Below are 72089 nucleotides of genomic sequence, written 5' to 3'. Positions count from 1 at the left end.
TCAGTTCAGTCGCAAAACTTGGATGCTGGCACAGTGATCCACTGGGAGTCCAGCCACAGTGGCAGAACTGGAAGTCAGTACAGATGTCTTCTGGAAGGCTCTGGGGAGCCATGCATCTTATTGTCCTGTCCAGTCCACTTTCTACCACTGAGGGACTGGGAGGCCCACCTTTCTCTGTCTCAGATCCCAAGGAGGGAGTTCTGTGTTAGGTGCAGCCGGCACTGTGTTCTGTGCTAGGAGCAGCGGGCACTGAGGGCTGCCTCTGCCTCTGAGGGAGTAGAGAGGCATGTGCCTGGGGACTGAGTATTCAACACTCTCAGTCACCAGAGAAGTCCCCAGATGACCTGAATCTAAATGACCTCAGTTCATGTGTTATTCCTTCTCTCCCAAGAAGCCTCAGTGTTGATGTTCTGGGTTCAGCTGCCTCTCTACTTACCAGTTTCAGAGTTTCAGATCCTCTGTTCCTCAGATACGGTGCGGGTTGGTGGCTGCCATCTTTGATACCATTATTATTATTATTATTATTATTATTATTATTATTGTTGTTGTTGTTATTTTTATTCACTTTGTATTCTGGCTGTAGGTCCTCCCTCATCTCCTCTCTGTCCCACCCTCTCTCCTTCTTCCTCCCCTCTTTCTCCACTGATAAGGGAGGTCCTCCTACCTTACCAGCTGACCCTACACTATCATCAGGACTGTCTGTATCCTCTTTCTCTGTGGCCTAGTAAGTCCAATTTGCTGGGGGTTGGGTGGGAGGAATGATCAAAGAGCAGACAACCAAGCTCATTCCAGTGACTGTCCCTGCTCACCTACTAGGGAACTTAGCTGCCCATGGACTACATCTGAGCAGGGGTACTAGGTTCTCACAATGCATGCTCCTTGGTTGATTCATCAGTCTCTGTAGGGCCCACTGAGCCCAGAGTATTTGGCTCTATTGGTTTCCTTGTGGAGCTCCTGTCCCTTCCAGGTCTTTCTATCTTCCCCTTCTTCTATAAGATTGCCTGCACTCTGCCCAAAATGAGCATACTGAGCTTTCTGAGATTTTTTTTAAAAGCCTTTAATGGAGGAAAGATAAGAAACAAATTTTCATTTTTATTAAAATAAGCATCTATTCTTGTAGAGTGTTATTGGATTAATGGAGAGGAATCTACCCTATAGGGATACCTTTCAGCAGAAGCTAACCCACAAACCCTTCATCAAGAGCATCAAATCTTGCCTTGCCTCTTAGCTCATTCCTTTCTTTTTTCAGTCCTGGTATGCTTTCTTCACACAGCCACAGGCAGCACTGAATTATAAATCTGAAAGACCTTTTCAGCCAGCTAAGAGAATCTTCCTCCAATCCTTTAAAATACTGAGTGAACAATTAAACCTAAACAATTATTGTACACGAAATTTTCATTTTGATACTTTCTTTGAGTGTATCAATTTACTGATGTTTAAACACGATGCATTCATATAAACCGTCATAAGATAAAGTGGTATGTTCATAAGTACCTTGAGGAGTGAAAGAAAACAAATGAAACCATTGTTGGTGAAGCCAGGTGTTTTAGTCTTGTCTGATGCGGAATGATTAAATGAAGCAGATTGTTTCATATAAAAATGATCCTTAAAATATCAAGAATTTACAGCAATTAAAAACAAGGAAATCATGAAATTTTCATGGAAATGGATTGAACTAGAAAAGATCATCCTGAGTGAGGTGCCCAGAAGAAGAAAGACTCACACGGCATGTACTCACTTATAAGTGGATATTAGCCATATAATATGGGATAACCATACTAAAATCTATAGTCCTAAGGAAGCTAAACCACAAGGAGGACCCTAGGAAAGAGGCTTAATCCTCATTCAGAACTCTAAACAGGATAGACATCAGAAGTAGGAGAAGAAAGGAACAGGCCATGAGCCTTCCACTGGGAACCACTGAAATACTCTGTGGTATTAAATATCAAATACCACTCTGATACCCATCAAGGTATCAAATCAGATGCTGAACTCATAGCCAAACTTTGGGCAGAGTGTAGGGATTCTTAGGGAAGAAGGGGAATAGAAAGACCTGGAAGGGACAGGAGCTCCACAAGGAGACCAACAGAGCCAAAAATCATCTGGCCTCAGGGGGTCCTGCAGAGCTTGATGAATCAGTCATGGACCATGCATGGAGAGGACCTAGACACCTTGCTCAGAGGTAACCCATGCGCAGTTCAATCTCCATGTGGGTTCCCTAGTAACGGGAGCAGGGACTGTCTGACATGGACTCAGTGGCTGTCTCTTTTTCACATCTCCTTGGTAAGGTGGCCTAAAAAGGCCACATAGAAGGAGGATCCAGACAGTCTTGATGAAACCTGATAGGCTAGGGTCAGATAGCAGGGGAGGAAGAACTCTCCTATCAGTCAACTAAGGGAGAGACATGGGGGGGCTGGAGGAGGATAAGACCAGGAAGAGATGAGGGAGGGGGCTACAGCCAGGAAATGAAGTGAATAAATTGTAATGAATAATAATAATAAAGAAAAATTATTACCACAAAAATACAAAAAAGGTAGATGGATGCATTTTGTCAAGAACTCATCATAAGATTAGTATCCACATGTAGGAGGCATATTTAACTTTTGTTCCTTGTATATTTCAGTAAAGGTTTAAAAAGGTATTCCAAATACACATGTTTCAATTATTACCACTTTTTAAAGCATAACTATTCTAGACTGCTTTCTTACATCTATAGTACCTTTCTGTGAATAAAAACATTTAATTCAATTGGTAGTAGAGAAGTTTAAAACTAAGGAAAACCCAAGCAAAGCCCAAAGTTCTCTTCCTTCTGGGCATGTCATTTGTGTGCTCAGCTGTCTATAACCAAATGTGATAACCGACAGCAGTTACAGCAGTCCTACTGTCCTACCACTCTTTCCTTCGTTCTTGTCAACACAGGTTTGTTCACAATGCACTCAATGAACAACAATGGCATATGGAAGAGATCTGTTAATGTTTTGGAGTTACTGAATTATAACGGCTAATGTATAGAAAAATTGATTGTTGGATTTATAGCTTAAAAAAAAACCTCCTCGTTCAGAATCATATGATGACATTTAAACAACAGGTAATGAGTGCTCAAGTAAAGAATTATAATACATTTTGTAATGTTGCAATATTCCGAGTCAGTAGATGTGAGTCCATTATGATCCACTGGTCATAATATATTTCTGTTCAATTATTTATTTGCACACTTCCTTATTAAAGTAATGGGTAGAGATTTTACCTGTTGTGTCACATGCCCCTAATTACAGTACTCAAAAGTGAATGCATAAAGATGAGAGGTTCAAGGTCACCCTGAACTTGGCTTCCTAGAGTTTCCTAGATAGAAATCCATTGGTATTCCAGAGTATTTAAGGGCTCCTAAAATTATATTGCTTGTAAATTGAAGAGTTAAGACCTTTCATGTCCAACATATATAAAATTGGGGAAAATACTCCATGATGTCTGAGATGTTAATTTTTAGCTTCTGTATTGTAAGTCTAACACTTTTGAAATCAAAGTTTAACCATCATTTAATAAAGATGGAAATGCTTCTAAAATTTTATAGTCAGTTACATTTGCTGAAATTTTTATAGATATTTCTCTATGATTAACTTCATTGCTAAAAACAACCCTTCATGTTAAATATTTCTTCCCTTTATGAGCTTTCTCCAACTATTATCCATTTCTTTTATCTTGTTGTCTTTAATCTTTTGTTGGTGAATTCTACTTCATTTTGATGTAATTATTCATTAAGGTTTTGTCTTTTTTTTTAATTTTATTTTTTTCTTATCAGTTACATTATATTAACTCTGTATCCCAGCCGTGTCCTGATCCCTCATTCCCTCCCAGTCCCTCCCTCCTTCCCTCATCTCCACCGTGCCCCTTTCCAAGTCCACTGATGGGGGGGAACTCCTCTCAATTCATCTGATCCTGTTTTATCAGGTATCTGCCTAAAAGGACTGCTCCTTCCTTGGGGGGTGGGGAGGCCAAAGAGCCAGTCATTGAGTTCCTGTTAGAAATAGTCCTTGTTCCCCTCACTTTGGGAAACCAATTGGTTACTGAGCTACCACAGGCTACATATGAGTGGAGGTTGTAAGTTATATCCATACATGGTCTTTGGTTGAATGTCAGTCTCAGAAAAGACCCTATGCCCAGATATATTTGGTCCTTGTGGAGCTCCTATCCTTTCCCCAACAGACTAACTCCCCTTCTTTCTAATGATTCCCTGTATTCTGCCAAAGGTTTGGTCATGAGTCTTTGCTTTGAAAACACTGCTAGTTAGAGTCTTTCAGATGCGCTCAGTAGACTCCTGTCATACGTTCAATGCACATTCCATCTGTCTTTCTAAATGAGGATTGATCATCTTATCCCATGTCTGCTCAGTTGATTATCTTTTTTAGGTGTATAGATTTCATTATGTTTATCATATCTTATAGGTCTATATAAGTGAGTATATCCCATGTTTGTCTTTCTCCTTCTGGGATATTTCACTCAGAATGATCTTTTCTAGATCCCACCACTTGCCTGCAAATTTCATGATTTCCTACTTTTTGATTGCTGAGTAGTATTCCATTGTGTAAAAATACCACAATTTCTGTACCCATTCCTCCATTGATGGACATCTGGGTTGTTTCCAGGTTCTGGCTATTACAAATAAAGCTGCTATAAACATGGTTGAGCAAGTATCCCCTTTGTGTACTTGAACGAACTTTGGGTACATACCTAGCAGTGGTATAGCTGGGTCTTGAGGAAGCACTATTCCTAATTGTCTTAGAAAGCACCAGATAGCTTTCCAGAGTGGTTGTACCAGTTTACATTCCCACCAGCAGTGGAGGAGTGTTCCCCTTTCTCCGCAACCTCTCCAGCATGTGTTGTCGCTTGAGTTTTTCATCTTGGCCATTCTGATGGGTGTAAAGTGAAATCTTAGGGTCGTTTGATTTGCATTTCCCTGATGGCTAATGAGGTTGAGCATTTTTTTAAGTGTTTCTCTGCCATTTGATATTCCTCTGTCGAGAATTCTCTGTTTAGCTCTGTTCCCCATTTTTTAATTGGATTACTTGGTTTGCTGCTTTTCAGCTTCTTTAGTTCTTTGTATATACCGTATATTAGTCCTCTGTCAGATAAAGGGTTAGTGAAGATCCTTTCCCAATCTGTAGGCAGTCGTTCTGTTTTGATGATGGTGTCCTTTGCTTTACAGAAACTTTTCAGTTTCATGAGGTCCCATTTATTGATTGTTGCTCTTAGAGCCTGTGCTGTTGGTGTTCTGTTCAGGAAGTTGTCTCCTGTGCCAATGAGTTCTAGGCTGTTCCCCACTTTTTTTTTCCAATGGATTTAGAGTATCTGGTTTTATGTTGAGGTCCTTGATCCACTTTGACTTTAGTTTTGTGCAGGGTGATAAATATGGATCTATTTTCATTTTTCTGCATGTAGACATCCAGTTGGTCCAGCACCATTTGTTGAAGATGCTGTCTTTTTTTCCATTGAATGGATTTGGCTTCTTTGTCAAATATTAAGTATTCATAGGTGTGTGGGTTTATTTCTGGGTCTTCTATGCGGTTCCATTGATCCTCCTTTCTGTTTCTATGCCAATACCATGTAGTTTGTATTACAGTTGCCCTGTAGTACATCTTGAGATCAGGGATGGAGATACCTCAAGATGATCTGTTGTTGTACAGGAGATTTGGAGATTCTGGGTTTTTTTGGTTCTCCATATGAAGCTGAGAATCATTTTTTCAACGTCTGTAAAGAATTGAGTTGGTATTTTGATGGGAATTTCATTGAATATGTAGATTGCTTTTGGCAGGATGGCCATTTTCACAATGTTAATCCTACCAATCCATGAGCACGGGAGATCCTTCCATCTTCTGATACCTTCTTTGATTTTTTTCTTCAGAGACTGTTTTCTCAAACAGGTCTTTCACTTGTTTGGTTAGAGTCATACCAAGGTACTTTATGTTATTAGTGGCTATTGTGAAGGGTGTTGTTTCCCTAATTTCTTTCTCAGCCTTTTTGTCTTTGGCATATAGGAGGGCTTCTGATTTTTTTTTTTTGAGTTGATTTTGTATCCTACCACTTTGCTGAAGGTGTTTATCAGCTGAAGGATTTCTCTGGTTGAATTTTTGGGGTCACTCATGTATACTATCATATCATCTGCAAATAGTGACACTTTGACCTCTTTCTTTCTGATTTCTATCCCCTTGATCTCCTTTAGTTGTCTTATTGCTCTGGCTAGGACTTCAAGTACTATGTTGAAGAGATATGGAGACTATGAGCAGCCTTGTCTTGTCCCTGATTTCAGTGGGATTGATTTAAGTTTCTCTCCATTGAGTTTGATGTTAGCTATAGGCTTGCTGTATATTGCCTTTACTATCTTTCGGTATGTGCCTTGTATCCCTGATCTCTCCAAGACTTTAAACATGAATGGGTGTTGGACTTTGTCAAATGCTTTTTTAGCATCTACGGAGATGATCATGTGGTTTTTCTCCTTCAGTTTTTTTATGTGGTGGATTACATTGGTGGATTTCCGTATGTTGAATGACCCTTGCATGCCTGGGATGAAGCCTACTTGGTCATGGTGGATGATATCTTTGATATGTTCTTGGATTCGGTTTGCAAGTATTTTATTGAGTATTTTTGCATCAATGTTCATAAGAGAGATAGGTCTGAAGTTCTCTTTTTCTGTTGGATCTTTGTGTGGTTTAGGTATCAAGGTGACTGTGGCTTCATAGAATGAGTTTGGCAGTGTTCCTTTTGTTTCTATTTTGTGGAATAGTTTGAGGAGAATTGGAGTTAGCATTTCTTTGAAGGTCTTGTAGAATTCTGCGCTGAAGCCATCTGGCCCACGGTTTTTTTTTTTGGAGGGGAGACTGTTAATGACTGCTTCAATTTCCTTGGGAGATATAGAGCTATTCAGTCTTTCTACCTGATCTTGACTTAGTTTTGGTAGATGGAAACTTTCAAGAAAATTATCCATTTCATTTAGATTTTCAAATTTTGTGGCATATATGCTTTTGTAGTATGACCTAATAATTGTTTGGATTTCCTCAGTGTCTGTGGTTATGTCCCCATTTTCATTTCTGATTTTGCTGATTTGGATAGTTTCCTTCTGCTTTTTAGTTAGTTTGGCTAAGGGTTTGTCTATCTTGTTGAGTTTCTCAAAGAACCAGCTTTTTGTTTCATTGATTCTTTGGATAGTTTTATTTGTTTCTAATTGATTGATTTCAGCCATTAGTTTGATTATTTCCAGCTGTCTGCTCCTTTTGGGTGTATCTGCTTCTTTTTTTCTAGGTTTTTCGGTTGGGCCATTAAGTTGTTTGTATGTGATGTTATGAATTTTTCTTGCAGGCACTTAGTGCTATAAATTTTCCTCTGAGCACTGCTTTCAATGTGTCCCATAAATTCGGGTATGTTCTACCTTCATTTTCATTGAATTCTAGGAAGTCTTTAATTTCTTTCTTTATTTCTTCCTTAACCCAGCTGTCATTGAGTAGTAAGTTGTTCAATTTCCATGTGCGTGTCGGCTTTTTGTTTTTTCTGTTGTTGTTGATGTCTAGCTTTAGTCCATGGTGGTCAGATAGTAGACAAAGTATTATTTCAATCCTTTTGTATCTGTTGAGGCTTGCTTTGTGACCCACTATATGGTCTATTTTGAAGAAGGTTCCATGCGGTGCTGAAAGGAAGGTGTACTCTTTTGAGTTTGGGTGAAAAGATCTGTAGACGTCTATTAGGTCCATTTGATTTAGGGATTCTGTGAGTGCTTTTATTTCCCTATTTGGTGTCTGTCTAGTTGATCTGTCCCTTGGTGAGAGTGGAATGTTGAAGTCTCCCACTATTAAGGTATTAGGATCAATGTATGATTTAAGCTTTAATAATGTTTCATTTACGAATGTTGGTGCTCTTGTATTTGGGGCGTAGATATTCAAGATTGTGATGTCCTCTTGGTGGATTTTTCCTTTGATGAGAATATAGTGGCCCTCCTTATCTTGTTTTATGGACTTGGGTTGAAAGTCTATTTTATTAGATATTAGGATGGTTACTCCAGCTTGTTTTCTGGAACCATTTGCTTGAAAAGCAGTTTTCTAGCCCTTTACTCTGAGGTAATGTTTATCTTTGTTGCATAGGTGTGTTTCTTGGATGCAACAGAATGTTGGATCCTGTTTCCCTAACCATTCTGTTAGCTTGTGTCTTTTTATTGGTGAGTTGAGTCCATTGATATTGATAGATAATAGTGACCAATGCATGTTAGTTCCTTTTGTAATGGAGTCAGTGATCTAACCTTGTTTCATTGCTTGTTTTCTTTTCATTTTTGTTGGGATATTATCTGTATGCCCTGTTTTCTTGGGTGAATTTGTTTTCTTTGGATTGGAGTTTTCCTTCTAGTATCTTCTGTAGGGTTGGTTTGCTGTGTAGATATTGCGTAAATTTAGTTTTGTCATGGAAAATTTTGTTTTCTCCATCTATGTTGATTGAAAGCTTTGCAGGGTATAGTAGTCTGGGTTGACATTTGTGATCTCTTAGAGTCTCCATGATACTTGCCCGGGCCCTTCTGGCTTTCATAGTTTCTGATGAGAACTCCGGTGTGATTCTGATAGGTCTACCTTCATATGTTACTTGGCCTTTTTCCCTTGCTGCTTTTAATATCTTTTCTTTGTTCTGTAGATTTAGTGTTTTGACTGTGATGTGACATGATGTGTTTCTTTTCTGGTCTAGTCTATTTGGAGTTCTGTAGGCCTCTTTAGTATTTATGGACATCTCTTTCTTTAAGTTGGGAAAATTTTCTTCTATGATTTTCTTGAAAATATTTTCTGGACCTTGGAGCCTGGAGTCTTCTTTTTCATGAATTCCTATTATTCTTAGGTTTTGTCTTTTCATAGCATCCTTGATTTCTTGGATATTTTGTGATTGGAACTTTTCTGATTTTACTTTTTCTTTGAGAGAAGTATCCATTTCTGCAAGTGTGTCTTCAGCTCCAGAGATTCTCTCTTCCATCTCTTGTATTCTGTTAGTGATGTTTACTTTTGTGGTTCCTGTACTTTTCTCCAAGTTCTCCAGCTCAAGGGTTTTCTCATTTTGTGTTTTCTTTGTTGATTCTAATTCTGTTTTCATGCCTTGCACCATTTCTTTCATTTGTTTGAATTTGGATTCCTGTCTCTCTATGATGGCTTCTATTTCTTTGTTCATTTCCTTTTTATATGCCACCAATTTTTCCTCTACTTGTGTATCTATTTGTTTGGCTATGTTTGCCTGTGTTTCTTTAAGGATTTTGTCTATTTCTTTTTTCTTTACCTCCAGTTGACTGGCCAACTCTTTGAAAGATTTGTTCATTTCCTCCTTATGAGCCTGAAATAATTGGGCAAGCATGGCTTTAAAATCATTTTCCTGTGCTTCTGCTGAATTGGAGTATCCATCGATTTTGGGGTTTGCTGGTGAAGTCATGATGTCCCGATTTATGTTGGAAGTGTTCTTTCGCCTACCCCTGGCCATTGGCTTACCTGAAACCTTCCTTGTTTGTTTTTGAATTCTGCAGATGAGACTGCTACTGTCTCTCTCTGGCGTCTGGAAAGTTCTTCAGGAAGCTGAGAACTCTCAGCTTGTGCTGAGGACTAGCTGTATCTGTGGGAGGAAAGTATGCAGGCGCAAACGGGGCAAATGCAAGTGTGTGCGCGCGCACGCCCGTGTGTGTGTGTGTGTGTGTGTGTGTGTGTGTGTGTGTGTAAGTGTGTGTGGATGTGTGTCTCGAGGGACAGAGTGATGGCTAATGTTGAACCCTTGAGTGTGTGGGAGGGTCTCTGCACTGTATATGTTGCAGGTGCTAGTGATGATCGCAGCACAATTTCTGGCATTAACTGCCTTAACTCCTCAATTAGACCCACAAAGCAGGAACTTCAATGTCCCTAGTGCCCCTCTGTTTCCCAAAGTGGGTATGTGGGTGGGAGGGGGTTCGATGCCTGGCTTCTGTTTTAGAAGGACCCAGGATCTGGGGATCTGCAGATTCTCAAGGGTGCACTCACTTAAAGGCAGGTCACTTGGCAGAGATCGGGTTATCCAGGCTCTCTGCTCTCTGGTTTGGCCCTGCTTCTTTGATGTGCTCCGACAGTTCTGTGCTGCTGTCATTGCCAGGTTCTGAGGTCTTGCTGCAGCTGGAGATTTCAGGGTGGTCACATCAGTAGGGATCGGGGTAACCAGGCTCTCTGTTCTCTGGTTTGGCCCTGGTTAGTCTTAAACTGGAGGGCTGTTGTGCCCAGCCAGCTCAGTTCTGCTCCGCTGCCAGGTTAGAAAGTCCCGCTGTAACTGGAGACTGGGTCGCTAGTTCCGATGCTTTCTGGGAAGTCCTGGGGTCTCTTCACTGTGCTCTCCAAGCTTTGGAGGTCCAGTGCCTGGTATGTCTAGATTGTATGATGTTTCTGCCTGGTTTTGGTGAGTATATAGCGTATTCTCTGTCACTGTGGGATTGTGCGGGCTGTACCGTCAGTGATGGCGATCCTGTGGAGCTAGTATAGCGTCTAGCAGACTCAGGCCCTGGGAGGATGGTGCAGCTGCTGCACGAATCTGGGACTCCAGGACAAGGTTTTGTCTTATGGTTTGGGTGTTAACATTTTTTAAAGCTGCTAATGATTACCAAGATTCTCAATTTTATTTCCTTCTCTGTCCAGTTATCATTTTCATCAGTTTTTTTAAATTAACTAAACCAATCGGAATGTTTTTTAGTTCTTTATAAATTGTTAATTAAAATTCTTGTTAGTAAATTTAAAAACATAACAAAAACAGTCCTGAAGATACCTGATAAAACAGGGTCAGATGAAAGGGGAGGAGGTTCCCCCCATCAGTGGACTTGGAAAGGGTCAGGGAGGAGATGAGGAAAGGAGGGTGGGATTGGGAGGGAATAAGGGAGCGGGATACAGAGTAAATAAAATGTAACTACTAATAAAAAAATAAAATTAAATTAAAAAAAAAAGAAATTTGGTAAATTTTATGTTATTCTGAAGACCTTGGTATACTTTTGTTCACCATGAAAATTCCAACAATGTAATGGAATTGCTTGTCCATTTTACTCACCTACAGTAACTTTTTCCAAAATAAAAAATATATTTAAACTAATTAAGAGCAAGAGAAATTTATTTGATGAAATGAATTGTAAATAAAAAGCAATAGTAAGGTTTATGCTTGATAGAAAATTTTCAATAGAAAATTTACTATTTTTCAATATTAATAAAAAAGATACACATAACATAGTATTGTAAGTCCTGTATCATGGCAAGGAAAAATTGAATGAATGAACACAGAGTTAGAGGAAAAACATACGATTCTGCAAGCAATGAGTTTAAAACTGAACATAAGTGTCCAGAATACAATATGCATTCCAAAAGGTCAATATCATTTCGCTATCACACAAAAAAAATGTGTATGGAGACAGTGATTGTGTTTGATGCAGACTTTAGTCTATGAGGTTGTTAGTATCCAGAGTAAGGAAACCTGGTTTATGTTCTAATATAAAGTTCACTGAGTTAAGCATGCTTCCTCCACACCATCTCTCAATCTCTTATTCTCATACACACTGCATGCCAATGCATCATCTAGACCTTATAAAATTCTTCCTCTGAAATGTATCTCAAAGAACCAGTACAGAAATACTGGTATCCTGGCTAGTTTAGTTGTTGAGTTTGACCAATTTTCTTTTTTTTTTTCCCCCTAAACCAAGAGCTTTCTGTTAGAATCCATAAAACTGGAAAGCCAGTTTGCTTTCCATTTTCATGTCAGGGCAAATTCATATACCATTCACACCCACAGGCCCGCACGGACACAGGCAGACACAGACAGACAGACAGACAGACAGACAGAGAGAACAACCCCTGAGACTTTATAATGTTTTATAATCTGGCTCCACTTTCTGTTTGCTAACTGCCATTTCTGTATAGATGTGTTGAGATCAGGTAATCTCTTGCTTTTGTCCCATACCTCCTTGTCTGCCCTGCCATGGTGATGTATACTTTTGAAACTATAAGTAATAACTAGCCCTACATTCTTTCAGTTGCTTTTGCCATAGTGCATTTTCATAGCAATAAGAAAATTACAAAGAGAGCTACGATGTTTTAATTAACACATCCAACAAGTACAAAGAATGCACAGATGAATGTTATTGAGAAAAGCTTCACAGCTTTCTATCAGCTTTGTACAGGTCAGTGAATTAGTTTGAATGCTCAATAAATATGATATGCCATCATCTGATAGGACTATCATCTGATGAAGACCTGTGGACAGGAGTTATATGATCAAAACAAATTTAAATTTTAAAAACTTTAAAGTAATAAAACATTTAAACACACATATATAGATTTGAAAAATTCATATAAAATATATGTGAATATACAATATATATGTAAACACACACATTTCATACATATATGTGAAAGTTACAAATATATATATATATATATATATATATATATATATATATATATATATATATATATCAAAAGTCTTCCAATAAGATTTTAAATCTGCTTTGGGAGTCTGAGATTTTTGTTGTCCCTTTGAATGGTGATTGTCACTTCAAAACTCATAACTAGCACATAGATGAGTTGTAGTATTAGACTCTGGCTTATGTTTAATCTTTTCTCTTATAATTTCTGTTCATCAATGTCTTGTGCACTTTCTATCCCCTATGCTTATTTTTAGCTAATGTCCATGATCCATCCCCCATTTGTATCTCTGCTTTCTTTGTGTCTCTGTCTCAATCTGTCTGTTTTTTTCTCTCTCTCTCCACATGGGTTCCTCTCTTCAGCAGGTCATCCTGGAACTTGCTAAGTAGACCAGACTGGTCTTGAAGTTGCAGGAATTCACCTACCTTTGCTGAATGCTGGTATTAAAGGTGTGAACCACCATGCTTGGTGTTCCTGTCTTCAGGATGGTAATGTTCTATGTATAGATTGATGGGTTTCTTTCTTTTATTTTTATTGATTACACTTTACTCACTTTGTATCCCCCCATAAGCCCCTCCCTCCTTCCCTTCCGATCCCACCCTCCCCCCCTTCTTCACGCATGCCCCTTCCCAAGTCTACTGATAGGGGAGGTCCTCCTCTCCTTCCTTCTGATCCTAGTCTATCAGATCATATCAGGAGTGGCTGCATTGTCATCTTCTGTGGCCTGGTAAGGCTGCTCCCCCCTCAGGGGGAGGTGATCAAAGAGCAGTTCAATCAGATTATGATTGACAGGCTTCTTAAGCCACATTCACATTTTTAAAATGATGCTAGAAAATTTTGCCTGAGCTTAAGTCATGTGATATAACACATACTTTTGTGGGTTTTTTTGCCCAAGCTTAAGTCACCTGATATAACACATACTTTTGTATGCTAAATAGGTCTAAAGACTAACTAATGTGGTTTATATTATATGCATGCATTGAAGTATTATCATGAAATTCATAATTTTGTAGATTTAATGCTAAATGCATTATAAATTCTAAAATGTATTTTAAAATCAAACAATAAACATAAAGTTCACATTTGTTAGTCAAAACAATGTAAGAAGTAAATAAAAAAAGCCATTGACTTAAAGTGTCTCTATTTTTTAAAGTACATTCAGTCTCAATGGGTTAATAAAATCTTAATCTGTTGTAATACTAGAGCCAGAATATTTCATTAATGTAATGTGAATGAAAATAATAACGTCTTAAATAGTTTTGTTTGGTTTTGATTTTGGTAATGAACATACAAAATATCAAATCCCGACCTTGTTTTAAAAGTAGGTCTTCCTTCATTCTCATCTTCTGCACAAAATAATGCAGATTTCTGCTCCAGCATCTTAACTGTTTTCCCTGTTTCACTCTGCAGTAAAGCCAATGTTATAAAATAACCCAAGGTCTGGACCTTGTCTAAATGTTAAAGCTAGAACTTACTGAAGAACCAGATGTTTAATATGAGGGACTGAAAAATCTTTGGGAGAACTGTACATGTATTATCTATGTGTGTATTCTACTTCTTCATATGGAAAACACCGACTTTTTATTGTAATTTCTTCTAGCAGCATAGGCTTTTGTTTGGAAAAGGAAGCAAAGCATTTTGTTTTTGCACACTTGTTTATAGTTTATGTAAAATAGGATACGTATATTCAAATAAACTCAGAGAATGTTTTACAAAAAAAAAAAAAGTAGGTCTTCCACAAGTCTGAATTTAAGTTGAATTCATTTTGCTAAGATAACCACTGGATTTGCCCCAAAGAGTGAGTTTTAATTATCTGAAGTTAACAAAAATCTTGGTAAACTGCTAGTGTAGAACCTAGTGAAGGATTAGAATTTAAAGAGCAGCCATCAAACTTTACTGCTGACTGTGAAGTTTGGAGATAATATTTGTCACGTTATTAGAAAGCTATTGCTTTCTCTGAGACAGATGATATGTCACAAGGGGTTGTAATCTTTAGACCGCAATGCTGGTTGTATTGACCATGTTCAAACATGCGATCTCGTCATAAGGTCACCATATATTTTCCTCGGAATCTCTCCTTCTAGGTGTTTTAAGTTTCTTTAGTCTTGTTTATTAGGAGGAATAAACAACGGTGTAGGAAAATTGCTTTATAAAAATAATGAAGTTTGTGTGTGCCTGAGAGTGTGTATGTCAGTACACTTGTGCAGGATCTTATGGACATTATAGAGGATACCGAATTCCCTGATATACACTAGAGTAATACGTGGTCTGAACCACTAAGCTATCTCTCCAGCCTGAGAACAGTTTTGATTTAACGTAGAAATTAACCATCTCAGGATTAACTATATTACCTACAATTATTTTATTTTATTTTAATACCTATATGTCCATATAATGGGGGACGAATGCCTTGTTTATAACAAAGCTTATCCAAGCAAAAGGGAAGTTCACACAAACTAATCCAACATTATTTCCAATAAATGGCACTAAGACAGATGAGAAGACACAGATAGAATGATATTAGATCCTCACTGAACTTTTCCACATGCATACTGAACTTGGAACAAACACAGTAAATGCAAGTGGTTAACTAAATTAGTCTGAGAAGAAAATGGATAATTATTTTTTAATATTGTGAGGAGCGAAGATTTGTGGTTATGATACAAAATACTTACCCAATGTGGAAAAATATGTAAATTGGTATAAGTTAATTTTATCAAAATTTTGAAAATGAATGACTTAAGAGAATATAATCCAGAAATATAAAGAAGACAAAGCATATATCTGACATTGAAATTGTATCTGAAGTATATAAAGCTATTTAAAATCTTTAAATAGAAAGATTTTATAATGTACAAACTAGTGACTTTTCAAGAGAATTTATAATTTTCATGGTTCACATAAAAATGCAAGCATAATTATATAAACATCAATTGGAACAGAAGAAGACACAAGGATTACATATGCTATACTTCCATTTATGAAATATGTAAGAACAGGTCAACTTGATTGACATTTTGGATTTCAGGGCAGAAGGAATCAGTTTGGGTGGTAGAAACCTTCAATTCCAATATTGGGCAGGGTAAAGCACAAACGTCCCTTATTTAAGGACAGCATGACCAACACAGAGTGACAGAGCCTCACAACAGAAGTCAGGATATGTTGTACAGTTGATTAGGCAAAAGCTGACAGACATTTCAGGAATCATCTCAGAGGTAAGTAGAGTGTTCTCGATACTGAAATTCTTATAGAGATGCTCAACTTATAAAAATTTATTGAGTTATTATATATTTATAATATACCCATGCAGCTGCATGATTATATGTGTTTCTGAAAGCATTACAAATTGATGCTATTAGATGTTTTATGAGTTAAATTTACTTTAAGATGCATCAACACAGGTAAATGCACTTTTCATCACACTTGTCTTTTGATTACATGTTTTTTTCAGCTTTTTATTTTGAATGCTATATTCTAGAAAGGATGGATGGTTCATTTAACAGAATAGACAAAAGTGGAATAAGACACAAGTGAAATTAAAGGAAAGAAAAAAGTGACAAATTTAGAAATGTTCTGATATAGTTATTTGTGTTTAAGCAGCTTGCATTTCTTTCTCCAGCTTTTGTCTTTTTCCATGGCTTGGTAATTTTCTATTCTTTTTCATTAAACATATATAACAATCAGAGAAAAAAAGGAAATATATATATACATATATATATATAGTTTACTTTTAGAACTTATTTTATGACAAATATGCAACAGTATACTCAACAGGAAATACAGTAAACCCCATTATTTTGTATGCTTTCTAAAATTAATTTTACATCAATCCAAATAAAGTCTCTAAATATATCCTCTGGCTGTTTTATTTTATGTACCACGTTTTAAATAATGAATCTCAAATAATATAGTATTAAGGGAAACAAAAACAGTACTGTGCCTTAGAGCCAAATGGATTCATTTCTTTACAGGCTATGAGCTGATTTCAACCATTATCACTTTGCAGCTGAGTCAGCTTGAAAAAGATTCAGTATACAGTCAAGGAACATTTTCAGCTGACATCTATTATTCAAATTTAAAAAAATGAAAAAAATTGGTAGCATAATGCACATCCATCCAGTGCTTAATGTCAGGGGCTTGCCTGATATTTCACATGCGGCTCCCTTAAAGTTTAATTTGTTTTATGAACATTTCCTTAGTCTGTATTTTATACTCTAACACGGTAGTGACCTACAACCAGGAAATCATGAAATTTTCAGGCAAATGGATGGAACTAGAAAGAGTGCCCTGAGTGAGGTAATGCAGAAGCAGAAAGACACACATGGTACATACTCATTTCTAAGTAGATATTAGCTTTATAATACAGGATAAACATACCAAAATCTATAGTGCTAAAAAAAAGCCTAGTGGATCTCTGAGTGACGGGAGCAGAGGCAGCCTCTATCAAGATCTTGGTTGCCTGTTCTTTGATCATTTGCCCCTGGTGATTCAGCCTTTCCAGGCCACGGGGGAAGAAGATCCACGCAGTCCTGATGAGACTTAACAAGGTATGGGCAGATGGCAATGGTGGAGAACTCCCCCCTTCAGTGTACTAGGAGAGGAGGATGGGGGAAGAGGGAGGGAGGTGGGTCTGGAGGGGGAGTTGAGTAAGGGGGCTTCAGTAGGGATATATAATGAATAAATTGTGAAGAAAAAAAATAAAAAAATAAAGCTAAAAACAAGGAGAACCCTAGGGAAGATGCTTAATCCTCATTCAGAAGGGCAAACAGGATAGACATCAGAAGAGGGAGAAGACAGGGAACAGGACAGGAGCCTTCCACTGATGGCCTCTGAGAGACTCTACCTAGCAGGGTATCAAATCAGATGCTGAGATTCATAGCCAAACTTGCAGAGTGCAGGGAATCTTATGAAAGATGGGGGAAATAGAAAGACCTGGAGGGGACATGAGCTCCACAAGGAGACCAACAAAGCTGAAGAATCAGGGTCCGGGGATTCTGCAGAAACTGATAAATTAACCAAGAACCATGCATAGAGAAGATCTAGACCTCCTGCTCAGATGTATACCATTGGGAGCTCTGTCTCTATGGGGTTCTCCAGTAAGGGGAGCAGAGGTAGTTATTGGCATGAGCTCAGTTGAGTGCTCTTTGACCAACAACTTCTGTGTAGGTGGCCTAACTAGGCCACAGAGAAAGAGGATCCAGACAGTCCTAATGAGACCTAATAGGTAGGATCAGATAGAAGGGAAGGAGGACCTCCCTTATCAGTAGACTGAGGAAGGGGCATAGGAGGAGAAGAGTGAGGACAGGTGGGACCAGGAGGAGATGGGAGAGGGGGCTACAGCTAGGACACAAAGAGAATAAATTGTAATAAATGATGATGATAATGATGATGATGATGATGATGATGGTGGTGGTAAAAACAAACAAATTTACATGTGTTTGCATGTAATAATCTTAAGGTGTAGATTTCAATTAAATTGTTGTTGTTATTGTTATAAATCTGTACTCATTTCTATTCTAGGAACAAAGAAAGTAGCTGAATTGGTAGCCATCTGTACTTACTTGGAACTTTTATTTGATGTTCATTGTATTTGTACAAAGGCTACCAAAGTATGAAAAGTTTTATTTCAACCCTAACTGCACTTGTACCAGTTTGTGTATCAGGGTCTGTGGCCTTTAAAATCCATAGACTATGACAGTAAATGCATTTGACAGCCTGGTCATTGTGTTGGTAAATCATACAATGCTATTGGCTTACGGATATTGCTGATGAATCAGGAGTCTGGGATTGAAGGTTCTCTTGTATTCAGAATTTGCTTTTTATGTACCTTGGCTTGATTTTATTCTTTATAATGTGTTTAGATCATACATCCTCTTGGCTATTGTGTTTATCTTAAGCCATTGCTGCTGTCAGCTTCATAAACACAAAGGCATCCTAGTGCTGAGAAGCAAGAGAAATGATTCCTTTGTTATTTCACTGGTTTGAGAACATAGAATTTGAGATATGTTTGATACCGTTTTATGCTTGTTTTTCCCCCCAGTATGATATATTAGCTACATTTGAAAGGGAAAAGATTTTTACAGTCTTCCTGGAAATAACTGTGACCTATCAAAATGTCTAAAAGAACATTCCAATCACAGTTGATTTTCCTTACACTCAAAAGGGAAAAACTACAGAAACAGAAGAAACTAATTTGAAATATTTCATTAAAATTTTAGTTGGGGAAAAAGACAAAAGTAATGCAATTCTTTATTTACTCATTTGAAGATCAGAGGTTTCCAGGTTTGGATTTCCAGGTATGCGAGGTTTTACTTCTCCTTTTCAATTTGTTTTAGATGACACAATGAAAGCCACTTCACTCTTTGGGGCTTCAGTTTTCTTGTTGGAGTGTTAAGTCCTAGGCTTGGAGAAGTTATTTAAAAAATATAATTGACATACGTTCACAGCTGCCATGTAGTCATTACCATGTGACAGCACAGTTGTCTTTATTTGGGTACTTGTGTCATCAAATTTGACCGTATTAAAAGAAATTGTTCAATTAGTTTTTGTGAGAGAGAGAGAAAGAGAGAGAGGGGGAGGGAGTGAGAGAGAGATTAATCATATATATGGGTACATGGGTGTGTCCCAAAGTGTGAGTACAGAAGATGTAGGACAACTTGCAAGTCATCTTCCACACTGTGAGTACCCAGTATCAAACTCAGGAGGACAGGTTTGGTGGCAAGTGGATTAATGGATGACCTATCCTCCAGTCTCCACACTTGATTCTCTAATGATTCAGAGAAAAGAGCTTTTTCAGAACACAAGAATAAAAACTGGCATAGATGTGATAGATATGTTCTGAATAAGGTAGCAAGAAAGATTTGGAGGCAGAAAGGAAACTGGTTCTCAATGACTCCGGTTCTCTGCTAAGTAATCTGCCTTTCCTCGGGGAGATGTACTACTTTTTGTCAATACCTGTGCCCCAGATGTACTTAGTGGAAAATCTTATCCCAACCTGCCACTGAACATGTTAAAAGTTCTTCAAGTGGGTTCCCTAGTAGTGGGAACAGGAACTGTCTCTGACATGAACTCAGTAGCTGGCTCTTTGATCACCTCCTCCGAATGGGTGCAGCCTTAACAGGCCACAGAGAAAGACAATACAGCCGGTCTTGATGAGACCTGATAGGCTAGGGTCAGATGGAAGAGGAGCGGGACCTCCCCTATTATTGGACTTGGAGAGGGGCATGGGAGGAGAAGAAAAAGGGAGGGTAGGATTGGGAGGGTATGAGAGAGGGAGGGTAGGATTGGGAGGGTATTAGAGAGGGAGGGTAGGATTGGGAGGGCATGAGTGAGGGGGCTTCAGTGGAGATACAAAATGAATAAATTGTAACTTATGAAAATAAAGATAAATTTTAAAAATGTGAAAAAAAAGTTATTCTAGTCTCTTTGCCTCTGTTTCATGATCTGTAGAACTTGAACATCATTGTTCCTTGTTCATAAAGGTGTTGATAGTTCACAAAGAGTTACTGGAGATGAAGCAGCCAGGACAAGGCTGGTGTACCCTCATTGTGACACGTCATCCTTATCTTTGCCCTTCATTAAAATCACCCATACACAGAGGTGATTTGAATACACCAAAAACATCTTGTCTCACTTGGTATAACAAAATAGTCATGTTTTGCTTTTAAATGGAGTTCTGAAGGTCAAGTGGGATACCTGTCTATCCATCAGTCTTCCAGATTTGATATTTAAATTAAAGGAAAACAATTGTTTTGTGCTACAAAGAATTTTACCAGAACTTCTAACCTCTTTCAATTTCATGACATAGTTCATTGTGTAAATTAAACTTATTTGGGAATTCGATACTTCACTGAGCTGCAGTGAGCAGAGCAGTTTTAAAACAGAGTGTATTTCTCTGTATATATACATGTGTACTACTGGAGTTCTTCACGCAGAATTCCTGTGTACTGAAGTTATCACTGTTTTCATATCTCATAAAATGGACAAAATATCTCACTATCTATTGGGTTAAACATATATTCAAACAAAACTATTCAATTGTTGAGGCAAATTTAAAGGTCAAATACAGTAACATGTTTCAAAAATTTCTATAAAATAAAGCTGTATCATCAAAACTAACATTGTAGTGAGAATTTTTGTTTTTGAAAATGTTGCTTTAGCGCTGGTGAAATGGCTCAGTATGGTCTGCTGACATCTGTGACTAACTGAATTCAGTTCCCAGGCTTCATGGGAAAGAGAATTCATTCCTGAAATATATCCTCTAATACTCATATTATGGCAAGTATATGACCACCAAATAAATAAAATTTTCATTTTTAATTTTTTTAAAAATTAAGCCTTAATTTAGTCTGTTTTTCAATAGCCTTTTAAAAAAGTTACATTAATAACTTGGGTTTTGTTTGTTTTTTATAAAAAACGAAACAATATTGTTTTTAGGGCAACACAGGTTTTGTTTTTCAAAGAAAGTTTCTTGAAAGAGTGCATAAATAGAAAAATCATTCCGGAGACTTTGAAATTGTCAGAGTTGTATAGGATATTTAATGCACATAGCAAAATGCAGTGTTGCCAAATGGTCTCTTTACGCCTTTCTTCCTAAGCATTCCAGAGGAGGTCATGAATGGACTGTTACTGCACAGAGAGTCTCTGTTACACACACGTTCAGACTTTTCTCTCAAGAATGCCTCATCCAGCTTGCAGAGTATAACTTCTATGTTGTGCATGTTCCTTTAATGTAAGCATTGTAGGTGGAATGTTGGTTTTGGATTCTGTGGTAATACAAACTGCATTAGTGGTTTATAAAAGTAGCTTTTATGCAAAATAGAAAGAACTGAACTCTCTCTCTCTTTCTCTTTTGGTCTGAGACAGGGTTTCTCTGTGTAGACCTGAGTATACTGAAGTTTGCTCTGTAGACTGGCCGTGAACTCACAGAGATCTGCCTGCCTCTGCTTCCCCTTACTTTGACCCTTACTTTGTGTTAGGGTCAAAGGTGTACATAAAGTAACCACTGCCTGGCTGGTCCTTGCCTAGTAATTGACTGTTTCCAAGACTTGACACTCATGTATTACTTCTTCAGTTTATATCTTGTCCATGCTCAGAAGTTATTTATCTTATATTCAACACTAAATTGCATTAATCAGTGCCATGTATGGAAAGAAAGTGGCGTGCAATAATTGACTGAGTAGTTCAAAACAGTTCACAACACTCTGATCATGCTAAATCAGCAAGCAAAGTAAATGACTCTCTGGATTTGTTAAACTTCATTCCTAATAATCCAAATAGAATGCGTAGTACCTAACAAATCCCAGGATACCCAGACCTTGGATTTATTTGATACTGGAAACTTTTATGAAAATAAAGAAGATGCTATCTGGCTATAGGCTTGTCTTCTATTAAAAGTAAGTTAGTGTGTGTGTGTGTGTGTGTGTGTGTGTGTGTGTGTGTGTGTTGAGTATGTGCATGTTAAAGAACAGAGTAATGGAGTCAGTTCTCTCCTTCATTCTTTCTAAGTGGGTTCTGAGGACTGGACTCAGGTCACTAGGACTGTATGACAAGCTTTTATCCACCAAGACTTGTGCTTGTCTTCTAATCAATACTTTTCATTGCAGTAAAGTCTAACAGTCACACCCAACTAACTGTACTGGGATAAAAAATGTATAGCAAGAAGACCCTGAATCTAAAGCCCACAGGGAATGAGGTCTTTGATTGCTGTTTGTTTGTCTTGTACTTTTTCTCTCTTAAGTATGTTTAAATCTTGGGGTTGTAAAGGTAAAAATCTATCTTAAGTGTTTTGAAATGTCTTGGCTATTTTCCCTGTAGCTGTCAAAAAATATCTTGAGAAAAATAAAATTAGATAAAATGGCTTAAAAAAAAGGTAAAAATCTAGGCATGGCTGCATGTGCCTGTAACACAACAACTGGGAGAGTAGAAACAGGCTGGCTAGCTGCTAGCTAGCTGCAGATAAGCATAAGCTTAAAGTTCAGTAGCTTAAAACTTTAGCAAAGCTTTATTGTCTTAAAGCAGTGGAGTGAAAAGCAATACATGGGAATACTGTATGTCCTCTTGGCTTTACATATATACTCCATGGTACTGATTCATTCTCTCTTCTTTATTTCTGTCTCTCTCTCTCCTCATCACAGACTAAAAAATAAATAAATAAATAAATAAATAAATAAAATAAAGAAAGAAAAAAAGAAAAAACGTATCTGTAGAATTTACAGATCATCCAAGATCAATACATAAATATATGTGTGTATGCATATGTATATATGTGCATTTTATCTATTTTATCTGTCTGTAAATGTACAATACAGTCTTCAGGCCTACATACCTCTGTTATTTCAAAACAGGGCCAGCCTTGTTTGTGACTTTATTTTGCTGTTCCCCCTCCCCAATGACTTTCACTGGGTGAGGCTGTAAGAGCAGAGCACACCAAGAAGTATAAAATTATCAAAAGTTTACGCTATAAAAGAACTGAAGACTCTTACTCGGCTTGGAAGACTGCCAGAGAAATTTGCTATTGGGATTTTAATGTCAGACAGCAAGAGATTCCTATCTATTTTTCTCTCCAAATGTTCATGGTCATGTGTCAATCATCTTATCTTTCTTTTGAAAAAAAAAAAAAAAAAACCATGAAAGTGTTTCCATTTGCCTTTTCAATTAATTCTCTGCCATCATTGTACTCTCAAAAATTCTACCATGAACATGTTCTCTAAAAGTCAGTTCTGGAGGAAAACTCTGTTCTGAGTGTTCTTGGTTCTCTGAGGGATTGTGGACTGTGTGGTGGAGCTTTGAGGTTTAATTGGATTTTTTTCTAGTGTGATAATACAGTGCTCCCAGTTTCTGGGGATTCCAGGAGTGAGTGAAATAAACACATTATGTGGACTGAAGAAAAGTTTATTGATGATCAACTATTACAATCCAGTTTCAATGAAGCACCCCAAACAGAGAAAATGTTGCTATCGTTCTTAGGTATCATTTTATGTTACAGCATTTACCATATAAATCATCTGTTTATAAAACTATAGATAATTTTGTGTATATGTTCAGTATTTATTTGTCATAATGTGAATTACATTGACCTTATTAAACCAATTTTGGATTGCCTTTTGAGACATACTGTTAATTACATGTTACATATGTTAAGTACAGTTAATTACATATATTACATACATTACAAACTTTTCTTTCATAACCCAGAACCAGAAAGACACACGTTATATACTTGCTTTAGCCATACAATGTAGGATAGCCATACTAAATCTACAGACCTGAAGATGCTAAACAATAAGGAAGACCCTTGCGAGGATGCTTAAATCTCTCTCAGCCTGCTTTTAAATAGAACACTGGACCTACCAATCCCAGTGTGGCCCCTCCCACAATGGGCATGGTCCTCCTCTCTGGTTCTTCTAGCTTGTATCAAGTTGACATAAAACTAGCCAGTACATAGCTTTTGTGTAGTGCTGATTTGCCTCTTTCCAACCCTTGCCAAATACCTTTGTCCAGTGACTGGCACTGATTCTCAACTCAGAACAACAGGTTATATCTCGTTCTGGTATTTTAATACAGTAGTGCTCTTCGCCCGGGTACATTCCTGATCTTGCCCTGCATGGGTTGTCATTCTAATCCCCAAGTGCACTCTTCTAGTTTGTTTCTGTAGGTGCTGCTGCTCTTTAACCGTATCCGTCACTCTCTCTAGTGGCTTGACAGGTTTTTAGGAAAAAAATACAAAAAGTTATGGAAATTGATTTTGAGAAGGACCGGCTCATCAGTTTTCCAGGCATATCCAAATGTACATGAATTACAGGTTAGGCTTGAGCAGAGACATCTGCTATTGTTTCAAGAGAACCATTAACCAATTTAACGGCATGCAATGTCTATTATACACTACATAGATAAATAATGGTCTTTACCGGGCTATTTGAAATTATTTTAAGTGCCTTTCACACTATACTGACCATATGTGATAAGTCAACCTTTTGCTGAGTGATTTAATGGAAGTGTTTTTGAAGCTGCTAATAACAATTCTGCAATGCACATACATAAGCGTGCATCACTCGTATATTTATTCAGGAGGCATTAGATGAGGACACATTTTATGGCAGTTGCTAGACATAGATCATAACATTGAATCATCATTGTGTCTTGGTGAGGATAAGAGTCTCTTCAAAGTCACCAAGTACAGAGAGTCTGAGATGGGATGCTAACAGCAGGTTTTGCTAAGTTCTCCTCTTAATATTCTCTGTATTTGACTTCATCACACATCTAGTTAGGCATAAAAAGCAGAATAATAATAAAACTAAGGAGAAAAAAATAGAAGAGATAGCACATACTCAATTATTTCTATATACAATGTAGGAGTTGTATAATATTCACATTATTTAACATTCACAAAAATATTCAGCAATCAGCACCATTGTTTCTATAATAGAGACGTAAAATCATATCATATGCTCAGAATAAAAGTGAATTGCATAACTACATTTTCTTTTTTAGGGAGTTGCTACATGCTTTTTTTGGTTTTCTATGTTTATTGATTTATTATTTATTAAAATTTATTCATTTTCTATCCCAGCTCTTTACCCCTCCCTCATCTCCTCCCAGTCCTGGTCTCCCTCCATCTTTTCTTCCACGCTCCTCCCCTGTTCTACTAATAGGAGAGGTCCTCATCCTCTACTATCTTACCCTAGCCAATGAGGTCTCATCAGGACTGGCTCCATCCTTTTTCTCTGTGGTCAAGCAAGGCTTTCCACTCCCCCCAGGGGAACATGGTTAAAGAACCTGCCAGTGAGTCCATGACAGAGACAGTCCCTGCTTCATTTACTAGGGAACCAACATGAAGACTGAGCTGTCTATGGGCTACATCTGAGAAGTGGGTCTAGGTCTTCTCCATACATGACACTTTGTTGGCATATTGATCTCTGCAGCTACCCTTCCCACACACACACTGAGCCCAGGATTTTTGGCTCTGTTGGTCTCCTTGTGGAGCTCATGTCCCCTACAGGTCTTTCCTCCATCCATAAGATTCCCTGCACTCTGCCCAAAGTGCTATGAGTCTCAGCATCTGCCTAGATAGCCTGCTGGGTAGAGTCTTTCAAAGGTCCTTTGTGACAGGCTCTCTCATGTCCTTGTCTTCTCCTACTTCTGATGTCTACCCTGTTTGCCCTTCTGAATGTGGATTAAGCCTCTTGCTTAGTGTTCTCCTTGTTTAGCTTCATTAGGACTATAGATTTTAGTATATTTATACTATATTATAAGGTTAATATAAACTTATGAGTGAGTGTATACCATGTGTATCTTTCTGCTTCTGGATTACCTCACTCAAAATGATCTTTTCTAGTTCCATCCACTTGCCTGTAAATTTCAGGGTTTCCTTGTTTTTAATAGCTGAGTAGTATTCCATCGTCTAAATGTACCACAATTTCCATACCCTTTCGTCAATTGAGGGACATCTAGATTGTTTCCAGTTTCTGGCTATTATGAATAAAGCTGCTTTGAACATAGTTGAGCAAATGCTCTTGTTGAACGGTTGAGCATTTTTCATATATATATGCCCAGGAGTGGTATAGCCAGATCTTGAGGTGTATTTTCCAGCTACTTTACTTTCAATGCATTTGCTTAAGTATTGGAATAAAAAAGAATATTAGAAATGTCTATGTATCAAATATTTCAAGTTATATATATATATATTTAATATACCCTCCAATTATAATATATATAAACATTTCATTTACATTATATATAGTATAGGTAGATAGTAAATTCTTTTCACAGATGAGTTTACATGCATAAATATAAAACTCATGGTGTGGGTATGACAACCTAAACTATGAAATTATTTGTTGAAGAACATACCTGGGAGGAAAATTTGCCAAGTTAGGTGCAAAATCTTATGAAAAGGGTTCTAAGCTAGGAAGAAAATGAATACATAATGGCACTTATAATTACTTTATACAAGGAAGTTGACTAGACCCAAAGTGAAGAAATAGGAAATCTGAATGTGGGAAGTGAAGCAAATCTTTAACACTGTAAGAGTTTTAAAAGATGTATGACTCTATAACACTCTTTACATGAGAAAAAGCATGTACTTAAGCTTATACCCTTCTCTTCATTGACATAAAAGAATGTTAGCTGTGATCAATGTGAGAGCTTCAGGTATTTCTCACAGTTATTTTTCTCATATGTAGCCATAAAGGTGAATGCAAGAAGAATAAAATGAAGGAGCTTGACAAAGGACTTAATTTCAAGTTCTTTTTTTTATTACTAACTTTCATTTAAGCTCACATTAAAATAAAAGAGAACAGTTTTCTTTCTACATAAAAAATATACTTCACTGTAAAGGTGAGTAACACAAAAAATGGTAGAAATATTTTTCTGATGTTATGTGGAGAACTAATGCTTCAGTAATTGGAGTTTATCACTGCAGCCATCTGGGTGTTACTAAGCTCAACATAGAGGCTGTAGTAAGATTTTACACTGAAAATATTTCCTTTCTGTGATATATACACTTGTATAAAGTGAGTCTACTTAACTTCTGGCTGTAACTGGATGCTATTTGAGAAGACCTCCTTTACAGCATCATTTGAAGCTATAAACACTTCTATAAAGATAATTAAAAAAAGTTGTTTCACTTTCTGAGCATCCTTCCATATCTGTTAAATTGAAAATTTTGAAGAAATCATAATGTTATTGCCACCTTTGAAATCCCACATGATCAAATAGCATCATTGCTTGACTGACAGAACCCTGATTCGGAAGTAGAATCAATTGTTAAGAGGCATATCACTGAGTTCAGTATTAATTTCCTTTGAACTTAGGTTGACAGTTTTCCTTCAGCACATGTGAAGTGCTGCATTCACAAAAATTCCCTATGATGCAACCACAGTACGTGCTTACAGCACATTCTTCATTGTTATCTGGTTGTTGTTTCTTTATCATAACTACTTTGAAGCTTTAATCACATGAACTTCAATTATCAGTGTTGCAAGATATTCACCTACTATAGAAGATGTCATCCAGATGAGCAACCTTACCTGGAACAGGCACATATGCCCAGAAAAGAGAGTCATACCATATTCATTTTACCAAGGAAGACACTGAAACAAATTTTGAATATCTATTATAGCAGTGAGATAGCAGAAGGCAGCATTATACATCTCCATCAGCTAATAATCTACTCATCATCTCTAATAAAATAAAAATTGTAAGAAGCTCTTCCAAAATACAACCTCAAGAAATTACCCTGTTTCCCAACTGGACCAGAGTCTGCAAGCTTCTTAATATATAAGACATAAATTTAGGGCTACAGAAGTTAAGAGTACGTCCTCTTCCAAGTTTGAGTGCCAGCTCATAGACTCCAGTCACTCTAGTTCCAGGATGTTTAGCACCCTCTCTGACATGCACAGATACCAAGTAAGAAGATGCTGCACAGACATATTTAAGGCAAAAACACATACAAAGAAAACATGTTTAAAACAAGAAAATCTGAATTCTCTTTCATCTCCTGTCCTCCCTCCCTCTTCTTCCCTTCCTCTCTGTCTCTGTCTCTGCCTTTATCTCTCTATTTCTACCTCTGTGTTGCTATAATATAATGCATTCTTCTCATTATCATTTTTGAAGGTTGAATTTACTATCCATATATATATATATATATATATATATATATATATATATATATATATATCTTATCTCTAATAAGTGTCTGCTCTGATACACCCTCACTATCAAATTAAGATCATTCTCATGGACTTAGAGAGAACATTATCAACTCACAGAGAATTTGTAACAAATATTTTAGCTATTAAATTTCCCTTCTAAATGTTTTTTTTTCTGTACCTCCTCTATTAAATTTTGTAACCTTGAATTTTTTTAATATATTTTTTATTTTTAAATAATTTTATACATTCACTTGTATCCCAGCTGTAGCCCTCTCCCTCTTTCCCTCCCAATCCTCCCTTCCCTCCCTCATCTCCTCCCTGCCCCTTTCTGAGTCCACTGAGAGGGAATGTCCTCCTCTCCTTCTGTCTGGCCCTAGTTTATCAGGAATCTTCAGGATGGTTGCGATATCCTTATCTGTGGCCTAGCAAAGCTGCTCCTCCCTCAGGGGGGAGGGAAAGCTCATGAGTTCATGTCAGAAACAGTTCCTGTCCCCCTTACTAGGGAACCCACTTGGATACTGAGCTACCATGGACTATGTCTGAGCAGGGGTTATAGGTTATATCCATGCACGGCCCTTGGTTGGATAAACAGTCTCACAGAAGACCCCTGTGCTCAGATATATTTGGACTTTGTGGGGCTCCCTGTGTCCTCTAGGATATACTAATTCCTCCTTCCTTCATATGATTCCCTGCACTCTCCCGAAGGTTTGGTTATAGGTCTCAGCATCTGCTTTGATAGACTGCTAGGTAGTGTCTTTCAGGTGCCTTCTGTGGTAGGCTACTGTCCTGTTACTTGTTTTCTCCTATTTCCAATGTCCATCCCCTTTGTCCTTCTAGATGAAGACTGATCATCTTACCCCCGGACCTCTTTCTTGTTTATCTTCTTTAGGTGTACGTATTTTAGTATGTTTATCCTACCTAATAGGTCTACATAAGTGAGTATATACCATGTGTGTCTTTCTGTTTTGGGGATGATTTTTTCTAGATCCCACCATTTGCCTGTAAAATTCATGATTTCCTTGCTTTTATTTGCTGAGTCATATTCCATTGTGTAAAAGCACCACAATTTCTGTATCCATTTCTCTGTTGATGGACATCTGGGTTGTTTCCAGCTTCTGGCTATTATGAATAAAGCTGATTTTATCTACTCCTAGCTTTTCTAGGTACTTTTTATTATTGTTATTAATCTCAGTAGCAGTATTTGTATTTAGGTTTTTTGTTTCATTTTATATTCTCAGTGCTCCATACTTTTGAATTCATAACTTATTGGAATTTTCCTTTTCACTATTCAGTCACTGTGCTTTCGCTAAGAAATAGTGGATTTCCTCTCATGTAACCCAGACCTCTGTCTCCAGAGGCCCTTAATAACTATTATTTACAACTATTTAGTTTACATTATTTGCATTACATAACTATGTATCTTAATATTCAAATCTAAGTCGGTTCTTGGTAGCTTTCTTGGCCTTAATCCTGTGTGTTTTCACACTTTCTTTGTTACTTATGTGTTTTAAACTTGTGAAAAGTTTCATACAAATGAGGAAAGAATATGTTGCTTGCTGAGATGTAATTATATCATAAACATACTTTCCAAACATGTCGGAAAAGAGACATTTCTCTGCTTTACTGAAAATTACTTTAGTGTAATATTCATTAAAAATCTTTCCAAAGCACCTTCAGGGTTCCTGTAGGCCAGAGGTGTGGAGTCCAGTATTACTGAGGTCTTGCACCTGCCTGTAATTCCATCCTCTCTCATGTTATGTCTAATACTGTGGCTATACCTGTCTTCCATCTTTGCCATCTTTCAATTTCTATTAAATATCGACAAGAACTGGGCCTTCAAAGGACAGTCTTATTTAAAAACCAGTCAACTGTCATGGGGTTTTGCTATTTCAGAGCATCCTGCATATGTTAATTTTCTTACAATGCTTACCACATTTCAATAAGCCAAACAATTCAATTGTTTGTTTTCTTTATATATGAACTCTTTAGGTCATAATCCTTGACTTATTTTATTTTCAATTTATGGAATCTATTATTGAAACTGATAAATTGTATGTAGGAAATAAGCACAGGCAAAACTCAGTAACTTTGTATTTTATCTTTTAAGGAAAAGCACCTGCCTTTTATAACTTCCCATTTCAATTGTTGTTTACCTTACCTAAAAAGTAATCCTCATGGGAAAATTCTTTAAAACTCAGTAGGACTTTTGAAAGCTGTGAATTTAAAATTATGATTTCTTCGAAAGCATGTGCTGAGCATCCTCAAGAGGTATTTATTCAGATAACTCAAGACATAGCAGATCCCTGGGGGAACAGAGTTAAGAAAATGCATAAGTATGATATTATCCAAGAGAATTATTTCCATTTTCTCTAACAGAAGATCTGAGCAATGATGTGGTCAAGGACTCATTTGACAGGTGGAAAGCCCACAGTCATCATTCTAAAAGCTGTTCACTCTTACCACTTTCAACTTACTATTTTTCTGACATATTGAAGCTCATAAATATAGACATGACATAAGCTACAAATTTCTTTATGTCAAGAGACAGTAAGAAACCTATGGAATGATGATTATCATGAAATTTTCAAAATCCCCAATGAGCTTGTGACTTTGCATTTATGTGCATCATGTAAAGTTGGTAATACTTATAACGTCTAAACCTCAGTATGAAAATCCTGAGAACAGTCATCAGTGTCTACACATGCATATAGATATGATGTGTCTTGATTCTTTCGCTTAATAATTAACCATATATTTATCATAGAATGATGATTAGATAAAACTCCAATGACTTACAGTATGAATGCTCTAGTAAAAATATTTTATATTTTTATTACATTTCCATTTATTTATTTATTTATTTATTTATTTATGTGTTTACCCATGTATACTCCCATGCACACAGTAAAATAGGTATTTGAAATTACTGAAGCTAAAAAGAATAAATTCTTCTCATGGAGGAAGAATTCGTTAGAAGTCAGGAACAAATAAAATCATTAGAAAAAAAAATGGAAGGAAAGTTCTAAAGTGGATGATCTCAGGGGGACCCCCAATTCTGTAGGAACCTCAGAAGAAATCATTGATGACAATTGTGCCATTGTGTCCACACCTGTGGGCTCAAAACACTATGTCAGCACCCTGTCATTTGTGGACAAGGATCTGCTGGAACCAGGCTACTCAGTCCTGCTCAACCACAGGTGCATGCTGTGGTAGGAGTGCTAATGGATGACACAGATCTCCTGGTAACAGTAATGAAGGTGGAAAAGACCCTCCAGAAGACCTACTCAGAGAGTGGGGGCTGGACAATCAAACCCAGGAAACTAAGGAGTCTATGGATCTTCTTCTCACCCACCCTGACTGTTATAAAGAGATGGAGATAAAGTTCCACTAAGGGGGGCATTCTCTTTAGTCTACCAGGAACAGCTAAAATGTTATTGGCCAAAGGAGTAGTGAAACATACTTTGACCAATTTCTTGAGAGTGGTTGGCTCAAAGTTTATTCAGAAATACCTAGGAGATGGGCTCAAACTCATTCAGGAGCTGTTCCAAGTTGCTGAAGAATATGCGCCTTCTTCAATTGTGTCAATTGATGAAATCGACACCATTGGTATCAAAAGATACGATTCAAAGTCTGGACATGAGAAAGAGATTCAGGCAAAAATGTTGGAGCTATAGAACCAGTTGGATGGATTTGACTCAAGGAGAGATGTAAATGTTATCATGACCACTAACCAAGCAGAAACTCTGGATCAAGCACTTACCACATCAGGCAGCATTGACAGAAAGATTAGTTTGCCCCTGCCTGATGAAAAGACGAAGAAGAGTATCTTCCAGATTCAAACAAGCAGGAGGGAGGCCACTGGCTGTTGATGTACCTTGAATGACTTCCAGGATGACATCTCTGGAGTGGACATCAAGGCAATCTGTACAGAAGCTGGCTTGATGGCCTTGCGGGAGTACAAAATGAAAGTAACAACTGATGAGAGTTGACTTCAAAGAGTCTAAAGAAAATGTTTTTTATATAAAAAAAGAAGGCACCCCTGAAGTCTGTGTCTCTAGTGACCCACGGTTGTCTTCAAGGAAGTTAATGATTTTTCCCCACCTGGGAGGATGGGAAGCTTTCTCAAGTAATCCATTCTCCAGTGGATTTTTGTTAGCCTGTATCTGGAGGGTGCTGAGCAGGGTGCCCATCAGGCAGTCTCCTCCTGTTGGTCATTGTGTTATGCTGCCCTCTGCTCCCAATAAAGGGTTGTCCAAAAAAGAAAAGAAAAAGGAAGAAAGAAAATAAAAAGAAAGAAAAGAAATATTCTAGTGCTCTGAGCTGAAATCTCTATGGATCCCCACCCTATGGATTACGAATAACAAACAGCGAGTTTATAATGCAAAATGTTAGCTTGTTAATGCAACATTAACATAAAATTTATTATGACAATAAATAAACACAGTGAAATCTTTTCCAAATATATTCCTGGTGAATAAACATTGTTTGAACTCAGAATAATTGTGCGCCTCAGGGCCTAGCCCTACTTATTGAGAGGGTAATTGCACTTATAGGAACTCTCCTCAGGAAAACACCTGGGTTATATTAAGAGAAATAGATTCATAAAAATGTTATTTATATAAATTTTGTAATGATAAACAGCAAAAAAGAATCATGCAAGCAAGCAAAACTGTAGTTTGGCACCGAATAAAATAATATTTTGGTATGAAAAATGTTTTGCCTTAGCAATCAAGGCACTCAAAAGTCATAATTGTATGCATGTAGTATAATAGTTAATCTTGATTTTTCAACTTCATTGGACTGACAAGTGACTAGCAGATTAATAAAGCCCGATTCTGGGATTGTCTGTAAAAATGCTGACAAAGAAACAGAAGATTCATTCTGCATATAGCCAGTACCACCCATAAAAAGGAAATCCAGACAAAATAATAGACCAAGTAAACCCATCGTCTCAGATGACCGTGCTACTCTTCACACTTTTAATAGACATTGGCATCATTCACACACTGCTGGTTTGGAAGTTTGCAATTACAAAGTCAAAATGTTTTCCACTGGATTAGAAGAAGCAATTGGAAGCTGGTCAGTACATAGCAACTTCAGAATCCTTGTCAGCATCACCCAAGAATGTTGTTCATGATCAGGAAACTGAGCCTGCAATGGAGAACCCAGATAATCAGATATTCCAAGGAATGTTGGAGATATGGACCTCACCAAGCCCAAAAGACAGGCCCTGTGATCTGGAATTAGTAAAGTGAATTTATTTCAGTGAGGAGGGTGCACTTCCTTCCTTTTGTTCTCAGTGCTAGACACCCTGTTACAGAATTCAACGTTTGCCATGCTGGGATCAAGGCTTGCTTTTGTCTCATTCCTTGCAATGGTCTTATTTTCCCTTTTTGAATGGCAATGTTTAAAGTTATACTATTTTGTCACCAGAATATCCAATTCAACTTTCATTCTGCAGGGTTCTCACAGCTAAGTACTTGCTGTGAGTCTCATTGGAGACTTTGAACTTGGTTTTGGTCAATGTTTAGATTCTTAAGGTTATGAGAACTCTCAAAAGTGGAGGCAGTTTACATTGTGAGATGTATGTGAGCTTTGAAGGCAAACAGATAGAATTCTATCTGTAGTGTGTTCCCTATAGCCTTGCATGCTTGAAGGTTAATTTCCAGCTGGTGGGCTTGTTTTTGGAAATTTTGTATGATGAATAGATACATCCATTATTTGGAGGGAAAACAAAATATACAGTTAAGATGAAAGGATGTGAATGCTTGCATGCATACATGAGGGCTTGTATACATGCATAATATATATATATATATATATTTATATATATGTATATGTGTATGTGTGTATATATATATATATATATATATATATATATATATATATATATAGAGAGAGAGAGAGAGAGAGAGAGAGAGAGCTACATTTCCTACATAGCTAACACCAAACTCAGTTTATTAAAATTTGAAGACACTGTAAAAGCACAGAGCTACAAGTCTAGGTGGCTGTCTGGTCTAGTACCTATATCATCTAAAGTCATAAATATAAGAAAGCAATTCCTTTTGTAGGAATAATCTTGAAATGCCGTCTTTGACAAGCTTGTCACATATATAACTTGAATTGGAATAAAGCAAAAGCTTGCTTTTTCTGAGTTTATACAACTCAGTTGAGCAAATATTTCTTACCTGATTTAATTCAGTGAAGAACCCAATGTACATATACTCTCTGTCAACTCTAGATGGGGAAATACAAAACAAAGATATAAAAAAGAAAAAAGGTGTCTTGATAAGAATGAACTGGATAATGTGGAAAGAGAAATATCTCTTTGGGCTTCTGGAAGTCTAACCTTTTACTACTCTGAATTTTAAGGTTCTTTTATCTCATGTTGATGACTGTGGCTTCTAAGACTCTACTCTGTTATTCTTAGTTACATGCTAAAATGTCATGCCAAAAATAGGTAAAGCAATCTAGCTTAGGGAATGAAGAAAAAAAAAATGATGGGTACATGAAAAGTGGGAACTCTATGTTGGCAGTGCTTATTGTGTTTGAAAAGACTATTCATTCTGAAGTCAACAGAGTGAAACATTTTGAAAGTTTGTCTTGAAAAGTATGTCAGTGTTAGTGTGTTTACCTAACATTGGCAAGGCTTTGGTTTTGTGCCCATTTCATCAAATCTCAGAAATAACAGACAAAGACAACTTCAGCTCTGCATCTGTTTTGCTAAATAAATCATCACCTAGAAAACCACAAATTAGGTATAATGCATGAGAACAATTAACATGGGATGAGCCAAAATACATGAAGGGAAGCTCGGTTCATCACAATAGTACCCTGGTGCTTTGATATGAGTGTAGACACAGAAATTAGGAAATCAATAAATGTGTTTGTGTGGCACTTTGTGTCCATAATCCTAGCTCTTGGGAGGCTGGGCGGGGGGGAAGAATACAACATACTTTAGACTATTTTCTTCATTTCAAAAACCTTGTTTCAATAAATAAATGGGACCTTATGAAACTGAAAAGATTCTGTAAAGCAAAAGACACTGTCATCAAAACAAAACAACAGCCTACAGACTGGGAAAGGATCTTCACCAACCCTACATCTGACAGAGGGCTAATATCCAGTATATATAAAGAACTCAAGAATTTGAAAAGCAACAAATCAAGAAATCCAATTAAAAAATGGGGAAGAGTTAAACAGAGAACTCTCTGTAGAGGATTGTAGAATGGAAGAAAAACACTTAAAAAATGTTCAACGTCCTTAGCCATCAGAGAGATGCAAATCAAAACGACCCTGAGATTTCAACTGACACCCATCAGAATGGCTAAGATCAAACACTCAAGTGACGACACATGCTGGAGAGGTTGTGGAGAAAGGAGAACCCTCCTCCATTGCTGGTGGGAATGCAAACTTGTACAACCACTTTGGAAATCAATCTGGTGCTTTCTCAGACAATTAGGAATAGTGCTTCCTCATGATCCAGCTATACCTAGGCATATATCCAAAAGACTCTACCTAGAAGTGGATCAAGGCAGATACTAAGATTCATAACCAAACCTTGGGCAGAATGCAGGGAATCATATGAAAGAAGGGGGAGTTAGTAAGACCTGGAGATGACAGGAGCTCCACAAGGACCAAATATATCAGGGAACAGGGGAAGTATTTATATGGAAGTTGGAAGACAATCTTTCAAGAGCTGGTTTTCTCATTCTACCCTTGTGGTTCTAGAGGATCTAACTTTAGGCTTGGTGACAATCAGTTTTAATCCAAGTCATTTAATACCTGAAATATAGGATTTTGTTTTTCTGCATGTGTCTGTTTAATTGTTTAATTGGTAGAAAATTTCACTTGTGCCCCAGCCAGGGGTTAAGTTCCCTGGGTAGCCCTGGCTGACCCCAAATCTGAGAATCAAAATTCACAATTTTCTTGCTTCAAGCTTTTTAAGTACTAGGATTTAGAAACATGTGCCACATGTCCAGTGTCTGTCTTCTTTTATGTCTAAAATTAAGCTATGTAAAAATTAACTAAAAACAAGTAGTGAGACAATTCCACATACAACTAAGTAATGTTTCCTGAAGAATATCCCTTAATATGTCTGTTATGAGGTTGAGTCAGAGATGTCATATTGGAGCTGTACAGACACATATGTTATCTATCAATTGCTTTCACATACACATATATTTATTTTTATAAGTATTAAACACACATTTGTTAAATAATTTCTAAATGTTGTTTTGTCAGCAAAATAATAATAATAATAAAGCAGGTGAACACAAGCAGAAAAGTGAGAAAACCAACCAAATTCAAATAGCTCTAATTCTCCAAAGCAGAAATAGTCCCTATGTGTAAGGACAATAAGAAAAAGTCAGTTTACACCACTGCACTGCTATGCAACATCAGATAGAGTCAATATTTGTGGATTCAGTGCGACTAGACTAATTTTAGTCATATCACGAACACACGCAAGTTCCCAAGGAGAGGCTTTAATTTCATATGTATGTATGTATATGTATATGTATATACATATATGTATGTATGTTCAAATAATATATTCATAATTTTTATACTGAAATCCTAACTATACCTGAGACAATTAATCAATGGTGTTGAAGGAGCAAATTCCTCAGTGAAACAAATTTGAAAGTAGGCTTTGCTGAGACAAGTAGAAGGGATTGTCTTTATTTCTTTAAAGTCAAGACCAAAGCAGATAGTGTAACTTCAGTGAAGTTGACATCTCGATCCTAGCACATGCACTTTGTTATTGGTGACTCAACTGCAAACATCATTAACAGCAAACTTTGAGGTATCAGGGTAAGGTCATCAAAGTGTCATCGGTTACTTTTATCATCCAATTAAAGAGACCATTAAACAATCACTGTAAATGAGAATCCAGACAGCATTTATTTCTTGTTTCTTTTGTTGGCAACACTTCTTTTTACAGGTGTAGCAATCATTCTGTGAACCCTGACCTGCACTCAAAAATTCAAAAGTGTTATTTTAAATAACAAAGTCATTTAAAGATTTCCAGAAACATTAACTTGTCTAAGCCACACATCTATCAAGGTGTGAAAATGATTGTGAGCCTCATCCAGTGTCCTATAGAGTTCATATTCTTAACATATATATGTATGCATACATATATATATGTGTATATATATATATTATTTTACTAATTTTTTAAGATATCTGTCTTCTTCTAAACTGATTTACTTAATTATTTAATGCATATCCTGAAATAATCACGCCTGGAATTGAAAAGGCATTCACCAAATTAATTCCCTAATCCCATGCAAACTCAATGTCAAACCTAACATGCCTTACATTTATTTGTCACTTCTGATTATAACTGATGACTCAACAAAGGACAGAATACAGTGTGGACAACTAAACCAATGTGGGCAGGGAGATAGCATTACAGAAGTCTTATAATTCTGTAAATAGTGGTTGGGGCATTGTAATAACTGAATCATTTCTAATATTATAGTCACTGTAATTATTGATGTTGGTTATTATCATAGTCTTGACTTGATTGAAAGTTGTTCAGAAAGAGTTAATAACTGAATTAGAAGACAACAAACTTTTCAGACTTTAATTATATTCTTTATGAGACAGTGTCTCATTATGAAGACATTGTGCATTTTTAAAGATGAAAGAAATTTGACAATGTGGACAACAGTGAAACCTGATGCAATATCATAGCAGTTGCTGGGCTAAACACAGCTAATATTAATATGCAGTAGGTAGCATCCATGATTAGCAGGTTTTGGTAAATTGAATTAAGTGAATTCTTTCTATCCAAATCTTATTAAACGGGATGCAAAATAGAATAAATTTACACTGTGTTCCAATGTTCTCTGTTTTACAAGTCAGAGTTGTTCTTAACTGTACAAAGTACTTCAAAAGGCAAATATTTAAGCCAAATGGTTGATTCCATGCTACTGAATCACAAATGAGATAAGCAAATGCCAACATTTGGAGAATGAATGAAATTACAGTGAGAAGAGAGACTAATGCTGTGAGGTAGGGGGTGATCTAAACTGTCTGTACTTTCTCTAACAACGTTGGAAAACTTCCAAGAAGGTTTCATCCAAGGGAAAAGCTAATTATTTCAGATGTCCCCTGGAAAGCCAAACTGCAATCTCTTGACATGATGTGTAGCATTTAGAAAGGTTTGAAAAGTGCCCTGGGTGAGTGTGCAAAGTGCTGGCTCCCATGGAGAAAATGACTGGGTTCTGAAAGTCTGCCTACATTGGAGAGTGACAGGGAAAGCCCTTAGTGGAGACAAACCTTCACATAGCAAATTCATCTTTTAGTGCCTCTAACCTGTTTAATGAAATTCCTAGGAGGAATGATTCTTCATGATTTTTCTCATTAATATACTATGTAAGAAAGTCAGAAGTGAAATGAGTCCTCATGGAAAGATTTTTTTAATTAAAAACATAATTATCATCACTATCACATTAGATATCTAAATACTCCTTAATGCTTAAGTCCCTAAATGTAAGGCAGTCCTGGGAACATGAAATATACAATTAGCTTGACAGAAAAACAACACATGGGCAAATAATAACCCTTGGCTCCAGGGTTTTAATTGCCACCACTCCAAAACCTTTGTAAGAGAGCAATTCAAAATGAATATAACAAAGTTAAATTCTAACATTCCATCAGTAACATCCACCTGCATATTTAACTTCATATTATAAGTAATATTTTTCAAAGTGTTCTAGCTGTCATCTAAGATAATTGTGTCATGCCACATCTGCCAGTAGAGAAGAGAAACAGGAATTTGAACTATAGCACATTTAGCAGGTGTGATGTTAATGTTCGTTACTAACTTGATTGGATGTGGAATCAATTAAAATGGGTATTTTTGGTTTGGAGTCTGAGGGTATTTCCTGGAAGAATTAAATGTGGGCAAAGAACTTCTTAGCGTGGGTGGCACCTTCTTGCAGCAAGCCTCGTATTAAGAGTTCCCATAGAAGAACAGGGGTGTTTCTACTGCCAGCGTTTGCTCCTTGCCTGTGAGTCAGTGCATCCTCTCCACTGCCTGGTGCAGCTTCTTCATTCATTCTTTTCAAGCACTCAATTCCAGTTTCCTCCATCTTCCAGACTGAACTAAAGAATAACAGCTCTCTAGGAACTATGCAAGCCCTAATCACCCAATTGAAACTGAAAAATAACTAATCATAATGGCCCTTACCTCTCCAGAATGCATCTCTCTTTTCTTGGACTACCCAGATCATATCTTAGGTATCAGTCTAACAAATTCCCTTTGTCATGTTGTTCTGCAGAAATTTCCTTTCAGAGAAAATTTTACATTGGAGGTAAGCTCTGATGTAGACAAAGAGGGTCCTAAAAGAAAGGTGAAACATTAAATCCTATAGAGTAGCTCATTGAGTTCAAAAGGTAGTCAACTCAAAGGCTTCAAGAAGTCCATGACTATCCAGCAGTGTTCCAAACCAGATGCTGAGACTCATAAGCAAACTTTGGTCACAGTGCAAGGAATCTTATGAAACAAGGTGGAGATAGTAAGACTTAGAGAGGACAGGAGCTCCACAAGGAGCAACAGAACCAAAGTATCTGGCCACAGGAGTCTTTTCTGAGACTGATGCTCCAACCAAGGACCATTCATGGATATAACCTAGAACCCCTGCTCAGATGTAGCCCATGGCAGCTCAGTATCCAAGTGGATTCCCTAGTAAGAGGAACAGGGACTGTCTTTGATATGAAATCAGTGGATGGCTCTTTGACCAGCCCCCTGATGCAGGAGCAGCCTTACCAGGCCACAGAGAAAGACAATGCAGACACTCCTGATGAGACCTGATAAGCTAGGATCAGAGGGAAGGGAAAGAGGACCTCCTCTATCAGTGGATTTGGAGAGGGGCATGGGAGGAGATGAGGGAGAAAAGGTGAGTTGGGAGGGAATGAGGAAAAGGGCTACAGCTGAGATACAAAGTGAATAAACTGTAATTAATATAAAAAATAAAACTTTAATTAAAAATAAGAAGTCCATCAAACAGACCAAATACATTAGACTTTTCCTTCCCCAACACATATAGGCAATACGGACCACTGGGGCACTCTACCTGAAAGAGAAGGGACCAGAGAGGCGGTTAAAAGACTCTGGCCAGCAGAGCTTTCAAGAAGCTCATCTAATCTGAATTTCCTGAAAGAGACACTCTGCAACCTGTCGTACTACATGCCAGTTGTTAGTGAGTTCCAGGTTTTCAGTTTCATAATCTGTCATGCACACTAGCATAAGCTTTTGGTGCTGTAGATGTTGATGAAGAGTTTCTTCTTTAAATAACTACATACCTGTGCTCATGTAAGTAATCACAGTAAAACTCATTGGTTTGTTTCACTGCATCAATACCACACTCCTAGGCTTAGCTCTGGTAACACAGCTCACCAGCAAACCTATTAGCAAAGATTTTTTTTTTATAAACTGCAATAGTTATAACAAAAATACAAAATTGGTCAAAATACAGAAAATAAGTGACCATGAGGTGCCCAAATCCGTTGACAGATCCATGATAAAGCTCCTACATATAAGGCCCAGGGTACAGGGTAAAGGAGGGCCCATAAAGATTGTAAGAACTGAAAAACCAGAATGTTTGCTATAAGATAGTATTTTTTTTTATTAGGTTGGGAAGCTAAACTCTTAAAATCTAAAATTCCATCATCTTAGCAAGACCTGCATAATGACAACACCAATTAATATTCCACCATGAATGGAGGAGCTTACAATGTCCAACTTGTAGACATTTAGTATTACAGAAAATGAGTAGGCTATATTCAGATACATATGGAAACATATATGTATATAGACATGCATATATGCATGCAACAATAATTAGTGAAAAATGAAGCCTTAAATTTGAAGGATATCAGGAAACTGTATATGGGAAGGTTTGGAGGAAAGAAAGGAAGAAGTAAATAAATTATTATCTCAAATTTTTAAAATAACAAATATTTGAGAAATTAATGGCCACTAAGATAGGAAAATCAGTCTTTTTCAAGGAATCAGTCTACTTCAGGGATAAGCATCCTCATAGGTTACCCAATCTCAAGTTGTCAGCGCTAAGAAAATGTATACTCAGCAATCTATCTATCCATCAATTCATCTATCTATCTATCTATCTATCTATCTATCTATCTATCTATCTATCTATCTATCTCTATATGTGTGTATGTAGAGCTATCTCTCTATCTTATCTATCTATCTATCTATCTATCTATCTATCTATCTATATCTATATGGATGTATGTTCCTGTGTGTGCACGCATGTGCATGCACTTGTATTTAGGCTTAGATTTTTCAAACACCTACTTTATGTAATGTTCTTAAAGGCCTCTACATCCCTTCCAAGCTTATAATATTAGGTAGGAGAGCTACTTCCTTCTGATTAGGGTCATTGGTTTCTTTGGGGATCACCAATCTCAGTCATGAGGACACTAGCAGGCTAGTCAATCAGGAAAGTCAGTCTCAGAAAAGACCCTGTGCCCAGATATATTTGGTCCTTGTGGAGCTCCTATCCTTTCCCCATCAGACTAACTCCCCTTCTTTCTTATGATTCCCTGTACTCTGCCAAAGGTTTGGTCATGAGTCTTTGCTTTGAAAACACTGCTAGTTAGAGTCTTTCAGATGCGCTCAGTAGACTCCTGTCATACGTTCAAAAGTGAGAGGAACAGGGACTATTTCTAACAGGAACTCAATGACCCCCGAAGGGAGGAGCAGTCCTGTTAGGCCACAGAGGAGGGCTTTGCAGCCAGTCCTGAAGATACCTGATAAAACAGGATCAGATGAATGGGGAGGAGGTCCCCCCTATCAGTGGACTTGGAAAGGGGCACTGTAGAGATGAGGGAGGGAGGGAGGGACTGGGAGGGAATGAGGGATCGGGACCCGGCTGGGATACAGAGTTAATAAAATGTAACTGATAAAAAAAAAATTAAAAAAACAAAACAAAACAAAACAAAACAAAACAAAAAAAAAAAAAACAGGAAAGCAGCAAACCACAGCAGTAGCAAACATCAAGCAACCGCAACAGGGATCATACAACTCAGCAAAACAGGGAGACTCAGCCCAAAAGTCAAGAGTCCCTTAAAGTGGAAAAAACTCTGCCAAAGCAGCAGGAAGAGTTCCCTGAGAGTTTCTCTCTTCAAAAACCAGCAAACAGATTCAAACATTTGCAGCAGGTAAAAATGCAAAAAGTGTTGTCTGTGGGGCTTGCATTTATCCCTTTCAGAATCCACATACAAAAGTTTTCCAGCTGCCATAAACCACACCCCTCACAGTAGGTAGTTTCTAGCTGACAAACACGATGTGCCTTTTCACAGTGGGTGTTTTCCATGGGGAAAAAAAATCTTCCCACATCCTGCACTTGGAACTAAAACAAAAAACATTCACATGACACAACTGGGTTTCCAAAGAAAGCAGAAACTTCCACTTTGTGTGTGTGTGTGTGTGTGTGTGTGTGTGTGCATCTGTGTTGCAACAGTAATTAAAAATAGGGCATGAATTTTAGAAAAAAGAATTTCGCGGGGTGAGAGGGATGGATGAAAATGATGTAAATATAGTATGTGTTCATGAAATTCTCAACTTCTTAATTAAAAGTAAAAAGAAACAAGGTATGGTGCTGCACACCTGTAAACCCAGCACTCAGGAGTCAGAGGCACGCTGATATCTGAGTTTAAGGCTAGCCTGGTCTACAGAGGGAGCTCCATGACACAGAGAAAGCATATCTAAAGTAAATAAATAAATATGCATATATCTATTCGTGTATATATATGAAGGAAAATTGTGCACATGCATGAGAACGGGCATCTCTACTAAACAGAGAGCAAGGATCTCTGCCAAAAAGATGCTACTCTCCACAGAAGTTTGTATCTGCAAACTGGAAAGGAAGAAGTCAAAGTATCACTATTTGCAGATGATACGATAGTACACCTGAGTGACCCCAAAACTCTACCAGGAAACTCCTACAGCTAATTAACACCTCCAGCAAAATGGCTGGATACAAAATTAACTCAAAAAAATCAGTAGCCTTCCATATACAAAGGACAAAAGGGCCAAGAAAGAAATTAGGGAAACAACACTCTTCACAATAGCCACAAAAGACATAAAGTACCTTGGTGTGAACCCAACCAAGCAAGTCAAAGACTTGTATGAAAAAAATTTCCAGTCTCTGAAGAAAGAATTAGAAGACGATAAAAGAAGATGGAAATATCTCTCATGCTCATGGCTTGGCAGGATTAATATAGTAAAAATGGCCATCTTACCAAAAGCAATCTACAGATTCAATGCAATTCCCATCAAATTACCAACACAATTCTTTACAGACCTTGAAAGAAAAATTCTCACCTTCATATGGAACAACAAGAAACCCAGAATTGCTAAAACAATTCTCTACAGTAAAAGATCTTCAGGAGGTATCTCCATCCCTGATCTCAAGCTGTACTATAGAGCAACAATACTAAAAACTGCATGGTACTGGCATAGAAACAGACTGGTGGATCAATAGAATCAAATAGGAGACCCTGACATAAATTCACACACTTATGGACACCTGATTTTTGACAAAGATGCCAAATTCATTCAATGGAAAAAAGACAGCATCTTCAACAAATGGTGCTGGTCTAACTGGAAGTCTGCATGTAGAAAAATGCAAATAGGTCCATACTTATCACCCTGCACAAAACTAAAGTCCAAGTGGATCAAAGACCTCAACATAAAACTAGACACACTAAATCCCTTAGAAAAAAAAGTGGGGAATAACCTTGAACTCATTGGCACAGGAGACAACTTCCTGAACAGAACACCAATAGCACAGGCTCTAAGAGCAACAATCAATAAATGGGACCTCATGAAACTGAAAAGCTTCTGTAAAGCAAAGGATACTGTCCTCAGAACAAAACGACAGCCTACAGATTGGGAAAAGATCTTCACCAATCCTATATCTGACAGAGGACTAATATCCAGTATATATAAAGTACTAAAGAAGTTAAACAGCAAAAAAATCAAGTAATCCAATTAAAAAATGGGGAACAGAGCTAAACAGAGAATTCAGAGGAATATTGAATGGCAGAGAAACATTTAAACAAATGCTCAACCTCATTAGCCATCAAGGAAATGCAAATCAAAACGGCTCTAAGATTTTACCTTACACCCATCAGAATGGCTAAGATCAAAAACTCAAGAAACAACACATGCTGGAGAGGTTGTGGAGAAAGGGGAACCCTTCTCCACTGCTGGTGGGAATGTAAACTTGTACAACCACTCTGGAAAGCAATCTGGCGTGCTTTCTCAGACAACTAGGAATAGTGCTTCCTCAAGACCCAGCTATACCACTCCTAGACATATATCCAAAAGATTCTCAAGTACACAGTAAGGACATTTGCTCAACCATGTTTGTAGCAGCTTTATTTATAATAGCCAGAAGCTGGAAACAGCCCAGATGCCCCTCAGTGGAGGAATGGATGCACAAATTGTGGTATATCTACACAATGGAATATTACTCAGCAATCAAAAAAAAAAAAAAAAAAAAAAAACAAGGAAATCATGACATTTGCAGGTAAATGGTGGGATCTGGAAAAGATCATCCTGAGTGAGCTATCCCAGAAGCAGAAAGATTCACACGGTATATGCTCACTCATATAGACATATAATATAGGATAAACCCACTAAAATCTGTACACCTAAAGAAACTAATCAAGAGGGAGGACTTTTGCTAAAATGCTCAATTCCTATCCAGAAAGGCAAAGAGGCTGGACATCAGAAGAAGGAGAAAAGAGGGAACAAGTCAGGAGCCTGACACAGAGGACCTCTGAAAATCTCTGCCCTGCAGACTATCAATGTAGATACTGAGACTTATGGGTAACCTTTGGGCAGAGTGCAGGGAATCTTATGAAAGAAGTGGGAAATAGTAAGATCTGGGGAGGACAGGAACTCCACAAGGAGAGCAACAGAACCAAAAGAATCTCAGCACAGGGGTCTTTCCTGAGACTGATACTCCAACCAAGGACTATGCATGGAGATAACCTAAGACCCCTGCACAGATGTAACCCATGGCAGTTTAGTATCCAAGTGGGTTCCATTGTAATAGGAACAGGGACTGTCTCTGACATGAACTGATTGGCCTGCTCTTTAATCACCTCTCCCCGAGGGGGAAGCAGCCTTACCAGGCCACAGAAGAAGACAATGCAGCCACTCCTGATGAGACCTAATTGATAAGGATCAGAAGGAAGGAAAAGAAGTCTTCCCCTATCAGTGGACTTGGGGAGGGGCATGCAGGCAGAGGGTGGAGGAAGGGAAGGATTGGGATGAGAGGAGGGTAGGAGCCACAGGGGGGATACAAAGTGAGTAAAGTTTAATCAATAAAGAAAAATTAAAAATAAAAAGAAATTTGTATCTGTTTTTATGTTTCAGGAAAGGACCCTATGAATTTTACAACGGTTAAGTGCTGCCTGTGCCTTATAAGTTTTGTTAGCTTCTTCAGTCTTATGAGATTCCTTCCTCTCTATAGAAAGAAATGCATTATTGTATAGGAAATATCTACAGAGTAATGCCAAAAAACATGGGCAGCTTTGAGGAGAGGGAAATGACAACTAAGGACTTTCTTTTGTATATGCACAAGGGAAAGCAACTTTGATAAGTTATTTCTGCCTCCATTCTCGATAGGACATAGTTCATATATTTGTTTTACTTAAGAACTGCTGAAATATTTTCTTGTTATTGATAAGACAAGGCTGTCACATATAAAGCTGTGTTTAGATATGGCTTATGATAGAGGAAAAAGGAAATAATGCACAATGATTCAATAACAGAATGACATACTTTGAGGAGGAGTAGCAATACCTTTCACTATGCCTAAAAGGCTAAAATGCAAGGTGCTTAGGTTACTTCATTCTGTGTCACCTCCTATGGACGCATCACATGCTAAACTATTTGAAAGATTGCTTTACCATCCCACAGGGATAGAATAACTCATTATCCATACTCTCTCTATTCCTTTCCCTAACGTGAACATCTATTTTTTGGGGGAAATTTCTACTAAAATTTCTTTCATTATTTATTTTATATATCATTAAATGAAAAGAACACTGTCTTACATAGCTTTTTCACAGGTTGCTGTCATATACAACTTCCATTAAGGAGTCAGTCACCATATAATAACCTATATATAAATAATTAAATTCACAGAGAGCATCAGAAAGATGCTCAGAGAAAAACAAATAGGATATTTCTCATATATAAATACTAATTTTTAAAAGTGGTCTTGGCATTCCTAAGGAATGGCTGATAACTATGCATAGATGCTTCTTTGCTATTGTCAAGGTCTACCTGATACTTCATTGGAAAAATAGAAGGAAGAATGACAGTGAGTAAGATTAATGATGAAATACTAACTAACATCGTAAGCCTTATCTTTAGGACAACCACAGAGTTCTTCCAGTACTGGAAAATACACTGCACATGTGATGTGACCCTCCCCTGACATACCTTTCATGGATATTCCAAATCAGTCAAAAACAGTGTTCTTTTGAATTGATCACACAGCGATCAGTTTTCTATGAAAGTAAAGTTCAGCCTTACAGCTTTTATAACACTAACTAGATAGCTATTGTTGCCCTCGTCCACTCCTAGATACAGCTAGTTTTCTTAAGTAGTTTATCTACCTTCAAATCTACGACTGAAGACAACTTTAACATGAGAAAGCAATATCAGCTTTTCTCATGAAAAGCCTATCTTAAGTCTCTCTATCTCCATGGCCATTTTCATAGGATTTCAGGTCTGTTCTCCAGAGGAATTGGAGACTAGAGCCAGTACTCTGAACCTTTAGTGTTCTTAAAGGGAGCTAAATATTGTGGCTAGTTTTTGAAAGATATATTTTGAGCCTTGCCTCTGAATTCAAATACTGGATATTATCATTGCTAAAAATCATCTTATTTTGAGTACATTATTGGCAATGGCCTATTATTAATAATGTATTTAACACATAATAATGTACCTTCTTCAATAGACAACATTTGTTATCATTAAAAACACTATATTTAATTATTGTTAGCTTTCATCTTTGTATGAATAAACATAGAATAATAGTATTCTGCTATCAATCATTCTTTCACATGAATTTCCTAGCAGAAGCTGGGCATATTAGATATTTTCTTGTTCTCAATTCCTTTTAGAATCCAGACATCAGACATGCCTTTCCCATTGTGTCCCAAATTATCGCTGTAGGTTTCAGATCATCTTTCCATCAGTGTGTATTCCTCAATCAGCATGTAGCTTCTCTATGATCCAGAGATGTTTAAGGGCTTGAAGAGGAGAAGAGTGGCATGAAATGAACTAAGAGCAGATCTGTCAGTGCTGTTGAAAATTATGGACCAATGTGCTGAGAGCTCTCTGACCTCTTTGGCAACCTATTTGACTTTTCTCCAATATTCTCTAGTTGCCTTGATTAATGAGAACGAGCTGTGAATGTGTTACTAAAAAGCAAGCTATCGTTATGATGCTGTTTTTAGCTACATGGAGAGGACAAAATTCAATATTATAGAGTAGAATTTTATTATTTTAATGAAAGTTATATGTGAATTTTCATAGACTCTTAGTAATTCCTTTAATGAATGAAGTAAATTTAATTATATTCCCAGTGGGATTTTGAAGTTTTGATGACATTATCATCTGCTTATATAAGAAGAGATACATTAGTTCTAAGTGTAGGCTTAGTTTTTTTTGTTTGTTTGTTTTTTTACCAAACCTAATTTATTTAGGGTTCTTAAACATCTTTACCACCCTTCCAACCCCCACAACCTCAGAAAGGATATTAGCAGGGAAAAGGGCTGTAGACCTCTTTTATATACTTTCTGCTGATTAGGGTCAATGGCTCTTTAGGGAATTACCAAACTCAGTTGTCAGGATACCAGCAGTCCAGTCCAAAGGCCAACACCAAGCAGCAACATTAACCAGTGAATAAGTCAGCGAAAGCCTCAAGATTCAATTGAATTTCCCCAAGAAGTTATTTGGAGTGTTTCTCTCTGTGAAGTCAAGAGTAGAAGCAGGACGATCAGATGCCTCACTGTGTATGGGCCTCTATATATCTCCTCTCCTCAGAGTCCACTGACAGATGTTCTCAGTTGGCCAACGTCATGCCACTTGCAGAAGAGTACTCACAGCAAAACTTCAAGTACCTTCTCACAAGCCAGCTTCCAGCAAAACATCACCTGTCCAGCTTGCAGCAAAACATCACGTGACAAAACTGAGTCTTCAAAGAAACCAGAAACTTCCACTTCATCTAGCTTACACAAAAACTCATTATTTGATGTGAATCATGAGCAAAGAACAGATGTACAGAAATAATGGCTCCTGTTACATCCTCTGAAGTTCCAGAGTGCTGTCCAACCACACCTTTTATGATAATTTTCAAAGAGATTAAGCAAAACTCTCAAATACCAAAAATAACTTTAGAGACACATTGTGTACAATTATTTGGAAGCAACTTTATATCTTTCTTGCTGTTTGATTTTCAAGACAGGGGTACACAGTATACCCCAAATTGGCCAATAACCCATTGTATAGCCTAGGAAAGCTTCAAGTATGAATCCTACTAACTCAGATTCATAAGTGTTGAGATAGGAGTAAAGAACCACCTGATACTTCACAATGTTTGGCATTTTAAAGAAAATATACAATGCTTTCTGGAATATAAAATAGAACGGCTTCTTGCTTTTCATATATTTATGTGTATTATTTTCTATTTTAATGGTATAGTGAAATAATACTAGTCTTTCATTATTATAACCAATATTTCAGTTCTAATCACATATTATCTGTTGGTGATTACATAAATTACAGAGTAATTGCAATCCATTCAGGCTCTGTATCAAATAAGTAGCAGGTATACGCCAAAGCCTTGAAGTAGTCACATTATTTGTTTCAAAGTCTCTGAGTATTGCTTGGTTCACGGTGGCTTATTATTCATCAACATGTGAAGCAGCACTGATTACATCTTTTCCAATGATGAATTCTTCTAAGTCTTTGTAAAAAATAAGGAATCCTAAAATGACACTGTCTTGCACAGTGTGAAATGCAGCAAAGACATGAAAAGTTACAATCAGAGTGAAACTCAAAATTGACTCTTCAAGAACTTGATCAAGATGATGAGCGCTGAAATGGAGAGTGTGCCGAAAAAAGTTAGCCACAGGAAATTAGTGAATGTTCAGTTGTGAGGACACATGGGAATCACTGTGGAGGAGTTGGAGGATGGAGAGATGCCAGAGGAAGAGCACTGTGAAAACACTTCAGCATAAAAATTTCCAGGTGCTCCTCAACACTGAGTGTACAAAGGACCAAGTGTTGAATGTTGATCCCTGTGGCAAAAGCTGCACAATTGACTAAATTACCCCAAACTCCAAATCTGTGTTGTTATTTATAGAACAAGGAGAAAAATGTTGTTCTATCACTTATTCCCAATAAAAATGTTTCTTACATATGATATATACATTCTTAAAGCTCTAATCTTTTAAAATAATAATGTTATCAATAAACATATTTTTAATAATTTTTATTTCTCTATGTAAATTAATAAACAAGAGTAAGGAATTTTTTAATGTTTTGAAAAATAAAACTTCTAAAGTTAAAAGTAGATTTATTTTTTTATTAGTCATTGAGATGATTTTGTACATTTGTAGCTTTTATAGTCACTTTTATAGACCTAAAGTGCCATGCTAAAGTTACCAGCTGCCTCTCTTCATACAAAGTACAGTACACAGATTCATTTACAGATTAGACCATTTAGGTTGGTACATTTGAAATGTCCTGAAATAGAAGTCGACATTAAAATAATGCATGAAGTTGTAGTAAGAGTTATAGTTTCTTTAAAATAAAAACCCAGTTGTCTTGGGAATATCTTTTTTAATTTTAATTCCAGCTGTGGGACATTGGATGCCTCAGCTTGTGAACAACAGCTAACTATAATGTGCCTCACGCCCTTGCTTGGGTATGATTCTGCCAGCTAAAGATAGTTTACATTTGGAATTCTGGGGACTCATGATAGGGTGTCAAATTGCTAGAGCAAAGAGAGAAGGGGCAGCTGCTGTTCCTCTTCTGCTGCTGCCTTCCCTTTTTGCTCCTGCTGCTATTGCTGGTTGCTGCTTACTCCTGCTGCTTTTGCTGATTGCTGGTTGCTGGATTGCTGATTGCTGGTTGAAGATATCCCGGCATGTTTGGACTTGCCTCAAGGAACTTGACACCCCAATCAGCAGGAAGGAATATGAAGAGTTCTATGCTCCCTTTAGCCTTGAACATTTTTTTCTCCTACCTAGTGTTGGGGGTTGGAGATGGAGAGGGGTTGGAGGTAAAAGAACCTAGTAAAGTAACCACAACTCTGGCCACATGAAATGCTCATTTAACCTTGTATTTAATTCTTAAACGCAGATGCAGGACCAGAAGGCAGAAAGTACATAACTTACACTAACTATGGGGAAAATGTTGTAAATCATGTTCTACCCTGAACAAGCTTGCTCAGACGAGGGAGGCTAGCATCTCTGTTATTAGGTAGTATAATAACTAGAATCTCAAAGATGAAACAGTTTGTTAATGGAATGCTATGGAATCAGAGAAATAAAAACACCTCTGGAGTTGTCCAATATTTCTCCCCTGACATAAATTATCAAATATTATCAGTCTCTGTTTCTATCTGTCTCTGTCTCTGTCTCTCACTTCTCTCTCACACACATACACACACATACATGTACACAATTGTAATATAGTCTAAGTAAGTTTCTCATTTTTCTGCCATGACATGTACTTTAAAATTTTGTAGCCTCCAAAAGCCCTTAAAAAGTCTACATTAATTTCAACTCTACATTAATTTTCCTATTTACTTAATGGGAAATTAATTTGGATTTAGAGAAAGAATCAGTAAGAAGGGAGTTATCATCTTGATGGACTTACTGAAGTTCCAAACAATGGCAGTAATCATACCTATGGTGAAAGAATCAGCACTGTCTTTTAATCTTTGCATGACTTCATTTTTCCCTTCGCTTCACTACATATTCAAAATAAGACAAGTTCTATCTTTGCTTTGTAAATTGCATTATGTTATCTGTTGTTGGTTTTTAAAACTAGTGTATGATGTATTTTGCATAATTTTCTGTGTGCATTCAAGGGAGTAATCAATACAACTTCCTTTGAAATTGAGAGCAGTGTTCAGCAACTCCTACAGGTCCATGACTTCCAATTTTATCTCTGAATTCAAGAAGCAAGATCTTGTAGCTGGACAGAATGTACAGAATAATAAATAGCTGGCTGGATGCAGAAATGTGTCATTCAGGAGGGTGATTCTCTTTCTCAGAATTTTGAGGAAAAATAGCCATGACAATCATTTCTCCCAGTTCTTTTAGGCTCACCTAGATGATTTGTTCTCAGAAATCACTGGTGCAATGAGATCGCCTATTGATAAGTCTCATTCTTCCTAGTGCCAGGAGATGCTGTATGGTAGCCACTTTTATATGGATCTTTTTATGAAATTAAGACACTGCATTTAGTATTCACACCCACACGGATGTTTCTGACATGATCCCTAACCTTGGACTCAGACTATCTCCTGACTTTAGTTCAACTACAACAAATGTTTGGTGTCATTGTCCACTCAGGTGAAGCATGCGCTGAATGAGCATCATTCAGGCAATATTTATACACATTTGTGAACAAATAAATAGACATGCATTTATAAACAAGCTTCTATTTACTTATAACCCGAATGTTTGATATTTTATTCAGCGCCTTTTGTACATTACTATGTATTAGTTCACCCCTTACTATTTTCTGGCATGTGTAATACTTTATATCATTCAATACACTGTATTTCTTCAACAAATTTATAATAAACATTTAAAAATTACTGTTATTTTTTGGGTTAATAGCATTGTAATACTAATACTATTTTATTTTAGTTTATTAATTACAATTTATTCACTTTGTAACTCTCCATAAGCCCCTCCCTCATCCCCTTCCATTCCCACCATCCCTCCCCCTTCTTCGTGCATGCCCCTCCCCAAGTCCACTGATCGGGGAGGTCCTCCTCACATTCCTTCTGATCTTAATCTATCAGATCACATCAGGAGTGGCTACACTGTCATCTTCTGTGGCCTGGTAAGGCTGCTCCCCCCGCAGGGGCAGGTGATCAAAGAACAGGCCAATCAGATTATATCAGAGGCAGTCCCTCTTCCCATTACTATGGAACCCACTTGGACACTAAACTGCCATGGGCTACATCTGTGCTGGGGTCCTAGGTTATCTCCATGCATGGCACTTGGTTGGAGTATGTGTCTCTGGGAAGACCCCATGTGCTTAGATTTTCTGGTTCTGTTGCTCTCCTTGTGGGTTCCTGTCTCCTCCAGATCTTACTATTTCCCACTTCTTTCATAAGATTCCCTGCACTCTGCCCAACAGTTGGCCATAATTCTCAGTGTCTGCTTTCATAGTCTGCAGAGCCTTTCAGAGGCCCTCTGAGGCAGGTTCCTAAGTGGTTTCCTATTTTCTTCTTCTTCTGATGTCCATCCTCTTTGCCTTTTGGGATGGGGATTAAGCATTTTAGTGAGGGCCCTCTCTCTTGATTAGTTTCTTTAGATGTACAGATTTTAATAGGTTTATCCTATGTTATATGTCTGTATTAGTGAGTATACACCGTGTGTGTCTTTCTGCTTCTGGGACAACTCATTCAGGATGATCCTTTCTAGATCCCACCATTTACCTGCAAATTTCATGATTTCCTTAATTTTCATTGCAGAATACTACTCCATTGTGTAGATGTACCACAATTTCTGCATCCATTCTTCAGTTGAGGGGCATCTGGGCTGTTTCCAGCTTCTGGCTATTACAAATAAAGGTGCTACAAACATGGTTGAGCAAATGTCCTTATTGTGTACTTGAACCTCTTTTGGATATATGCCTAGGAGTGGTATGGCTGGATCTTGAAGAAGTACTATTCCTAGTTGTCTCAGAAAGCGCCAGATTGCTTTCCAGAGTAGCTGTACAAGTTTACATTCCCACCAGCAGTGGAGGAGGGTTCCCCTTTTTCCACAACCTCTCCAGCATGTTTTATCACTTGAGTTTTTCTTCTTGGCCATTCTGATCAGTGTAAGGTGAAATCTCAGGGTTGTTTTGATTTGCATTTGCCTAATGGCTAATGATGTTAAGCATTTCTTTAAGTGTTTCTCTGCCATTCGATATTCCTCTACAGAGAGTTCTCTCTTTACCTCTGTTCCCCATTTTTTAATTGGATTACTTGGTTGGCTGCTTTTCAGCTTCTTTAGTTCTTTATATGTACTGGATATTAGTCCTCTGTCAGGTAAAGGGTTGGTAAAAATTCTTTCCCAATCTGTAGGCAATTGTTTTGTTTTCATGAAGGTGTCCTTTGCTTTACAGAAGCTTTTCAGTTTCATGAGGTCTCATTAATTGATTGTTGCTCTTAGAGCCTGTGCTGTTGGTGTTCTGTTCAGGAAGATGTTTCCTTTACCAATGAGTTCTAGGGTAATCCCCACTTTTTTTTTCTAACTGATTTAATGTGTCTGGTTTTATGTTGAGGTCTTTGATCCACTTGGACTTTAGTTTTGTACAGGGGGATAAGGATGGATCTATTTGCGTTTTTCTACATGTAGACATCCAGTTAGACCAGCACCAGTTGTTGAAGATGCTATCTTTTTTTTTTTTTTCTTTCATTGTATGGTTTTGGCATCTTTGTCAAAAATCAGGTATACATAAGTGTGTGGGTTTATTTCTGGGTCCTCTCTTTGGTTCCATTGATCCACCATTCTGTTTCTATGCCAGTACAATGCAGTTTTTATAACTGTTGCTCTATAGTACAGCTTAAGATCAGGAATGGAGATACCACCAAAGTTCTTTTATTTTAGAGGATTGTTTTAGCAAATCTGGGTTTCTTGTTATTCCATATGAAATTGAGAATTTTTTTCAGGTCTGTAAAGAATTGTGTTGGTAATTTGATGGGAATTGCATTGAATCTGTAGATTGCTTTTGTTAAGATGGCCATTTTTACTTTGTTAATCCTGCCAAGCCATGAGCATGGGAGATCTTTCCATCTTCTGATATCTTCTTCTAATCCCTTCTTCAGAGACTTGAAATTTTTTTCATACATGTATTTGACTTGTTTGGTTAGGGTTACACCAAGGTCCTTTATGTCATTTGTGGCTATTGTGAAGGGTGTTTTTTCCCTACTTTCTTTCTCAGGCCTTTTGTCTTTTGTATACAGGAGGGCTACTGATTTTTTGGAGTTAATTTTGTATCTGCCCACTTTGTTGAAAGTGTTTATCAGCTGTAGGAGTTCCCTGGTAGAGTTTTTGGGGTCACTCATGTATACTATCATATCATCTGCAAATAGTGATAATTTGACTTCTTCCTTTCCAGTTTGTATTCCCTTGATGTCCTTCAACTGTCTTATTGCTCTAGCAAGGACTTCCAGCACGATGTTGAAGAGATATGGAGAGAGTGGGCAGCCTTGTCTTGTCCCTGATTTTAGTGGGATTGCTTTAAGTTTCTCTCCATTCAGTTTGATGTTGGCTATAGGCTTGCTGTATATTGCCTTTACTATGTTTAGATATGTGCCTTGTATCCCTGATCTCTCCAATACTTTAAACATGAATGGATGTTGGATTTTATCAAATGCTTTTTCAGCATCTCAGGAGATTATCATGTGTTTTTTTTTCTTTCAGTTTGTTAATATGGTGGATCACATTGATGGATTTTCATATACTGAACCAACCCTGCATATCTGGGATGAAGCCTACTTGGTCATAGTAGATGATATCTTTAATGTGTTCTCGTATTCGGTTTGCAAGTATTTTCTTGAGTATTTTTGCATCAATGTTCATAAGGGAGATTGGCCTGAAATTCTCTTTCTTTGTTGGGTCTTTGGGAGGTTCAGGTACGAAGGTGACTGTGGCTTTATAGAATGAGTTTGGTAATGTGCCTTCTGTTTCTATTGTTTGGAATAGTTTGACTAGAATTGGAGTTAGCTCGTCTTTGAAGGTCTGGTAGAATTCTGCGATGAAATCATCTGGTCCTAGGCTTTTTTTGGATGGGAGACTTTTGATGACCGCTTCTATTTCCTTGGGGGATATAGGTCTATTTAATTGATTTCCTTGGTCCTGATTCAGCTTTGATAAGTGGAATCGATCAAGAATATTGTCCATTTCATTTAGATTTTCAAATTTTGTGGCATATAGACTTTTGAAGTAAGTCCTAATGATTGTTTAGATTTCCTCAGTGTCTGTAGTTATCTCCCCATTTCATTTCTGATTTTTTTGATTTTGATGGTGTCTCTCTGACTTTTAGTCAACTTGGCTAAGGATGTGTCTATCTTGTTGATTTTCTCAAAGAACCAGCTCTTGGTTTCATTGATTCTTTCAATTATTTTATTTGTTTCTAATTGATTGATTTCAGCCCTGAGTTTGATTATTTCCAGCCATCTACTCCTTTTTGGTGTGTCTGCTTCTTCATTTTCTAGGGTTTTTAAGTGAGCCAATAAGTTGCTTGAATGAGCTGTCTCAAATTTCTTCTTGAAGGCATTTAGTGCTATGAACTTTCCTCTTAGCACTGCTTTCATTGTGTCCCACAAATTTGGGTATGTTGTCTCTTCATTTTCATTGAGTTCTAGGAAGACTTTAATTCCATTCTTTATTTCTTCCCTGACCCAGCTGTCATTTAGTAGCAAGTTGTTCAGTTTCCATTTGTGTGTAGGCTTTTTGCTATTTCTGTTGTTGTTGAGATCCAGCTTTATTCCATGGTGATCAGATAGGATACAAGTGATTATTTCAATCTTTTTGTATCTGTTGAGGCTCACTTTGTGACCAACTATGTGGTCTATTTTGGAGAAGGTTCCATGAAGTGTTGAGAAGAAGGTAAATTCTTTTGTGTTTGGGTGTAAGGTTCTATAAATGTCTGTTATGTCCATTTGATTCTTGACCTCTGTCAGAGACATTGTTTCTTTGTTTAATTTCTGTTTTGTTTACCTGTCATTTATTGAGAGTGGGGTGTTAAAGTCTCCCACTATTAATGTGTGGGATCTATGTGTGGTTTAAGTTTTATCAATGATTCATTTACAAATGTGGGTGCCCTTGTATTTGGGGCATAGATGTTCAGGATTGTGATGTCTTCCTGGTGGAATTTTCCCTTGATGAGAATGAAGTGTCCTTCCCCATCTCTTTTTATTAATTTTGGTTGAAAGTCTATTTTATCAGATATTAGAATGGCTACTCCTGCTTGCTTCTTGGGTCCATTTGCTTGGAAAGCCATCTTCCAACCCTTTACCCTCAGGTAATGTTTATCTTTGTGACTTAGTTGTATCTCTTGTATGCGACAGATTGCTGGCTCTTGTTTATGCATCCATTCTGTTAGCCTGTGACTTTTTATTGGCGCATTGAGTCCATTGATGTTGAGAGAATTTAATGACCAGTGGCTGTTAGATCCTTTGATTTTAAGTTAGCTGTGGTCATAAGGTTGTGTGCTTGGTTGCTTTTTGTTTTACTGTAGTGAGGTTAGTTACTTCCTGTGTTTTCTTGAAAGTAGCTAGTTTTCTTGGGTTGTATTTTTCCTTCTAGTGTTTTCTGTAATGCTGGATTTGTGTGTAGGTATTGTTTAAATTTGTTTTTTGTCATTGAATATCTTGTCTTCTCTGTCTATGAGGACTAAAAGTTTTGCTGGGTATAGTAGCCTGGGCTGACATCTATGTTCTCTTAGGGTCTGCATGACATCTGTCCAGGTCCTTCTGGCTTTTATAGTTTCTGTTGAATAGTCAGGTGTGATTCTATTGGGTTTGCCCTTACATGTTGCTTGGCCTTTTTCTTTTGCAGCTTTTAGTATTTTTTTCTTTGTTCTGTATTCTTACTGTTTTGATTATTATGTGCTGGGAGGATTTTCTTTTCTGGCCTAATTTATTGGGTGTTCTGTAGATCTCTTGTATTCTTATTGCCTTCTCCTTTAATTTGGGGAAATTTTCTTCATTGATTTTGTTGAAAATATTCTCTGGGCCTTGGAGCAGGATCTTCTTTTTCCTCTATTCCTATTATTCTTAGGTTTTGTCTTTTTATGTTGCTCTGAATTTCTTGGATGTTCTGTGTCAGGAATGTTTTATATTTAACAGTTTCTTTGACAGATACATCTATTTCTTCTATTGTATCTTCCACACCTGAGAGTCTTTCTTCCATCTCTTGTAGTCTGTTGGTTATGCTAACCTCTGTAGTTTTTGTTTTCTTCCCTAAGTTCTTTCTCTCCACAATTTCCTCCATTTGTGTTTTCTTTAATTTTTCCAATTCTATCGTCAGATCTTGAGCCGTTTTGTTGATTTCCTTCACCTGTCTGACTGTATTTTCCTGTTTTTCCTTCAATTCCTTCAGCTGTTTGTTAGAACAATCCTCTGTTTCTTTTATTTCTTTCAGTGATTTAAGCATTTCCTCTCTGAAGGCCGCAAACTGTTTTGATGTAGCTTCCTGCATTTCTTTACAGATGGCCATAATCTGTTTGAGTTTATCTTCCTCTAGGTCTTTACGCATTTTATTTGTTTCCTCTGTTATCCTCTTCATGAGCATGTTAGGTCATTAGATGTTAAGTCATCTTCTTGAATTTCAGTTATGCTTAGGTGTCCAGGGCTACTTGCCCCTTGATAACTGGGTCCTGGAGTTGCCATATTGCACTATCTTTTGTTGGTTGAGCTTTTACACTGGCCTCTACCCCTTGGGCTATCTCAGGTATTTGGAGTTAGTTTCTGGTGGTTCCTGAAATCCTTTGGTGGAGAGAATCCCCTTGGCAGGAATATGGTTTTTCCTGAAAGAAGCTTTCTCAGCTTTTTGGGTATAGTCACTGGATGGCCGATGTTTTTCAGGAGTTGCCGCTGCTCAGCTCCGACATAGAGACCAGAGTGGTGACTGTGGTCCTTGTTAGTCAAGAAGGCTCTCCTCTCACCTGGAGAAGTCCTGAAGACAGCTGCCCTGCTTCTGGGTTTCTTGTTGTAAATTTACTGATCTGCTGCTGTAACTTGTGTGTCCTGTGGTTTGGTCAGTTTTGTTAGGGATAACTGGTTGCCCCTTGCCCCTTGGAGCATTATCTGGGGGTTGATCTCGGGGATCCTGGGCTTTTGTAGGTCTGAGATAGGGGCTCTGTGCCCCAGTACCCAAGCAGTAATCTGTGGTGGATGGGTACCCCTCTCCTGGTAATAGCTGGCTATCTGGTGCACAGCAAGTCCCTGGGTTGGGCTAGTCTGCGGGACCTTTTCCAAGGATATACTGGGTCACCTAAGTCCATCCACTTTGCTTCTTTCCCTGTGAGGATTTCTCCTGACAGTGAATCTCAGTCTTTGGTGCCCTGAGGCGCACAGTTCTGTCTGTGCTGGAGAGCTGGGCTCACAGCAACTGTCTGTGCTCTCAGCTGGAGCCCAGTTCAGTGATGGTGGCTCGTACCCGCTGGTCTGGGAGACTTTTTCCAAGGAAAGACTGGGTGAGCCAAGTCAATACCCTTTCCATCTTTCCCTGTGGAGTTTTCTCGTGACTGGGACTCCAAGTCTCTGGTGTTTTTTGTGCCCACTGATCAGCCTGGGAAGGTGTTCAGGACATCCAGGCATGTGGCTCTGATCTGGAGACCTAGTGCCTGTGTGACCCAGGATCTCTTCCAGGTTCTGGCTGGGTGACCTGAGAGTGGACTCAAATGATTCCCATGCCGTGGGGGTTTCCTCTCACTTGGGAAACACGATCACTGTTGTTTTAGGGTCCAGAGTTCAGTCTCTTGGTCACTGTACAGAAAATGTTGTCCTGCTCCTCAGACGCAGTGTTCTCCTGGCGCTGCCATCTTGTCCCCCCACTGAAAACCTACTATTTTCATACTATATGCAATATTAAAATTTCAGTACTAATAAGTTCTATCTTTAAAATAATGATGAAACTATGCAAGATTTAGAAAAAAGTAATAATAATACTTTTCACTTGACTTTGTAGCAGAGTTTTTTGGTTCATGCATTTACATAACCTAGGGGCTACTTGACCTTTACATGAATTTAATCGTAGAAGGATCATCACTGAGCTATACATTAAGTGCCTTTACCAACACTTTTATACACTTCATTTAATGTGAGACATTTTTCTGGAGTCAGTTTCAGCAGAGTTACTGACCCATCTACTATGCCGTAAAAGAACGTAGATTGTCTTGTATTATAGATGTTTTTGTGTATGTAATAGTGTAGATTAATCAGTGTTCATGAAATGAACTAAAATGTCCATGTCGCTTCCATTCCCCTTAACTTATGCTGAAGTTTACTTGTCAAAGCTGTGTGTTAACAGTATTGAAAGAAGACCAATAGCTAATATAACTCAATGGTCAAGGCAAGGATCAGATGAGGCCATTAGGTTGAACTACATGGTAGGATCCTGGGAGATTATAGGAAGTGGAGAAGAGATAAACATGTTCTCTCTGTCTCCTGCCTTTTGTTGGTGTCTTAGAATTCCAACAACAAGAAAGCTATAGCCACAGGAAGGTTGGAGACCTTGTATTTCCAGAACCATAAGGCAAAGTATTTTTTTTTTCTGTATAAAAGAGCCTGTTTCAGGCACTTTATAATAGTAGAGCAGAACAGATTAGTAAAGCAATTCTCAACTTTTCAGTTCTAAAGCTCTAGGCTGGTACACAGAAATCTGTGATGGACCTAAGAACCACATTATATCAACTCTATTAGGCTTTGAGCTTCCTGAAAGCTCCAGTTTTACTGTCTTATGTTTGTACTGTAACTGTCTCTCCAACACAAAATCAACAATACTGGAATTATTCAATAAAGAAACACATATTGATGAATGTGTATTCGTGAATGCTGTGATGGCTACCTTGCTGTTTTAGCTTGTCTGGTGGGAGGTGCACATTCATGTGGTACATAATTATTCTGAGTGAGTTTTTCAGGCTATTTCTAAAGGAGATAAAATTAAAATCAGTAAATGTGATTGTCCTTCCTATTAAGGGTGACTCCCATCAGTAAATTAAAGACCAGGATAGAATAAATAAGAGCTTAGAGACATGATTTTATTGTGCTTCATTAAAAGAGCTAGGACACTGATCACTTATATCTGTGCTAGAACTTAATCCATGAGATTTTCTGGTATCCAGACTTTTGATATATTCTGAGATACACTGTCAACTCACTACATTATCAACTTTCCTTGGATTCCAGCTTACCAGTTGTAAAAATCTTGATCATTTGTCTTTATTAGGCTTTTTATTGCTGTGAAAAAACACCATGACCACAGCAATTCTTATATAGGAAAATAATTTTTAATATTTAATTCTCTTCTTCTTTTTCTTCTTATCATCATCATTATTTACAATTTATTCACTTTTTATCCCAGTTGTAGCCCCCTCCCTGACATCCTCCTGGTCCCACCCTCACTCTCTCTTCCTTCCCTATTCCTCTTTCTTAGCCCACTGATAGGGGTAGTCCTCCTCCCTTACTGTCTGACCATAGCCTATCATGTCCTATCAAGACTGCCTGGATCCTCTTCCTCTGTGGGCTGGTTAGGTCACCCCAACAAGGAGAAGTGATCAAGGAACAGGCAACTAAATTCATGTAAGAGACTGTCTCTTCTCTTACTAGGTATATCATATGGAAACTGAGCTGTCTATGAGCTACATCTGAGCAGGGAGTCCAATCCCTATGATTGGTCTTTAGTTGATGCATCAGTATCTGCAGTCCCTGTTTTATGATTATTTTTTATTATTAATTACACTTTATTAATTTTGTATCTCCCCATAAGCCCCACCCTTTCTCCCCTTTCTGCATGCATGCCCCTCCCCAAGTCCACTGATAGGGGATGTCCTCCTCTCCTTCTTTCTGATCTTAGACTATCAGTTCTCATCAGAAGTGGCTGCATTATCATCTTCTGTGGCCTGGTAAGGCTGCTCCCCCCTCAGGGGGAGGTGATCAAAGAGCAGGCCAATCAAATTATGTCAGAGGCAGTCCCTTTTCCCATTACTATGTAAGATAACCTAGAACCCCTGCACAGATGTAGTCCATGGCAGTCCCTGTTTTGTTTTTTTTGTTTTGTTTTGTTTTTTTTTTTTTGTTTGTTTGTTTGTTTTTGTTTTGTTGGTCTTATGTAGCTCCTGTCCCCTCTTTGTTCTTTTAAACCCCTTCTTTCATAATACTCCCTATGCTCTGTCCAAAGTTTGGCTGTGAGTCTCTGCATCTGCTTGGATCTACTGCTGTTTGAAGACTTTTAGAGGAAGTTAGTTGTAGACTCCAGCCCTGTTCCCTCACTTCTACCACTTCCAATGTCTATACTGTTTTCCCTTCTGCATGAGAATTAAGCATCTTTCCTAGGGTCCTCCTTATTGCTTAGCTTCTGTAGGTCTGTAGATTTTAGTATGTTTATCTTACATTTAATTGAAGCTGGCTTACAGAGAGAGTTAATCCGTTATAGTTATGGTGGGAAGCATGGCAGCATGTAGGTAAACATGGTGCTGGAGAAGGAATTAGGAGTTCTACATCCCACAAGAAGTAACTGTCTCACTGGGTGTAGTTTGAACATCTAAGACCTCAAAGACCTCCCCCTGTGACACACTTCAAGGATACCACAATACTGCCAAAATGCTATTCCTCCTAATGTTGCCATGCCCTGGTTACTAAGCATTTAAACACAGGAGTGTATGAGGAACATTCCTATTCAAACCAGCACATGATCCAAGTTCCGCAGTCACATGAGCTTGTTTTGTTAAATGGTAAGTCCCTTTACTTGTAAGACAATATCTATAATCTTAACTGTATTTATATACACATATCTAGATCTGTTGCCTCTCCTCAAGAACTCTGATCCATCTAAGTCAGTGATTTTCCACTTGTGGGTTGCAAGTCCAAATGGACAATTGGAAAACACAGATATTTATATTACAATTCCTAACAGTAGAAGAACTGTAGTTATGAAGTAGCAATAAAAATGATTTTATGGTTGTTGGGTCACCACAATATGAAAAATTGTTTTAAAGGGTTGCAGTGTTAGGAAGGTTAAAAACAAGTGGCTAAGTAATTTTAATCAAGACTGAGTCTGACAGGGTCTCCACAAGGAGAGCAACAGAACAAGAAAATTTGAACACAGGGGTCTTCCCAGAGACTCATACTCCAACCAAGGACTATTCTTGGAGATAACCCAGAACCCCTGCACAGATGTAGCCCAGGGCAGTTCAGAGTCCAATTGGGTTACATAGTAATGTGAAGAGGGACTGCCTCTGACATAATCTGATTGGCCTGCTCTTTGATCACCTCCCTCTGGGGGGGAGCAGCCTTACCAGGCCATAGTAGAGGACAATGCAGCCACTTTTGATGTGAACTGACAGACTAAGATCAGAAAGGAGAGGAGAACCTCCCCTATTAGTGGACTTGGGGAGTGGCATGCAAGCAGAGGGAGGAGGGAGGGTGGGATTGGGAGGGGAGGAGGGAGGGGCTTATGGGGGGATGCAGAATGAATAAAGTGTAATTGATGAAAAAAAAAAAAGACTGAGTCTGCTTTCAAAACAGCAAAACAAAAGAGCAGTAAACCAAGAAATTATCTCTGCCCTGAAGTCTGCTTCTCACTTTTGACTTTGTTTCTTTAAACTTCATAAAATATATTTTCCAAAATGATAATACCAAGAATCAGATAATATGTGTACTTAAGAAAAAAGCATTGCCTAATATTTTACAAAGGCCTTTAAACACAAAAATTTATCAATCTGTTGTTTTTATTTTAAGTTGGTTGTTACATTTGATTGTGGTGTTTATGCTGTATATAAGATATTTTGAATGCAAAATACTAAATATATTTAAATGGATAACTATATTCATAAAGCTATATGAGGTTCAAGGAGAGAAATAAACTCATCTCAGCATGGATGGGAAAGGTACCCATGAAATCCTATGTCTGGCAGTTGATGGGCACTGGATGAGGGAATGTCAGTCTTTCTTCAGGGATGTGGACCTCAGGAGCCTTCTCATGCTCTGGTACATTGCCTTAGACCCGTTTACATGTAGGCAGCCATAAGTGGACTGAGCAGGTTGAGGGGAGAGAGCACACATGAAACTGGAAGGAAAAAGTAGAAGGGGCCAGGAAAGGCTTGGGAGAGGAGAGAGTGAGGTTGGGTTCAAATTTTGCACACTCACAATTTTTTCAAACACATAGAAAAATAATAAAAATAAGCTCTAAAAAATAGAGATTTCTGAGGCTCAAAAGTCAAGAAAGAAAAACAAAACAAAACAAACTGATCATGAGTAGGGCACCAGTAGGGCTCACTGATTACTGATTTTCCAGCAGAACTTGTGCTACACTGTGAAGAGAGCTTGCATGATTTGTTGTCAGTTTAGCACCGCAATGCACCAGGATGCAAGCAAGGAAGAAGTACAGATGTCAACAGTAGACAAAGCTGAGTTTGAAAACTGGTTTGCATTCATTCCCATAAGTGCAGAGACTTGGACAAACTAGATAATCTTTTTATACTTTCAAGTATGTAAAATAGAAGCTAATATCTGTCTTTAAAATGTTTTGATATTAACTTGTAAATGACGTAGCCAATTCTAATGAATAGGACCTGCTTGATTTAGTGTTAAGGAGGTTTGGACAGAAAGTCCTATGCCATGAGCATTACCATTCTTAGGCAGAGGGGAGTGAGTTAATATTAGCAGTAACACACTCATTTTTATACATTCTTTTCAGGTTAAATTGAAAAACTCATCTGAAAATTCTTGTCACATCCCCTGGCAAGTATGTGCAGGCAAATGTCTGGAGGAAGTACAACAAGATTGTTTTATTTTATGTAAGTGACCAGTTTAACATTTTCTGAAATGGGAATTATGCAGAAAAGGGATTTATTGCACAAATTTGTATTTTATGGTATAATTTGTATGTAATCATTTTTTTCCTTATATTTTTCCAACTCTATTATTCTCTGCCTTAAATTCTATTTTTTATTTTTTTGGATTTTTTTTTATTTCTGAATGTATTTATTTTTTTTAATCAGTTTATATCCTGGTTGTAGTCCCATCCTAGCCCGACCCTTGCTCTCTCCCAGCTCCACCCTCGGTATTCATCTACCTTCTGTTAGCTTGTAGTATTCAGGATTAAGAAAACTGTTATTACTAATCAGAAAATAAACTATGTTTTTATCATTCATTTTTAAGGAAATCCTAAATATGTAATGTTGATTTTTAAATTTTTATTGGTAAAAATCTGCTATTTACATTAAAATATATTAATGTATTATGTTTTCAACGATGTCTAAGTGATTGAAATGATGTAATTAAATATTAATAACCATCTTTATTTAAAATAGTTGATTAATAACCTTTACTTATTTAATCGTAGCCAGACATCAGTATTTTAAAAATGACCATGATATAGTTCAAATCTTGAATGTTCTCTAAAAGCAAGTATGTTGAAAACTTGGTTCCTAGAAAACATTGCAGTTGCGAGGTCCAGCCAGATGAAAGGAAATTATCTCATTGGAGTAAGGCTCTTTAAGGATTTACTGGAACTCTGGCCCCTTCTATCTCTCACTGCTTCCTGGATTTTATAAAACAAGCACTTTGAACAACTGCAGATTCCTTGTCACTGGTGCTGCCTTCTCCTTGGCCCAAAATTGGTATGTACAATCTTCTACGGAACTAAGGCTCCAAATCTGCTAGTGAAATATGCCTATCTTCCTAATACAGTGATTGTTTCAGGTATTTTGTTAGTTTAGCAGAAAGACTACTTACGTGTACTCTATTGCTCTCTATAATATAGAGAAAAATGTTATCATCTGCTCAATGTAAGGACTTCTGAACCAGAGCATTCCTAGATACTTTTCTGAAATGTAAACTATCCTAAATCCTCATTAGTAGACAATACTTATTTTTCTTTATTTAAAGTATTTATGTTACAGATATTGTTATTTCTAAATATCTTATTAGGGTGATTTAAATATCAGTACTCTGTCAGTTGCCTATTATTACAGTGAAGTCAGACCCAAACACACTGAAGAAGTGTTTTTAACTTGTCATATAAAACACATTTCTGAATTACTCACAAATGTTAACAAGAGCAAAATGATTTATTTATGCTATGCATTTTTTGTCTCAGTATTTTAACCTGCCCCCAAATTATTAGCTTCTAAAAGAGGCCAAGAGAACATTTAACTTTCTTATTTAATTAGATATCCCTCAAAATGTTGTAAGACTTCAGTCATTAATGTCCAATATAAGACTGTAAAACAAAACAAACTATTCAGATATTAACATATCTGAAGACACAGAAAGGGAAACAGCAGTTATTTTAAACAGTTGAATTTGTCTCTAATGTGTGTCTCTTTTTTCTTTGCATTTCATTGATTTGTATATATGACAGAATAACAACACTGGAAACTATACAAATCAGGTTGAACTCAATATACCTTTATTTCACAAAGGTCACTCAATTGTCATTGTACAATAAAATGGTCTGGAAATGTGACCTTGGGATTGCCTTTCTCCTCCCTTTGTAAGGAGATGGACACTTTGGTTCATATTGTAAAAGGGCAAATTTGCATACATCTAACATTTTGATTCTTAGTGAAGATATTAAGACAGCCCCTCCTCCCTAAAGAAAAAGTGGTCATCTTTCTTCTTCAATTTTTTAGCTTAATAAAAGCCAAAAAATCATCTGTAGTTTGAATCATTGAAAGTGCTTTTAACACAGAATATATTCTAAACACATCTTCAGGTCTGCTGGCAACTTTGTTCCCTTGCCCAAAGCCTGAATACTAATAGCGTGAAAACTCTTAACATTATTCAGGCTCTGTGAGGCCTGCTTTCCTGAAATACCACCTTGTGAACATATAGAAGACAGTAAGTAAATGTAAAAGGGAATTATTAAAACAATGTCACCCCCTCTTCCATTAAATGGATCAAGTTTTATGAATCAATTCTGTGTATTGCCACAAGCAATAACACTATATATGTAGATAAAATAATACGTGGAAATGAAGAATTCAATGCTGTTAATCATCTACATAGATAATCCATAAACAATGTGCAAAATTTCTGAAATCCTTTCCTTAGAAATACTAACTTGGATCATTTTTGTCTTCAGAAAATTTATATGTGTGTGTGACTTCATGTCTGTGGATGTAGAATAAAAGAAGCACTTAAAGAATCTTGCTAGTGGGCTCTTCCATCTTTTAGTTGGAAACAGTGTCTCTCACTGATTCTGGAGATCCTTTTTGGCTACACTTACTGGCAACAAAACTCTTAAGACCCTGCTGTAGTGATGTGGCCCAATACTGAAATTACAGTCGTGTACGGGCATGGTCAAATTTTACATTAGTGCTGGGGATATGAACTGGGATTTCTTTCTCACACAAAGAAATATTTAACATAATATGAGTGAGGTTAGCTTTTTTTTCTTTTAAAAGGAAAAGGCACATAGCGTGAATGACAGAAAACAGATTCCAGAGAAAACCGTGGTCTTTTTTTGGGTACAAAAAAAAAAAAGAAAGAAAGAAAGAAAACTTGTATGAGATTGTAAGTCCAAGAAAGCTAATCTTTAATCTTATTTGGTTTTACAGTATACATTTTCTTTTTCTCAGCAGAATGTAAGAAATCCATTTCATTATAATGCTGATGAAAAAAATTCCCACTGAAGAAGTGCTAACAGAGATTGATATACTTTCAAAGAAAGATTTCATGAGAGAATGTTAGAAATGAAGATACAAAAATGTATCTAGGATACAACTATCAAACCAGAGAGTTGTCTGTAATTATATCTGTTCTTTTAGAAACACACCCTATCATCAGTCCTCAAACCCACAAATAATCCTCCTCCATTTGGGAAAGAATCAAACTCAATGAGAAAATAGCTTGATTTCTTTCTTTGCTCTGAGTCATATTGCAGTACTAGAAATGAGTAATCTATTTAGAAATGCTCAGAAACATGCAACTTCAAACATAATCTTAAAATTAGGCTAGTGGAAAAAGGGCTGATGGCTCCACATAGTCAGCAAATCAATGTTTTCTTAACATATCACAAAGAAACATCAGCTGTGTAGCAGGAAGGGCAAACACCCTGTAATTCATTGCTTTGGTTTCATCTCTGGCCTTCATCCAGATGTGGAATTGAAGTTTATCCTTCAGAAGCATTAGTGACTATTAAATGACACTCAGGCCATTGCAGTGGCAGAATTATCAACCTCCAGATACAAGCCTGGTCTTAGAAAATAACAGTCTTGACTCCACCTACGATTTTGATATACACTTAATGACAAATAAAAACAAGACCTACTTTTAGGCAAAGTTGGCTAGTTAAAAACTGCATCTGATAGACTCTACCTAGCAGTGTTTCAAAGCACGTACTAAAACTCATAACCAAATCTTCAGCAAAATGCAGGGAATCATATGAAAGAAGCGAGAGTTAGTATGACGTGGAAAGGACAGGAGCTCCACAAGGACCAAATATATCTGTGCACAGGGGTCTTTTCTGAGACTGACACTCCACCAAGGACCATGTATGGATATAACCTAGAACCTCCGCTCAGATGTAGCCCATGGTAGCTCAGTAACCAATTGGTTTCCCAATAGTAAGGGGAACAGGGACTATTTCTGACAGGTACTCAATGGCAGGCCCTTTGACCTTCCCATCCCACAAGGGAGGAGCAGTCCTGCTAGGCCACAGAAGATTTTGCAGCCATTCCTGAAGATACCTGATAAAACAGGGTCAGATGAAAGGGGAGGAGGACCTCCCCAATCAGTGGACTTAGAAAGGGGCAGGGAGGAGATGAGGGAGGGAGGTTGGGATTGGGAGGGAATAAGGAAGCAGAATACAGCTGGGATACAGAGTTAATAAAATGTAACTAATAATAGAAAAATAGAAAAATAAACTGCATTCAACAGTAAATATTTTTTCTTTATTTTCAGTAACAGTAAGAACTAGCAAGTATTCTTTTCTTAAATTAAATTTTTATTTTTTATATTAGTTACAGTTTATTCAATTTGTATCCCAGCTGTAGCCCCCTTCCTCATTCCCTTCCAACCCCACCCTCCCTCCCTCATCTCCTCCCTGCCCCTCACTAAGTCCACTGATAGGGGAGGTCCTCCTCCCCTTCCATCTACCCTAGCTTATCATACCTCTTTAGGACTGGCTGCAATGTCCTCCTCTTTGGCCTAGCAAGGCTGTTCCTTCTTTGCTGGGGCGGGGGGGAGAAGGGGAGGTCAAAGAGCCAGCCATTGAGTTCACGTCAGAAACAGTCCCTATTCCCCTTACTGGAGTACCCACTTGGATAGTGAGCTGCTATGGGCTACATCCAAGCATGGGTTCTAGGTTATATCCATGCATCATCCTTGGGTGGAGAAATAGTCTCAGAAAAGACTCCTGTGCCCAGGTATATTTGATCCTTGGGGAGTTCCTGTCCTCTCCAGGTCATACTAACTCTTTCTTCTTTCACATGTTTCTCTGCACTCTGCCCAAGATTTGGTTATGAGTCTCAGCATATGCTTTGATACACTGCTAAGTAGAGTCTTTCAGAGGCCCTTTGTGGTAGGCTCCTGTCCTGTTACTTGTTTTCTCCTACTTCCACTGTCCATCCCATTTGTCTTTCTAAGTGAGGGTTTATCATCTTACCCTGGGTCCTCTTTCTTATTTATCTTCTTTAGGTGTACAGATTTCAGTATGTTTATCCTATCTTACAGGTATAATATCCACTTATAAGTGAATGTATACCATGTGTCTCTTTCTGCTTCTGGGATACCTCACTCAGGATGATCTTTTCTAGATCCCACCATTTGCCTGCAAATTTCATGATTTCCCTTTTATTAATTGCTGAATAGCATTCCTTTGTGTAAAAGTACCACATTTTCTGTATCCATTCTTCCTTTGAGAGACATCTGGGGAATATGGAATGGCAGGTAAACACTTAGAGAAATGTTCAACATCCTTAGCCATCAGGGAGATACAAATTAAAACGACCCTAAGATTTCACCTTACACACATCAGAATGGCTAAGATCAAAAACTCAAGTGACAAACACGTCCTGGAGAGGTTGTGGAGAAAGGGGAACCCTCCTCCATTGCTAGTGGGAAGGTTTTTGGCTTCTGAGTTCTGAGTAAAACTTTGTCTTTCCGTCCTTGTCATGCACTTGGTTAGAACCTTTTTTTTTTCAAGTTGTTGCTAATTTCTACTTCCTTAAAATTCTTTAATGAAAGACAAGAGAGACAGTTTGTGTTTGGGACATTTACACACTTGTGCATATTTAAAATCAGAGAAAACACACACACAAGAAATGTTTCCCATGATGTTTATTAAAGTTCACATCAGATAAAAATGTGCTAAATGTCTGTAGCAAGTACAAAGTAATGTTAGCAGAAAAGAGAGATGGAGCAAGGACTGTTGGTACCTTTAATAATGACAGGGCAGAGATAAACTATAGAAACAACGTTCAAAATGAGAGTGTTTCTTCTGAAAAAAAAAAAAAGGTAATTGGTGTTGCTGTTTATGTCTTTCCATTCTGGTTTCTTTATTCCTTCTTAAATTTTAAAACATTCACAGACCTACCCCAATAAACATACACAAAGGATTGATGATTGCAATAGAACCTCAGTTGGCTTGCATTCTGTTTCCTCATGAGGCCTCTCTTTCTATCATGGAGATTCAATAAGAACTACTTCAACTTTAAAATTGCAAAATATCAACAATCTAAGACAAGTAGAATGAAAGAGAGCAATATTTTTTTTGGAAATATAACCCATTGTGCTTGCAAAAATTTTGAAGATTGAGCCTGTGTCCAGTATTATCATACTATATACAGATAAGCTTTACTGAAATATCCTGTTTACAAAAACAGTACTTTTACCCTCAAGAAATGGAAATGATAATTTTATGTGCTGGGAGAGATTGGAGAAGGAGAATTGGAATCTTCTGCAGAAACTTCTGGGAGGCTAAAATGATGCTTTGTAACATTATAAACTCCTTAGAATCCTTTAATGTTAACAATAGTTACTGAGGACTTCACATGTCCAATATAATAATGAATAAACACATAGATGCACATGCGCCCCAAAAATGTAGAAATTAATATTTGCCTTTATCTTCGGCTGCATGGCAGATTTTACTCTTTGTTTACCTTCACCCTGACATAGTTTCAGGTTAATGAAGACATTCAGAGCTTTTTGGTTGAATGGACAGTTAATTTTATCCATAGAGAATGATTAATTTTTGTTAGTACAAAAAAGTTATTAACTTCATAAGAAGTTCAGGTTCTTAAATGTAAGGAAATTTCTGTTGATTAATTCTTGGGAAGAAACAGAGGAATCAGTATTTTAATTACATGCAGCACTTTCCTAAAATATAGGGTGAACTTTAGCAGGGATTTATTATGACTTTCACATTTATTTAACCAAAAGGGTTTGTTGGAGAACATGGAGGTGCAAGCTCTTCCCACCTCTTATCTGAAATCCACCACTGAGTCTTCAGACTTAATTAAGTTTGTATTTATGAAATCCTCCTGTCTGCCGAGAAATTCAAGAAATATATAACCAATACAAAATCTCTAAATGTCAGCCCTCAGAGAACTAAAATTTTTTCATAAGAACCAGGCTTTCTGCCCACATTTTCCAACCCACACTGATCTATCAAAGAGCACCAGTGATACTGATGATCTTATGAAACATATTCTAAAATAAACATGAGGTCCCATTTCTATTTCTTGTCTTCTCATCTAGAAGGGCACAAGACTGCCAATTTTCAACCATGCAACTAAAAATTTTGTTTTATTTCTTCTATGTGTAGACATGCTGAAAAATATTTTTTAGTGTGTGTCTCCTTTTTCATTCCATGGGACATATATTCAAGAAGTACTAGAAGGTCTTGTGAGAGACCACATCACATCCAAACAGTTGGGAAGCATACTCTTGACTACCGATTTTGGGGTTCTTCTACAATATTTCCACCTAATTTGTCCACTGTTGTTTACCAATTATTTTTTCATCACTTGTGAATAATAAGTGATAAGTGAAGAAATGATTCCCACCTTATGGCGTGGTAGTGGTTATACACACACTGCAGCCAACCCTAGACAGATGAGATCAATAGCAGTTTGCTAACCATACACACATTCTGGGGGACAAGGACACTATAAGTAGACAGGACCACATTGGAGCTACATTGGCGAGGAGTGAGGAGTCAGACTACATGAAAAGCAAGTTTTGTTGTAACCAGAGTTTTTAGTGATCACTAAATCCCATGTAAGTGGGAAAGGGAAACACCATATTTCAATAATTCTGCAGCTTCTAAAAACTTAAACCTGCTACCCTGAGATAGATGTGGATGGTTTCTTTCAATTGTAGCCAAGATCCTGTCTCATCAAGTATTCAACAAGCACCAGATATCAGTGAACTATGGCCACAGCAGCCATGACAGCAGTAGTAAGGAGCACAGACAATCTAACACTTAGCACTGTTGTTTCCTTGGGTCTCTTTATACCTGAGAGGCTGTGGGAAGGATGCTATCATTCCTGAGGAGGTGTTCTCTCCACAGTCTATCTTTGCTAGAAATTTTCTTGGATACAAAATCAGAAGTGTTTCTCTTGATGGTTTCTATATACACCAAGTTAACAATCAAGATTAACCCTCAGGAAATTATTATTATTTGTTTTTTAATTTTTTATTTAACTTTTATTAATTACACTTTATTCATTTTGTATCCCCCCATAAGCCCCTCCCTCCTCCCCTCCTGGTCCCACCTTCCCCCACCCTTTCTGCCTGCATGCCCCTCCCCAAGTCCACTGATAGAGGAGGTCCTCCTCTCCTTCTTTCTGATCTTAGTCTATCAGTTCTCATCAGAAGTGGCTGCATTGTCAGGGTACTAGGTTATCTCCATGAATAGTCCTTGGTTGGAGTATGAGTCTCTGGGAAGTTCCCTGTGTTCAAATTTTCTTGTTCTGTTGCTCTCCTTGTGGAGTTCCTGTCCTCTCCAGCTCTTACTATTTCCCACT

General features: G+C 37.5%; 1 pseudogene; it reads left to right on the top strand.

Annotated features, from left to right (window-relative positions):
- The first annotated feature begins 31032 nt into the window (after nt 1–31032).
- On the top strand, nt 31033–47558 carry LOC110563872 (26S proteasome regulatory subunit 4-like; annotated as a pseudogene).
- Nucleotides 47559–72089: the final 24531 nt, after the last annotated feature.

The sequence above is a fragment of the Meriones unguiculatus genome, chromosome 1 (genome assembly GCF_030254825.1).
Source record: "Meriones unguiculatus strain TT.TT164.6M chromosome 1, Bangor_MerUng_6.1, whole genome shotgun sequence".
Taxonomy (NCBI): domain Eukaryota; kingdom Metazoa; phylum Chordata; class Mammalia; order Rodentia; family Muridae; genus Meriones; species Meriones unguiculatus.
The sequence above is the reverse complement of the archived record's forward strand: the minus strand, read 5'-3'. Positions and strand labels throughout refer to the sequence as shown.